The sequence below is a fragment of the Notothenia coriiceps genome, unplaced genomic scaffold, assembly GCF_000735185.1.
Source record: "Notothenia coriiceps isolate Sejong01 unplaced genomic scaffold, NC01 NC01_scaffold00033697, whole genome shotgun sequence".
Lineage (NCBI taxonomy): Eukaryota > Metazoa > Chordata > Actinopteri > Perciformes > Nototheniidae > Notothenia > Notothenia coriiceps.
Window position 1 is genome coordinate 744,766 of NW_011366398.1, and position 72,089 is coordinate 816,854.

A 72,089-nucleotide genomic window follows, 5' to 3' on the forward strand; every position below is an offset into this window, starting at 1 on the left:
AAGGGTTAGTTTTACACTGAAAAAAAATCCAATTACTTTTGAATTCATATAAATTGCTAACAAACCGCAGAATAAGCCATGTTTTTCTCTTCTTGTAAGACAGTTGACAGTGACATTGGAGACAGAGCTCTTAGTTCTGGGTGATTCACTTTTTACATTAAACACGAGTCAGTCTTTATTTTTTCAGATTCAGACGACACTTTATCATGCTAACCCATCTTTATGAAACCAGCCCACGATCACAACATACAGTGGAGAGATTTTTGAGGGCATGATTGGCAAGAACAAGAAAAGGAAGCGCAAACTTTTAAACAGCTCCAAGTTGTGGAAAATGAAAGAGGGGGTTTTTGTTTCCCTCTGAAGGCTGGAGTCTGATTTCCTGTGCGGCTCTGATTGGGAAAGCAGAGGCACGCACAGGGAGCCTGCTTCTGTATGGGGATGCCAGATGACAGGCTTCACTACGAACAGACTGTTGCTGAACAGCACACTGAACTGGCCTTTGATCACTCATCAGACATGGCTTTTATGAAACAATCGCTTGTGTAAACCTGTTTTAGATGGTGGGACTTCAATGTCTTTGAGTGAGCATGTGTTTGAAAGAGAACATAAATGTAAATAGTAGTCTTAGGATACAGGAGTCCGTCACTAGCTGACCATAGGAATATAAGTTATGTTTTGTAATCTATTGTCAAAATATAGATGCAAACAATGAAACTCTGTGACTACAAACGTGTGCTTTGATCACACAAAGTGTCTTTCTGCCTGAGTGCCGGCTGTGAACTAAGTTTCCAGCATTTTGCACACAGCAGGAGTTTGTCCATAAGGCCATATGCCAGCTTGCCCCCCTCCTCCTTCTTGTCTTTTGTTATCTGAATGACCCTAAGGTGCACGACCGACCCAGCTGCCCCTGAAGAGACACCCGCTTATTGACCAACTCTCAGCTCCATAGAGTCCATTACCTAAACCAATTTAAATCAGACACATTTCACCTCGCTTCAATATTGACCATTTCTTTGACTTTCCTTTTCACCTCAAGATAATACCTGATGAATAGAAACAAATGTACTAACTGGTTTAATGCTGTCTCATATCCAGTGATGAATGCATTTTGGTTTTGTGTTGCAGCAGCTGTGTTCAGCCCCAGAAGATTTGTTGTAACTGTTGATAGCTGTTTTCATTCAGTGACTGTGGCAGTGATCGCGGTGCGAGGTTTCTATACCAGAACAACCATGGCCTATGCTTTCAATTTTATCCAGCCCACTTCAACATTTAATGATTAAAAAGTCAGTTTTTTAAACCTGGAAAAGCTCTGACCAAATAATGCCAAACACAAATCTTTGGCAATGTTATGCGTCTGATGGCCGTGTGCAGTAAAATATTGCACAGTTTATGATATGTGACAGCTGCTCTCAGAAGGAGGAAGTAGGCAAAGCGTGCACAAACAGGGCTTGATTTGTCTCCAGCGTCCAAGGCTCTCCATCCTTTGTGAATCATGTGAAAGAATTCAATGTGCTATTCACATACAAATATTCAAGGATGATAGCCTATACCAATGTGCTATCAAGGCACGAATCACTGGAGTGATGTTTTGTGAATCTCCTCAGCTCATTATCACCAGTTTGAGTTTATTATTGCAGGTTTTATTTTCAGACACACTTTCCAATTTAATGGACTGTATGAAGCTCTTTAGTGATTCCGATCCTGAGTGCTAAACTACGGGAGCAACGGGCTGAATTTAACATCGTAAGAAGCCTCCTGCGCTCTGCTAATATGAAACATGGACTGGTCTAGCAGCTCAACTACTGATTATGTTTACCCACGGCTTTGCCAAGGCAGAAGAGGCAATGGACTTTTACCCAATACAAATCAAACCAACACTCTTTAGTGATTCTTTAAGAGATATAGGGGGACATTACATTGCAAAATCGTAATACCTAAAGGGATGTTAATGTGAAAGGTTAGAATGTGACTGAGATAACAAAAGGATTCGTGATAATTCAACAATTTTTCTGTGACGATTTCCCATAGGTCCTGCTAGTCTATCCCGGCAAACAAATTTAAAAACGAATTTGATATGTTTTTATCATTATTATAAATTCCTCCATGTTGTGAACCCTATCGCATATATATATCAAAATTGTTGCGATGAGTTATTTTTCAAATCGTGCAGACCTAGGCCTTACAGTATGGAAAACACAATTATGTTGGAAATATATGTAAAGTATACTGACAACTTTTACTTTGTACCCACAAATAGTTTTGACGTTCCTCCGCAAATCCCCAAACCATAGCACAGTATCCTGTTTATTCAGCATGATGGACTGGCACAGCAGGGTGGCACGTGGCTACAGAGACCGTTCAGAGGTTCATTTCCTGGAAATGTGTCCTTGAGCAACACACCAAAACCACAGCTTGCTTTCTGTCTGGAGGGCAGCGTCAGTGTGGTGCGTAAATGTGAAGCGCACTCTTCGGCCGGCGGCGCTATGACCCAGCTGCTGCAGCCTGCCCAGCTCCACCGCTCCAAGTCTGCAAAGCTGGAAGAACGCATGGAAGGAAGTCATCTGAGAGCTGTAGTCCAGTTTGTTGCTGTTGCTGGAATCAGGATATCCTTCCAGCTCCTCGCTGAAATTCCAGGGATTTTTTTTTTTGCTGGTTGTACACCCTCCTCCCCCCTGAAAGTAATCTCCCCGCTTGTCGCTCTGTCTCCGCCGGCCTCTCTTGGACTGTTTATCCACAAATACTTCCAAAAGTGTGTTTCGACCACTGAAAAACGGGATTTGACAACTGTGATTATTTTTTCTGCATTTCCGCACACATTCCGTCTTTCGGTCATTTCCTATGGATCGAAGAGAACAGATTGGACATAGTCTACCCATGTTGCGCTGGACTAATGGTGTTGCCTACATACACGGAGGACTTCGGTTCGAAAAAGTTTAGGAATTAATTTTTCCTAAAACACACTCCAGATTGGTGCTGGATAGGCCGACTCTGCGTGAGGAGGGAGTGGGTTAGTAACGGACTCGTACTTTGGATTTACGCACAGGAACATTTCCCTCAAACACTGTCGGTCGACACCATGTGTCTCTGATTTATTCTCCGATCTCAACTGTGGATTTAACCGGTGTCTGATTTGTGTTGACTGGACTGTCTCAACTGAAAAACTGCCGCAAAGCTGATACTCGCACATCATCATGCATCGCTTCTTGGAGAAAATCTGCTGCAAAACTGAGGGAAGTCGAGAGGCAGCATGACTTGCGCTCTGGATTTCTTTGAATCTACATTCCATTATCCTATAATATCTTAATGCTGTTCAATTTTGGTTTACAAATATGATGAAATGGCAGCCCCGGAAGAAGGTGAGTCTGGCTGTTATTTTTCTTCCAATTATGGCGATAAATAACGTTTCTGTGTTAGAGCACAAGTTGAAAAGACGTGGCTCAGTCACAGACTGCTGCTCTTTCTATTCGCTTACTACAAATGATGCCTATAGATAGCACTAAGCAGCTTAGCAGTATGCTGTAGGCTTCTGTACTGATCATTTAACAAATACTACTTAGAATGATGAGCAAGTTTTTATAGCATTCATTTGAAGATCTTTCTCCTATTAATACATTTTCCCCTCTACCTTTAAAATATTGTAAGAGAGGCACTTATCAGCTGTTGTTCACTGCACTAAATACAACCTATACTGTTCATCCATAGTGCTAATCCGGGGTATGACATGTATTGCTATGTTAATGTTTTATACTCTGACCTGTGTTTTGTATGTTCTGCACCTCTTAACAACATCATAAAGGCTATCATTGTTATCTGGACTAATCAAGAAATCAGTGATTCATATATCCTGTAGTGAATATTTTGAGTTGTGGGCACAACAAGTGTTGAAACCTGGGTTAAAACAAACTTATGACAATTATCCATATTCTGTATATATATAGAAAGTGAAAAATTGCATCTTACTAATATTTGCACCTTAAACTTTCAGAATGAACTGGCACCCCCCTCCTTTGATACCTATATATTTTAGAGGACTGTAAGAGAACTAAAACATGTTCCTTGCTTTCTTTTTTCTACGAGTACGCACATATTCTTCAACACATTTGTATTCATCATGCATTCTTATTGCCCCATTTTCGTAGCCTTGGAGTATTACAACATGGAAAATGTCTGAAAATCATCTGGGGTCTATAAAAAATGGAATGAAATGCCTATGGTTTAGATTTTTACCAGCAGGGGGCACTTGTCTGACAAGAAGCAGCTTTCCTTTGCAGAAGTGGGCTTTACACTGGTCTAAAGTGAAAGATTAAAGGATGGGCTCTATCACATCATCCTAATCTTTATTTTCCCCAAAAGACTTTGAACAACAGCAGCATAAACGTTTGCACAATTGTTTTCTGTGTGGCCCAGATTTTTCTGCCTTGTCAGCTGAGACATGATGATGTTGTGTCTGTAACTACCCAGTATAAATAGCACTGGTTACACATACAAGAAGTAGCGTAACCACTACTACTGGCACTGTTTTGTAGCTGAAACCCACTTCATTGTGTGTGATCTAAGTGATCTTGCAATCTCTCTGCCTAAATTAATTTTGGTTTGTCGTTTGTTCCACATCAAATGTCATTAATGAGGATAATCTCACCCTGAAAGATGAGATGAAAGTAAATAATCAAAACCAAGCTTCTTAATGTTGAATTATCATCAGAAAAAGCTGTGAGCATGCCCAAATGATTTCTACAGCTGTGCAGTGTATCTGCCAAAATCATCCCTGAGACCCCCTTTGAGGACTAAAAGCCTTTTCCCACTGCGGGAATTGATTCCCCGCCACACTGTAGTCATATGAGCTCAAGCTTGAAACACATCATAAAAGTAACACTGTCCTTCATGTGCATACTCTCTTTTCATCACAGACCTGGTAAGGGTCTGCAAAGGGTGAGCAAACAAGTGTACCAAATCTGATGACTATCATCAAGGAGGGGATAGTTACTGCATTTTTTGTGATGTTGATTAATTAACCTGTTGGTCATGTTGCATGCAAGATGCATACATATGATCACAAGCAAGAAACACACTCACAGGGCAGGGAACAATAATTTAGATTACTTGCGATCCACATAGTGTGTATGTGTTTGTGTGTCCTTCTGTATGATGTTGTCTATTCACCCTGGCCTTATGCCAATCATGTCTCCTGACTAAGATATTGAACAAAGAAGGTAGGACGCTGGAATACAAACAGCTTTTGTGCTTCGCATAGTAAAGAAATTGATTTCTGTGTAAAGCAGTTCTCTCTTCTAAAAGTGCACACACAATGATGTCACAAAAGATCCTTCAATTTCCCAATCCTGCTTCTTGTTTATCCACTTTTCAATCTGTCTCTTTACTCCACTTGTAGTACGATGGGAATCAATAGAAAGTGTAGGAGAATCAAATTGATTCGGGCTGAGTGTCCTGTCCACCTCTTTATAATGGATTATACTAATGAGTCAAAATTACAAATCTGTTGAAGAGAAAGGAGAGCCATTCCCTTAATGTCGCGGGTAGATTGCTTATCTGTTTTGGAAAAAGGAAAGGAGTAAAATCTCTATCACTGGGGATTTGTACGATTCACTTTTTTTTAATTATGTTTGATGTAGTTGCTCTGAGCACCAGAACCAATTCAGAGAGAGTGTCTATTACACAGCGTTTAAATGTGATAGGGGAATCATGATATGACTCAAGGCTGCCATATGTTTTTGATAGAGGTTAGATACCCCTATCTGTATGGCCAGTGACAACCAATGCTTTAGAGGAGATCACCCTTTTAGAAGGCTAAGTGCGACAAAGCCCTTTTCCCTTTAAAGTACAGAGCCACTGATGTTTTGTGTTTGTGAGGCTGAGGAATGCTAACATTAGACTCATGCTGTGCCTAGTAGCATATGTGGGGAAGGGTGGGTGTACAGCGGCGGCCACTGCAGTCGTCTGTGGTCAGGTTGTATTAGAGGAAGGTAAGCATTAAAAAATGTGGACAGCACCTGTCCTGAGGGGAAGCTAACTCGTTGAGTCAGGTAAGAGATGAGCCTAAAGTGCACTGAGAGAAATGAAAGCCACCAGGTTGCATTCAGAGAATGAAGAACCTGTGGGATTGTGGGTTTTTAGGACATTGGATTGCTTTCCTATATTTGTGTATGTGTGCACACAAGCACATGACATGAATTATGGACTCCAGTGGTTTGGAAAGTTTCTATGTGAATGATATCTGCCTGTATCAGAAGGGTTTGACTCTGAGTTCAACTGTGATTTTTCTTTGTCCAAGGTTTTTTTTTATGTAACAGCATTTTTCTATTTCTAAATCATCTTTAGCCCATGTTTTCAGAACTGCTCACAACCTGTTAATTTGTTGGGTGGTCTCGTATTACGAAGCCATGGCTCTGCATTTGGAGTTCACATTATGCCCTGTGGCAGTGTGACCAAGTCCAAAGGAAGCCACTGTTTGTTTTTGTGGTTGTGCCAGATGTTTCTGTGGGTTACACACAGTTGACGAGGCCTTCTCACCTGAGAGGGCAGGACGCCCTGCTCATGTTTCTGTGGCCTGGCTCACGGGGAGACAGAACCTTTACCATCAGTGGGCGCACTCTTACATCTCTGACCATGTTCATTGGCTTTTCACTTCGGGGAGTGTCTCATGCTGCTTTTCCTCTTTGATTTGGTATTATTTATGAGCTCTCCTTAGGGGGGGGAAAGGGCTATCTCTGCCTCCAGTGCTCGGTTTGTCCCCGTGACGTCTCCTGGCTAGCAGCAGCCCAGCAGTTATGGAATACATTTACAACAGGGGAAAACCCATCAGAATGTGAAGAGAAGCGCTGCAAGACACATCTGAGCAGAGAAGAAAGCGGGTTAGGCTGTCAGTGGGAGAAGAATTCACTTGGGAGAAGAGAGTGCTGGACATAGATTGAGATACATCAGGGAACAAATGAAGACTAGATTGTAGGAAATTGGATATTGAGCAGAATAATTGCTGTAGATCTGTAGACATTGACAGGATCTGAGATGGTTGGAATTCAAGAAAGTGGGAGAAAATGGGAAAGGGTTGGAGGCTGGAGAATAAGATGGTGCAGGAGATCCGGAGTTTAGGAGTGAGAGACCCTAGAGTGATGCAGCGGAGATAATTAATGATAGGGAGTGATGGCACCTGCTGTTCCTGATGCTGCGCAGTATTTATGGCCCAGCATGCCGAGTGGAACGGGATGCGGCTGCGTGGCCAGCCCCCTGGCTCGTCCTCATGGGGCCTGAAAGGAAAGGTGTGGGGGCTGGGTCAGGTAGGAGGGTGTTACGAGGGGAACAGCAACTTAGCAATTCAGCTGAAATGTATGTGCTGTACTCGCTCTGTTAATCCCGGACCACCGCCTCCCAGTGGGAGAGCTGGACAGAGATGGAGGACAGGATAAAGAGCAAGGCCTTCCTACGTCTTATCGTGACGCAGTTGTCTGCGGTACTCACACGCTGAATGCAGGCTATATGCCCGGTAATGCCCTCTAGGGAGTCCACTGTCAAAACACAACAGGAGCAACAATTGAAACAATGCTGACTGGGCCATCCTGCTCCCATTAATCCTCATTCCTGGGACCTGCAAATTCCTCTGAGTGTAGAGATAGATTTTTGGCTAGAAACTGGTAAATGCTAAGATTGATTTATGTGTAGAGCGATTCATTTGTAATGTTTTCCTCCAAGCCTCAGAGCACTCATTTCTGATTTGCTACAGCTTTCCTTTACCCTCCAGTGGTTTTGTTTGAGCAAATGGAGCAATGTTTGAGTTTATTGAGGTCATTGTTCCAGGGGTGTGGTCAGCTGCTCGCAGGGCTCAGGAGGTGCCTGACTCTGGGTGCCTCCACCGGGGAATAAAGCGGACCTGACTTGATGGACCACATCAATAGGAACACATTTCCTTGTTCTTTCAGGTGGAACAGGCCTTTGCAGGACTTAAACTCTATTATTTTCATTCTTTTCATTGGTTAAGCTTCCGTATTATGTACTCAGTCTTGCATATACTGAAAGCCAGGGTTTCAGACATAAGCTGGCTAAAACATGTTTTGAATAAGGGCTGTCAGTGGCACAAAAGACACATCCCCTCAGCGTATGGCCTTAAAAAACATGCACACTTTTCTCTTTTTCACAACATTTATCAGAGTACAGCTGCCAACACCGCAGTCACAACATTCCTTAACTCCACACTGGACTGGTTCCAGTGGGCCGGGCATCGTATCAGCTCAGGCTTCTGGCCTCGCAGCTGTCTCCATCCAACTCAGTGCTGTGTGTACTGACAGAAATTAGCTGCTAGTGTGTTCCAAAGAGGGCCTGTGATCCAGTCTGGATGGAGACGTGTGAAGAGCACCACTAATACCACCCTGCCTCATGCTGACGCCCCTAAATCCCACTAATTCCATCTCTTCTTTTGTCAGAGATGGGATTCATAAGCCCCTCTTTGAAGGCTCAATTTTCCAGGAGTGTGTCCCTGGCTTAGCTGTTGGCTTCATGTGTCCAGCACTAGACATTTCATTCCTCAGATTGACGGCCTGGTCTGGCACCTGAGTGTTCAGTATCTAGACCTTGAGTAGTTTATTGATGATTATATTGACCGTGAAAAAACCGTGAGTCAATTAACCCCTGCATCTTTATTACCACTGCCCACTATAAATGGCACATATTACAAGAGAGGAGCAAACTGGATGAGCCTGAGCTTTGCTTTCCTCTTTAGAAAAGGAGTAAGTGCTGTGCAATGTTTTTACAGTCATACGGTGTAGCAGACACACACAGACGGCCTCAGTGGAGTGCTTCTCCAGGGGTCACAGAAACAACCAAGCCCAGAGCAGATTGTTTTAGTTCCCCTCACCGTCACTCTGGCCTATCTGGCCCTGCCTCTCCTTAGTTTTCCTACCATGTTGAATGTAGTGAGGGGAGCTAAGAAAGGTTTTTACTGCTGGCTGTAAAATCCTGCAGGAAGGAAGAAGAAATGGTGCCGAGCAAGACCCACTGAGCCTTTCCCCTCTCTGTCTCTCGAGGCTTGGTTTAGCTGCTGTTCCCTCTCGTAAGTTTGGATTTATTTATATGAGGCTTATACAGGGATACTTATGTCAGGCATATGTTTATAGTCACTAAGATATGTGGGCCAGGAGCGCTTCAATATAGTCCATGGGCTTGTCTCCTAAGGGAGATTCATGATTCCAGCACCCTTAACAAGGCAGACAGGCAGGTGGTGACTGACAGGCACGCTGAGATAAATTCAGTAATGAGGACTACAGAACAAACCTCTGAGGTCTACCTACCGTGCTCCCCTATCTAAAATGATCTCATGCCTCATAGATTTTATATATTTAACTAGAGGTTCTGTTGCAGTCTAATAGAGCCGTAGCTACTTACAATATAATGCTCTCTTTGCCTCCTCCCCCCTCATCTGTGCGCTCTATGTGTTCACCCCAACAGTGTTACCTCCTGTTGTGCATGTTCTTGCCTCTGAAAAAAAAACAAAAAAATGTTTTTGATTGTTGTTTGTTTGTGTCACTATCTGCAGCCTACATTTGTGGATGTGACTTGAACTTTAATGCTTACCCCAGCCTCCCAGTTCCAGAAAATTGCATTGCCACCTTTCCTTAAATGAGCTTTTGTAGAGAAACAATTATAGGAAGGATCTGTTTGTGTGTCCATGAATGCCAACTTGTTACTCTCACCTATTGTGTGTATTTTTGCATTTCAAAATGCCCTTGATTTGAGTTAGCCTTGAAGTCTCTTGGAAAATGATTGTCTTGACAGGTGAGCGATATCCTTGTGTCCGATAGGAAATGATATATGGAAACGCTGCGATATTATCATCCATCAGAGGTGGAATACTTTTCTATCTTCTCTCTGGCAGCCAGTTATTCCCCTCCTCCAGCCCTCTCTCTTGATCTATATTCATGTGACCGGGGTCAGAGGCCACATTAGAGCATGTATTGTTCAGCAGTCTGAAGAGTGCTCCAGTTACCAGTGTGAAATCTCAAGCATCAGCGGCTTCTTAGTTGTTTAAATATACTCTACGAAGCAGAACGCAGCTACAGGGGCGGGCCAGACACTACACAATGTCTCTGGTTTGGAGTTACATTATTTTAACTAATGCTTGGCTTAATAGCCATGTAAAATGTGTTTGCCGACTTCGCCACCTGTCTGGGTGTTCTGCATGATGGAATTAGAACATGTTTATTGCTATGAATGCTACTCAGTCTTTTGCTATAAAAACGGGTATATCCAGTCGGTCCAGCTGCTTGAATGAGGGCTGTAAAAAAAGATACATAATCGCTCATTGGAAGAAAAGACTATAACTTGGCACACAGCAGTTGGTGTAACGCCTCAGGTGTGAAATCATTCCAACAATTTACATTTGAGAGTATGAGAGCCACCCTTCTCTGCGTCTTATGAACAATGTTGTCTTTTTCAGAGAAGGCTGCATCTGTTGTCGCACTATTTCCCAGGCATAATGGTGCAATAGTGTCTTTTGACAGAATAGTATAGTTCAGTTGCCCCATTAGGTCTGTATGAAGCTAAGGCAACGCTCAGGTGTGGAGATGCTGACTCAAACTGCACTGCCCTGTGGTATAATGAATGGATATTTTGTGCTTTACAGACACTGAATGCGTCTCGTTTGTTGTTGCTGGGCAGTTCACTGCTTTACAACACTTCCCTGGGGACATTGTTTTAACATAGCCATGGTGGCTGGCATTTGGTCATGTGAAATTATTATCCATGCCTGTGTCTGTCAGTGGACACGGCTGCATGTGTCCATCATGCTCTTAGCAGCAGCAGAAGCCTTCGTACAGTAGGTTTCAGTAAGGCTGCACAGCTGAACTCACACACTTACTTCTTACCTGGAAGGATACAGTTTCTATTTTCTTCCAGACAACTGAGATGTTGTATTATTTATAGCGGTGCAGAAGCTCAAAAGCTATCATCTTGAAACTCATATGTATTCATATTAGGTTCTCTATTGCATTATAGTTAGTTTGAGCTAGGCTATTGACATTTACACATCTATTTCCCCCAGCTTTCTATCCCTCCAGCCCCTCACTCCTCCATCCCCGCATTGTGCTGCTGCTCCGAGCTAACAGAACAGGGCCTCGGGCAGAGCAGGTGCGGGCTGCTGTGATGGTGGCTCTTCTGACGCACACACACATGCATGGAGGCACTCAGGGGAGGGGGGACAGGGTTGGCTGTGGTACCGCTCTCAGTAAAATGGAAGAACAGGATTGTTTGTTGGACAGGAGGAAGAGCTCTGTGCTCGTTGTGTTTTGTGGTGGAGAGTGAGCAGGTGTTTAGAAATTAAAGCAGTCCTTCATGTGCCAACATGCTCTTGGTCCCGATGGTACAATTGTGATCTGGTAAAATCCTGTGCGCTGCAAATCTGTTGACAATGCTGGGTGTTTCGCTGCCAGTTTGGGTTTGAAGTTTGTCTTTCTGGCAAAAAAACAAATCTAATTTAATAAGTTGGTTTGTGCCTGTTGCTTTGATTGTACAGTTGATGAAATTACATGGCTTAAGGCATTTACACATCAATAGAAATATTGGCCTCGATGCATTGATTTTGGAATGATAAAACAACTTTGTTAATAAAGAAGGGATACTGTCAAAAACAGTATGGAAGAGGCACAGTTACACAAATAGATTAATATTTACTTTCTTCTTTCAGTGGTATCTTTATTTCTTCATGTTGTGCTTTGTTCTGGAAAATAAAAAATGTACTTGACATTTGAACGGATTTCTAATCAAAATGAGAGACAAATGTAATGACTGTGTGATTGAGCTGTCAGTCTGATGACTGTCGGCAAGACAGCTTTGATAAAATCCTTGGAAATCCTTTATTTCAGCTACAGGAGTAATAATTAGAAACAGATGAAACATTTGGAACAATAGCAACATTGCTGATCAGTGTGCCGCTTTTCCTCAGTGCTCAGTATATGTGAGACGTGTTTCCTTTGTAAATGGAGTTTGTCGGTCTTCTGAGCACAGTATGACAAACAGACAGATGGACTGGCAGGTTGACAGATAATGGAGATGCGAAAGTGGCGAGCGACACTCCTTCTGAGACACCTCTTTGACTGTTATCACTGCCACTTGTCCCCATTCCCATAAAGAGACACTCATTTAATTCCCCACGCTCGTTTCCTGAGATGACGGAAACTGTCGCCCTGGAAAGGAAATGGCTTTTATCAGACAACGCACACAAAACAGAAAGATGTCATCCATCCAGAGCGCATTCTGTTGCTCCCATCAGCTGTTGATGCACGTGCTTAGTTGTCTCAATCAGAGCGCCTCTTTAAGTGCTTTCCTGTTTGGGAAATTAGCGTCAAATGATCTTGTTTGAGTGCCCGTCTCATCTTGGCTTGTGTGATGGTGAGTCCCGGGGGGGTTTGCATGAGGATTCAGATCGGAGGTTGTTGAGAGGAGGGGGAATTATGAAACCTGATTAGAATATGGTTTGAGTTAATTAACTAAGGATCTTTTTTTCCTTCTCATTCCATCTATCTATTTGTAATCTAATTACCGATGGTGGTTTTCCAGTTCCTATCATATGAAAATGTAACTGCATGGTCCCACAAGGAAGAGGGAGGGAGGGAGAAATGATACCCCTCCCATTCGCCCACCCACCTCCTCCTTCACCTCCTGGTCTCATCCTCTTAAAGCTGTGCTGAGGAGCTAACAGATGTGATGTCAGAGCAATCAGAAGGCTTTGTTTCCGTCAATGCTTAGTTTATTCCACCGGGCGCTGTGAAACGGACACCATGTCTGTCAAAGATCCTGTAGGTGTCTCACCATTTAATTAATTTAGCTTAAAAACGGCATTAAGCGTTACAGAAACAATGACCTGATTTCTTCACGTGTCATCAGACTCTTGCTAACACCTCCACATGTTATGTTTCTGTAGGCAACAACTCCACACGTGACTAGTTGAACATAAATTGCATCATGCTTTTATTATATGGAGAATAATGAGACCATTGTGATTTGATATTGTAACAGCGCTATGGTAATAGTAGCAAATGGTGGGCTTGAGTTTTCCAGCTGCAGTGTGGACCCCAGACATAATTAGGAACAGATGGCGGAGGACCTCTCATATTCGTTTCTGTCGTACTTCCTTCTACCGTCTTTGTTCTGCCTGCTTCTACCAACTTCTGTGTATCTCTCAAACTTCTCGGAGTGAAGTAAACTTCTTGGTGCTGACACCCTCTTTTGTTTCTGCTTGTTGAATATCTGAGCAGCTCTTGTCATGGTAGCTGATTGGAAAGATCAAGAGCTGCTCTTCAACTCAAGTCTCTTTGTACAAAGAAGTTAAAGGCCAAAAATGCAATTCAAGCATTTCTGTCTACCCTCAGAGATGACACTCATATTAGTGCCAACGTCTTGCTTTCCTGTCTCGCATCTTTCTCTTCCTTTTTCTTCATTGTCTGAATTCAAACCCCTCATCTCTCCCCATCTACCTCTGCATATCCTCTGTACTTCATCTTTATGTCGGTGCCTCTTAGGAAGAAACAGCCTTTAGCTGTAAATTGGCCCATTCCTCACATTTCATTTCTGAAAGTTAAAGCAGGTAGAGAGAAGTGGGGGGAGAACATGCTAGCCAAGCACATTTTGGTTGAACTGTGAATTCATTAGTCTTCCTGGGCCAAAACAAGGGAATAAGAGTTTTTCTCAAATTAGCCAGAAATCATGTCCTCTTCTTCTGTTGCCTGTACACAAGCCTCTTATATACCGGTCGTGAAATGAAACAGAAGCAGGCAGTTAACAGAGAACAGTTTACAGCACACCAGACTCGGTGCTTTCCTGAGTGAAAGACATTTCCATTATTCCACCAATGTGTAAGTCCATAAAAGCATAAAATTAGATATCTGTGGAGCATAAAATTAATTCTGAGACCTCTACAAAAGGTCAAAGGATATTTTCGAACTAAACCCACGATTAGCTCCTTGTTTTACATACAATGTTAATGCTTGGTTAAAAGTCACCCAGTGTGGAATTGGTATGTCCAGTCACACATTAATCCAGCTTTGAAGTCTTTAAGTCTTTTGTGACCTACTAAGGATTAGGGAAGAATTTCCCATATTGTTCTGATGCGTGTACATAACATTTGAGACATCATTGAAATCCACAGTTGCGGCGCATTTTTGCTGCTGTGGCAATCTGTTCGCGTTCGCTGTCCCTTTTTCCCCTGTCGCCACTTTCCGCTGTTGGAGATTAGGGGAGGAAGGGGAGTGTAGCAGCCAATTACAGTTATATCTTTGTCCACTGACTGCAGCCCCTCTGCTCAGTCAAAAGAGCAACCCTCTTTTCTCAAGCAGCCCAATTTGTCAAGATCACTCATTCAGATTGGTGTCGTTTTTGAGTGGGGGCTGGTGTCTGCCTTAAGAGAGGAATGATTACGGCGGAGGCAGATGAGAAGGCAAAATGCAGATGATCCTTAATCTCTTTTGAGGAGTCGCACCTCCTCTTACTTTTCTTCACCTCTTTATCTCATGATCCCATTTCCTTTTTGTTCAAGGTCTTCCCGGTGTCCCATTGACCTCTCAATTCTTTCTCCTTGATTCCGCTCTGTCTTGATCTCCTTTCTACTCTTCATTATCTCTTCTCTTTCTGATTCCATTTCCCATCTTCCCATTTTTGTCTTACACTTTCTTTCCGCTTGGCAGCAGATTCCTTTAATGTGTGGATGACACTGCAACGACCCTATGTAAATGTGTAGGCTAATCTGGGCTTTCATTAGTTTGTGTACATGAATATTGCATGACTGGTTCTCCTGCGCTATCCCAGATTAGTGCTCAGTTTTTTGCCTTGGTTAATTGAAAACCATTATAAGTGTCAGGAGTCGTGCTCCAAAAAGCTTATTTCTAAGGCTGTATGCTCAGGCTGCTCTGATCTCCCATACCCTCCACGCCCCTCCCGTCAAACCCAAAGCCCGCTTTTCAAATGGACACCAATCAAAAGGCTCTTCTGGGAGAGGCAGAGCAGAATGTTGGGAAATGAGGTTAAGTGCGCAGACTGACCGACCTTCAATATTGCTACGCCCTTCCTTATCAGAATGTGACAGCCCGTGAGAGTGTGGAAAGGAAGAGCTTCGTGGGACGGGTTGTAATTGGACTGGGATACCAGAGAGTAGATGAAGCATTCAAGACTCCAACCTGTCTATTTTCAGTGCATGTAGGGTCTGAGATCACACATTAAAATGTTTTTGACAAGAGCTTCTGTATCCTTTCGCATGCAATAAACAACACAACATCCATTTTCAGAACCTTTACATCCCGTATTCATTTTGGGTGGTAGAAGACGAACATGTAAAAAATGTCAACAGTGAGATCCTAATTTGATGCTCTGTATTTTGTTGCTGGTAGTTAAAATCTTCAGAAGAGTGTCTGTGGGGTGCTATTTTAAACAAGCCCCTCTCCCCTTCTCTATCTGATCTTGCGTTGTTACTCGGGGACATGGGGGGTTGAGCAGAGTGTGTCGAGACTCTTTGGAAACAAGGTCCTCCATGTTGCCCCTGGACACGTTCCCCTTGTCAAGCAGCTAATTTTATGCAACCCTCATCATGCCTTTGGAACAGAGAAAGAGACGGAGAGAGATATTATCTTCGGGGTAGTGCCGAAATAAGAGGAGGAAACTGAGTGGAAACTCTTGCTATGCATAAAAGCAAGCGCTATATCATCATGGGAGCATGTTTTCCTGCCTCCATCCTCTTTCCTCATTTATGATTTTGAGACTGCTGTTGACGGTCTGATTCCCTTTTTACGTGCTTGGGAAATATGCGAGACGTTTACACATCAGCAGAGATGGATATATATGAATAGATGTGTATGTTTCACAGAGTACATTTTGAGAATGCCAGTACCTGTGGCGAGTGTTTACTCATACCACAAGACTGTCCCCATAATTTCCTATATTTTCCACACCATTATTTCTCTGTCAAATATTTGTTTTTTCTGCACTTTCTCACACCTGTGCTGGTTTGTTTAAAAAGAGCAACGGAATTCTATTTTCTACTTTGACCTTGATGTTCTGCTGACACATTTGTGTGTGAGACGCACATTATTTTTCCAGCTGAATACTGAAGCATTTTCCTCTGTTGCAAAACATTTCATTTCCTTTTCCTCTTCCCACACCTTTCCCCCTCTCTAGTACCACCACATGATGCTTCAATGCTGGCTTCAGGAATGGAAATGAGATGCACGGTGGCACTGTGTCAAAGAGCAGCAGATTGAACATTAGCCTGAATGGTCCAGCAAATGTTTGCAGATTTTTTTTATTCAAATTAGCCCAGACTATTGGCACAGAAGCCAAGGATGCAGAGAGAGCTCGGCGGTGGACACCTGCTCCATTAACCCCACATGATGTGTTTGAGTGTGATTGCATGAATTATCACAACTACAAGATATAATTCTGGGTTTGCTATTTGTGTTTGCCTCTGTGTCTGTACATGTGGCCCATGAGAGCGTGAAAATAGAGAACAGAAAGTTAGATTTATCCGCCTTTAGCATCTGATTAGCTGTTATGTGGGGTATGTCTGCTTTGTGTTTGTTTTCCCAAAAGCAAAGTTTTCCACTTTTAGTCTTACATTTAGTCGAACAATGAAAGTAAACCTGAGCAGAGGGAGGGCTGCTCCTGGCTGACATCAGACAGCATTATTTATGGTGTGTGTGTGGCTGTCGTTGGTGTTTGACTTATTGCAGGGTCACAGGATGTGGGTGGATTTAGATGGTACTTTATCACTCTTACCTCACCATTCTTAATCAAGTCACGTCCCACCCTGTCAGTGTGCCGGGTCACCTCCAGTATCTGCATCTGTATCTGTGTGTTTGTGTGCTTGTGTCTGTATGTATAGTATATACTGTATACGTGTGCTGCACCACACCACTTGATACTATCGACTTGGGCCACACACCATTTACCTCCAGACGCTGATGTCATTTGAAGACCAGCATTCAAACTCTCATGTTTATGTGCAAAATTAGAGGACAGAACATCCCATTATACCTTCCCCTATGTCGATTAACCACTAGACTGCAATACTGCAAGAAGTAGACTTAAATTTACTTTAGATTCGATTTATGTTTTAACATTTGATTTTGTGCAGTCAGTCTTGTGCTTTTAAAATGTAGACATACTGTAGATCATATCATCAAAAGAGTACACCATTGCTTTACCATTGCACTTCTATGATTTTGTGGGTAAGGATTAAAGTCGATGCACCAGAACCAGATTTATATTCTTTTTTTATTCCACACATTTTTCTTACTTTTCAAAACCTTGCACCTACATTACCCACAATGCAACTCAACCGCTGACAGTTTAGTTCTGATGTGTTGCGTTTCTTGCAGTTCTTGCAGCCTCAAGCTGAGATGAGCAGCGGGCTACAGAGATCTGATAAGTTAAATCACTTAAGGCAATTTACAACATTTTGAGCAGCTCTTATGGTGCAACCAAAAGCTTTATACAACTTTTTACACATGCAGTATTACAACCCTAGAATTGAGAACCGAGTTGATGTGTATGCTCGATGGAGTTCCCCTTTACCTTGTAAGACTAACTCCTTGTTGTACTGTATATACAACTGTAATCTGACAGTGTCACAACAAGCTCTCCTCTTGTGTGGATCTGGGATTTTATATATTTACAGTATACAGCATATCGCCCACAGCCCTCCCTCTGTCCTTGGCTGGTTTGTTTGCGCTGACAATGGCTGCCTTGTCCCGCTTTTAACCTTAGTCTGCAGCCATGACTGATGGGATTCACCAGCCTCCTTCCTGCTTCACCTCTCACCGATGATATATGTGTGGGTAGAACTGTACCTATGCTAGTTTGTCTGTGTGTGGTTGTTTTGAGTGTGCCAGTGTGTGTGTCAGGTCTTTGACTTTGACCTATACTCTTGTGTTTTGTTTTTTACTGCGGGATTTGTCTTTGTGTGATTTAACTAGGAGTAGAACAAGTGTCTGCAGCTCTCCATCACACATGTGGTTTGACTAAGTCTCGGCTGACTAGATATCATGTCAGGCGGGTATTAAATGTTTAATGCTAGTGGATGTAGAAGATTGCCTTCTACTTGTCCTGATTAAATATTTAGGGGCGTCTGAATGGTGCATTTGACATTGCTAGGTGCTTAGGGACTCTGTTCTCTGTGTGAAGTGTGGGAACATAACTGACTGCCAGCTGTCTGTTTGGCTATGACTAGGGTACAACTGGGACCTCTGTGAATATAACTGGTGGCAGACCCAGAATGGGAGGTGAGAGGCGAGGTTATATTTAGCCATGTCCTTCCACAGCCCTGCTTCCTCTTTATACAGCTCACCCCTGCCTCTGTGAGAACCTTTGCTTTGTCCTTTTGAATATATGGGACACTGGACACGGATAAAACTTAGGTTGGCATACAAACCCAATTTAGATGTCTGCAGACAACTATGAGCCATGTATTTCTTAGTTCAACTTGATGGAGACAGCAAATGCTGCCAATTTTCATAATACTGTAAAATGGAGTATACATGAACTAAAAAATAGTGTTTCTGACTACAGTAAAAGTTCTCCAAAGGAAAGAGATTGAGTTTATTTCAGTTTCCATCTGGAAAAACCAGCGAGGCTCAAGTACAAAGACAGGCTTGGATTAATATCTTAAAATCAAAGAGCCTCTCACGCACCGAATGGCATAATCCATTTACCTGACATCTCAGTCCACACTGAAAGTGGAAAAGATGGCAAGGCAGCTGTATTTATCAGTTTGCTGACAATTCTTCATAGGGGACGCTGACAAAACTGTTTGGTATATAAATAAATGAATGTGTAATGTATTCAGATCCTTTGTCAGCTCTCTGGCTGCTTGGTAGATCAAGTGCCTTCATTTCTCCTGTGCAGATTACAGCAGATTTTACTGTTTGATATTTAAACATTGGCAACAGAATTTGAAATGTCCAATATAATATTCACTGAGCTTTGATATAAAATAGCAGATAAATCTTGCTATCATAACAATTATTATCTTCACAAGTACATTGGTGTGTATCTATTTAATGGATTGCAGTAGGCATTACAATAAATGAATAAAAAAAATACTGAGTGTGAAAATAGAATGAGTATGAAACCATGTAGAGTTGGCTAGAATAGATAGTTGGATCTCAGTTTCTGAAAATGGACATATAACTCTTCCCGTTGGGAGATGATGTGCAGAGGTCTCTCCCCTTCTTACCATATCCTTCTTCCTTGGTAGCAGTAAGAGGTGTAAGTATATCAAAAGCATATCCTGACATGGGACCCCTGGGATCGACTCGGTAGACACCTGGTCGCACCACAGATCACTTAACAGTTTGGGCTCACACTGGCTTCATTGTTCTGGGAAGCTCACAATGGAGAGATGCACACGGAGGCGTATTCTGCAGAGAGAGACGATGCATTCCTCTGAGGTTACGATGTAGTGAACGTCCTGGCACTTTCTCTAGCGCACACATACTCACATCCACATGGCTCATACAATCCAATAGTGTGTCACCCAAAAACAGTCTGCAACTGCTGAGATAAAGAGAAGGCAGGCAAACTGAGTCCAGCTGGAGAACATTCCCTCGGGTCTACAGAGGAAAACAAAAGTAAGCTAAGAGCATGTCTGACTTAGCCTGTCTGCTTGGCTGGCCTGTTGGACGACCCACAAAGGGACGTGGGGGATTGATCAGAGGAGAAGAGGGCCTTCACAGGAACAGCCTGGAGGCAGGAGAAACCTTCTGCTCCACAGTCAAATATACTTCTGAGGAGACAAATGCTCAAAGGATGAAAGCAGACTCAGATGTGATCGCCTCCTTAGCTCAGACATGTCCCACGATGTACGTAGATGCTTTTATAATAGTTGGGCGAAAGGCTCTGCATCTACTGGTGGTTGGCTGGTGCTTGTATTTGCTGGACACACCCTAATTACCGTACGACAGATAACTCGGGTTATTGAGTGGCTCTTGAAAATATAACAGTCAAACCAGCCAAACTCTCCGAGTACCATAGAGCAGATGTGCTTTCATGTTTTGATAGAAAAAAAAGCTTTAGAACTCTGTGGGGGCTCAACTAATGATTTAAAGTGTGACTTGTTGTGGTTGTACTCAAAATAAGCAGATTTCATGGCTGTCTTCACCCACTGTCTATTCTTTACAATATTCTAGAGGTTTTGTGGTTGGACTGTAATGCTATTTTCACTGTGTGGTTTATTGTTTTCGCTGGTATCTGTTTGTTTGTTGTACCATTCTCCTCAGGAATGTTGTTGGGTCTGCTTTTCATTAGCTGGACTGCAGTAAGGAATCTGACCCATGATTTAAGGAGGGGGGTAGGAGGGGTTAAAGCATGTATGCTATTGTAATCCTTTCGTGCCTCTCTCTCGTAACATTGGTCTGAATCACAGCTCATTAGTGTTCCTTTGATCCTGAAGTTCTGACTCCAGCACTGCGGTGTGCTGCTAGTTGATATGTTAATGCCTTAACATGACTGATTGGTTGACACATAACACTTTACTTCTAACTTCTCAGAATGTATTTTTGACTCACCAAGGGCTGCAGCTATCTTATTAACTTATTAAAATCATTTTATTCAACCACCATTGACATAATATTGAGCTAGTCATTGGTCTCTCGGTGTATTGCTATCTAAATATTTGTCTGTGTGGGATTAAACAAAGCCTTAATGCTAAGAATTTGGATTGATGATTTTTAGTATTCACATTTCTCGAGTTTTCGAGGAATGGTAGTTTAAGCTCTACTGTAGATGCACCACACAATTGGCTTTAACTGTCATCATATAAACTGCACCCCCCTCACCCCTTACCCCCCACACACACTCACACACACCCAAGGCAAACAGTGATGTTGTGCCCAGTGTTTAGGGAACCTTGCTGTGTGGATCAAGGCAGGATAAGTGGTAAAGTATGAAGGAGGCCTTATAGGCCCTGTTATGGCTGAATGGTTTAGCTCTAATCCGATTGAGCACGCTGGGGGGACTTGATGCGGGCATCAGGTCCTCACAGCCAGACAACCAGTGTGCTCACACCTGCCACTCCATTCACCTCAATGTTTTAGCTGATTACCGACAATAATTAAAATGTCTAATTATATCTGATTCACCATCAAGTAGGATTTGTAGAAATACAGATTATTAGCTTGTTTGGTTTTGGCTCAATTACCTACTTACCTCCCGTGGGAGCTGTAGCTCATAAGCAAGCTCTGCCAGCTCGATATCTCCAGCAGCTCCCCGTAGCTCCCCCTCTTTAACACCTGCAAGCATTCACACTAGGTCTGCCTTTTGGTCAGTGGGACTGTGTAATGACGTGGAGTTACCAAAATATGTTTTACTGGCTCACACATTGGCGGCTCTTGTTGAAAGAATGAATATTCAGAAACGGTGTCGCATGTAAGGAAACAGAAGAGCAGAGTAAAGAATTCGTAACAGCATGTCATTGGGGTTGTTGAAGTTTGACCAATCAAACCCACAGAAAACATGAGCAGGTTTCTTGAATATTGAAAATAAGGAAAGGACTTCTTCAGATTAAAAGCGAGAAACCAGTGGTGGAAAACGTGAGTGGCAGAAGCAATCCTCTAAAGCAATCTATAGCAGCCCATCCAGCCTTGAAGGAGCTTACAATAGCTCGGGCCGTTTCCTCAGCATTAGCAGTCTTGTGTGGGATGCTGTATAATCTACCTGCCAGATTAAGATGACATGGTCATTGTCTAGAAGAGAGAATTGAATTATGGTGTGTGAAGGGGGTTTAAATGAGATTATGGGGAAAGAACTCATCCAGCATGCGTGAGATTTGCAAAGTCAGGAGCTCGGCACGACTACACTACACACACTCTCACTTTTCTCATGCAGTGTAAGCTATTTTGCATACACTTAAGCACCAACACAAAATATGTGATTGTGAACATACACACACACTCACATTTGCTCTTGTACACCCATATAAATGTAGCCCATATTCCAGGTCACACTGCATCGGGGCTCATATGCTGCATCCTTAGGAAGAGATGATGATTTCCTTTCTCCTTTTCTTTTTCGAGTAACATTGCATCCTCTGTCTGTGACTCTGTTTTCAACTCACTAAAGTGTTTACTGCGTTGACTCGCTAGGGTTCCCCTAACACAAGTATATGGGCTAATCCCCAGGAAGAGTGTGATTAGCCTAACAACTCTGCAGCATATTTAGTACATGTATCTGTTCTGTTTAAGCGCGGCTAATCTCCTAGCATCCCCAAACTGCTGAGTTCTCATGATCCTCCCTCTTCATGTTTACACTTAAACTCTATATCTCTTTTCATGTTTTTCCTCATGCTCAGGCTGTTTTTCGCTTTCCCATGGAAGCGTGGCAGTATATGTGGAGGCTGAGTGCATGCACGTGTGTCAACTTGTGCATGTGTGTGAAGGGGTCTGATCTGTGTGGCAGTTTAATTCCTTTGGATGCTGTTATCTTAGAGGATCTAACTGTATGTGTTTCCCCTGAGGGACAAGAATATGTTTAGAGATGCTGCAGCAGCAGCTTACCATTTATATTATCATCATTGATCATCAGGTGATAGGACACACAAAAGGCTTTACAACAATAGTGATGGTATCAATTAATCACATTTACAGTATTGTACTCTATTAGATAGGATGTGATCCATTCCCTCTGAACTGTGTTTCTGCCACACATACACATGCATGTGTGTCTGCGCCTGTACTTCTACTAATGGTAGATGGATTAGAATTAGCAGATGGACTGTATTTGCATTAGCCACCCGGGTGATAACACAGACGGAGTCAATCTGGTGTGCAGGGCTGAGACCAGGTTGTTGCTCACTGGGGTAGAGCCAGGCCAGGACACCCTGTCTGGGACTCACAGCAGCAGGGGGTCCGGGTTGGGCCGGAGTCTGTCTGCATATGGAAGCTAATATTAAAGAGGTCAGTAGCACATTGGTTAAGTGGAAAATTGGATTTGAGTAGCTGTGTTTGTGTGAAGATTGAAGCAGGCAGATACAATTGGACATTTTACCGTGGTGCTTCTCTGCAAAGGTGAAGAAACTGAATATGACAGGAACATAAAAGGAGAGGAGGAGGTTACAAGTGGAGAAAGGCAAGCACAGTGAGAGGAGGGAGGGCATGTGAGGGGAGCTAAAAAAAACACTTGCAAGTGTTTTGGAGTCAATTAGTTTTCTTCCTGATATATTCTTCCTTTTTCATTTCCCTTTGTTCTCCATTATCTTGCTTGGTTATCACAGTCCCAAGCTCTCCAAAAACACTGTCACAGTGTTTTGCTAGGCGAGGCTTGTGTTTGTGTCAACCAACCATCACATTCCCTGCAGAGACGGCCAACTCTTTTCTCTTCTCTCTGTGTTTCTCAGATATCTATTCCACTCTGCTTTCTTGCTTTGAAAATATATACAGCGTGCTTTCAAGAAAAACCTTTTCAATGATTATGGGTGCACAATACATCCAAAAGTTGTGAAAAAGTTTTTTTTTCTATTTTACTCTAACTTGAAAACCCTGTTTTTCATAACCAATGCAAATTCATATCCCCATTGAAGGCCATGTGTGTTCTTCTCCAATATGTGCCCTTTACAACACCATTCAGCTACTGTTTTCTAAATGCTAACAAATGAGTCTTGAAGAGGTCAGGCAAGCCAGACTGCTGTGATTATTTCTCATCAGAATCCATACTAATCGATGGGAACTAGCCTATAGAAAACAGCAAATAAGAAGCATGAGGTTGTCGCGGTGCTGGTGCCACTAACAGCCACATGCAGACTGTGCAGGGTGTGAAATAAGTGGCAAACTTTTCCTGCCAAAAGCAGACGGCGAGAACTCTTTTTATAGATGCAGCTCTCGAGTTAAGAATTAAGAAGTGATAGCAACTTGGCTCGAACTACCCAAGGGTCCTTTGCAGTAAAAAGACACAGACGTACTGACAGATACTTAGTGGGTTGTTTTAGCGGCGGTTTACAAGCATGGCAGTTATGGAACAAAAGTAGAGATGAAGGCTAGTATGGTCTCCAGAGTTTTTAAGCTTTCGTGCAGACTTCTATTTTGGGAAAATGATTCTTTGAGAGAACAAGAGAGTTTGGGAGGAGGGTAGGAGAAGCAGCTTTTTTTTATTGCACCCATTACATGTCATCACTCCAAACTAATCATGTCCTGGAAATTGAGCCTGAGAAAGACTGCTGAGCTTGGATTTACTCTGCTCCGGCCCCCTTACCCTCCCCCTTTTCTTTACTCTTTCCCTCTGTCTCTCCCATTTCTTTCTCCCACCCTCAAATCGTTTTACCTCTTTATCTCGTTCCAATCAGTTATCCCCCTCCCCTCCTCTATCCATATCGGTGCCCTCTTTTATTACTTTCCTTCTCTTTGCTTACTTTTTATTCCCTCTGCTCCATTTTTCTCTTCTCTCCTTATTCAGCCTTTCTCTGCGTCTCTCATTCCCTCTCTCTTCTATTTCACTCTTAACTGCTGAACCAGGGAATAGCACCCCAGCTCCTCTGCCCTTGATTGTTTGCTCTCAGAAGAGCAAGAGAAGAAGTGGATTTTCAATTAAATTGGATGTCATTAGAACGACGCCGGCACTCTGCCTTTCCAGGGCAGTCTTCAGCTCGGGCAGCCCTTGCACATGCTTTGATGATGGCTCATTTTCATCAACGCTGTTCCCTTTTCTCCCTCATCCTGTCTTAGACACTTGAGCTCCATGTCTATGTGTGATCACCTCAGAGGCACAGCTCTCACACCAGTGGTCTGGGCTCCAGCAGACCTGTATCACAGTCATAAGGTGGAAAACTGCTAAGTTAAAATGCTGACTGAATCAAGAGAATCGCTTTCTGGTAATTGCATTGGCTTAATAGTACCAAGAATGCTATCTCCACATGACAGGTGGTCACGAGATGTGGCGTGATAAATCGCTGCATGAATTACAGAGAGTGTTGGAGTAGCAGTTTTGCTTTAAAGGTGAAGTGCAAGCATTTTAAGAGGAGAAACGATAAGCAACTGGATGGGAAATGGGATGGGAAGTGTTACAGGGGACTTAACCATGACACAGGGGACTTGGGGGCTTTGAATGGTTGAATCCTGAATGCATTGTGGGAACTGGTTATTTTCCAATACAAAAACACAAATAATTCAGGTCTGGGTGAATGAGTTTGACGCGCAGGAACAGAGGTGCCTGGGGACAGCATACAGATTACATGCGTGGTCAATCCCCCAGGGTGTGAAGAATGCACTTTTTTTCTCTAACACGGTATTTTCATACATATTTGAACCTCTCCTAGCTGTGATTACAACTCACCACAATGTCAATCTCCATTTCTCCCCACTTCCAGTCTGTCACCCCTGTCAGTCTGTGTGTGTGTTGGGCTTTTCTGTGTGTATATATGCGCACATTGTGGGGAGAAGGGGGGCCAGTTATATTAGATTTGGCAGAGGCAGCACAATTTGTCTGACATGTTGAGGGAGAAGATTAGAAGGGGAAACACAAAATGTATTCAGTATTACACTCTCATCTCACAGCTGTAGCAATTGATTTTTTTAAAGTACACATCGGAGCGCCTGGACTGCCGATAGCTGAGAGGGGAGGTGTGGAGAACTGCCATTATCAGGCCAAAGACTCCAATTCACACATGTAAAAAATTCAGAATGAAAAGAGGATAAACAGCAATAATCTGTTTCTGTGGGTGGAAGCGTGTCTAAAGTCATTTGGGGGGAAGCCGCTGTGTATGAGTTTCTCCACTGCTCTGGCTCATTGTCCTTTACTACATGGCTCGGCCTAAGCCTGCCCTCTGGGTCAGATTACTCACAAAATGCCTCATAGCCTTTCCAGGATTCCCCTAGTCTGGGTTTATCATTCTCACACACATTCAGCTAACCCGCTGGAAAGCAAGGGCAGTGTCTTAGCGCGAGTCCACAGTTTTCCTGCCAGTTGCCCAAACATTGTATGGACAACAAAACAGTGAGAGAAATGCACCCATCAGCAGTGGATTGCTAATATGGGTCAAGCACCTGACAAGCCTTCACAGCAGTGAAAAGTGTGCGGACAAACGAGTGGAATAGATTGAGATATCTGTGCTAAATAAACACAGTACACATTCACACCCCTGCTGCTCCCTGACCATAGAGAAGTTTGAACTTTAAATGAAAGCACCACTCAATGTCAGCCAGTTAATGTCGTCCTTTGGCGATAAATGGTTTCTTAATGGTTAGTCAAAAATGAGTGTAGTCTCATATGAAATGATTAGTGATGCATGGCTGTGTTAGAGAGGGAACATCAATCAAGCCTGAGAGAAAAGATGGCTAATGACACATGTGTCTGAGAGGCAGGGCCGAGGGGGTGGCGGGTGCTGATAGTGGCGGGGAAGCTGCCTTTCACACTCAAAGATGTATTTTTGTTCGCTTTGTTCTCTCTTCTTATCTGGGAACTTGTAATTATTAGTTGCTCACACGGACCTCATTTGAAAAGTTCACTCTCCCTGCTTCCTAATATGAAATTAGTTTGAATTTCTTTTTTTAAATAAGAATACTGATTGGACTTTTGTACAACTAAAATTCACAACAGAATCCCCTTGTATTGCGACATCACAGCTACAGTCAGGTAAACATGTGTGCCTCAGAGTGTGTGTCTGCTCTGTTGCTGTTGATGTAATGCCAAGCTCTTCTTTATGAGTCCCCTCTTCTCCATGTGTTGAGCTCTTCTGACGTCAGCACGACTTTGTGAACCCTGAAGCCCCACATATGATGTGAGCGTAGGAACAGAGGAGACTCTCAAACTCTCTCTTTGATCATTCTGGAAAACTCAAACCAGCTCCCATCATACTGAGCCAGTGAGTGGGAACACTTTCACACAGTATTTACCTTGATGGGGAATTGAATCTGACTTGGTGGAGGAACGTGACCCTCCCGGGGTTTAGAACAAAGTGCTTGTGTTTGTAAACAGATGCATAAATTGCATTCTTCTGAGCTGTGAGTAACAGCTCGCAGACTTGCACAGCCTGCACGCGGAGGTGTATAATTTCAGCATCCCCTGAGCTTCCCAAGGCTTTGGTTAAACATTCCGGAAATACCATCCTGGCGATCCGTCTTTGGCCACCATGCCGAGGAGTGGCTTCCTGCTCCTCCTCCCCTTGAGGTCTTGAAGTGTGTGTTGTTCCCTTATGGAGCGATCAGCTGGCACTTTGGGCTCCATCCATCTGTTCACACGTTCTCTACTCTTGTGTTATTCATATCTGTCACTCAATGTGCTGTATGTAATCCATGCGTTCCCTATGGAGGGAACAGTATTAGTGTGTGTTGTTTTATTAGATTGTGACACTGGCAGTTCAATATCAAGGATACCATCTAGAATATTTTAAATCATTTTTCAGGACTGTGGTTAAACAACTTAGTCCAGAGTCTTGTATGCCAGCTGCTATAACAAAACAACAACAACACAATTGGTATTGGCTGTGTAATACTATAAGGCTCATAGTTTGCAATATAGCAAAGATAAGGGTTTTTATATTCAAAATATAAGGATATCATGGTGATTGGCCTGTAATCTGTAACGTACAATGTGTTGGAGCGCTTGCCAATATAAGCACGAGTGTTATGTAGTGATGTCACAATGTCACAGAAGTAAACAAATGAGTACAATGGAGGCGTTAAAAGCAGGAGTGGAGGGTGTTGGAAAGGAACTCCCTCTTTTTTGATTTCAGCCTTTACAAACCACAAAAAACAATGTTATACCCTACAGGAAAGGGAAAACCCCAAAAAGCATAACAGGGCCCCTTTTAATAAAAAATGGCCCAGTTTTTATTATAATTGTATTTCTCTTGAAGTACAAAGATATTGAGAATCATACTGTATAGCCAGGCTGCTAATTAAATGATAACAACTGGGTTAAGATAACAAATAATCAGGTCATGGGCTAACAACCCAATGCCATGCATCCTGAAGCTGCATGTCACACTTTATATACCTTCAGAGATATCATAGCATGGGTTTGCCCTAATTGTAACTCAATTACAGCCTTCCCTCTTCTGAGCCCCGAGCTTAACCTTATCTTAGATGGCCATGAACCGTAACTGATATAATCATAGCTGCCCCTGTGTGGATGTGTTACCAGCACATTATCAGATGTAGTAAATCAGTTTATGGATTAATCAAATTTAGCCCCCACGTCTTTAAATAGCTGCCCCCCCCCCGGCTCAGTCTATTCCTCCTGCAGTGGATTCAGCTGAGCGCTCTGCCCATTTCCAGAGCATTCAGGTGTGGCACCACCTCCGCACTCTGTTAATAAGGACGTAATGGCTCCATATCTGCTCCCTGGACAAATGAATTGAATCAGTTCCGCAGTGTGATTAAGAACGTGGGGCTGGTGTCCTGCGCTGATGTTGTAGCTCTGGCTGAGTGTAGCGGAGTTCAAGGGGGAGGTCTTGGTCCATGCTCGCTGGATGCCTGCAGCACCTGCCTCCGCTCAAACACACATGATCAAAGCTGCTCAGCAGGAGACCTGACTGCAGAGTTAAAAAGGAAATATTTCTGGTATTTTTAATATGGGAGCTATTTGACTATTTGAACCAGTGACACCTCCATTCAAGTAGTGCGGTAATTAGACCCATATTGTCTTTTGAAGGAATTCATAATGTAAAACATTAATCTTTCACATGAGCTGCATGCATTTTTCACATAGACTGAAAAGAAAATCAGAAGAAGTAGCCTCTTCAAAGTATAAAAGCCGCCATCACCTCTCATGTCTCTGTGTCATAATGATAAAGCATATATACATATAAAGAACAAAGGACGCACACAAAGCAATAGCACACAACCAGCCACCTAATTAGGTATTTCTGTAGCCAACAGCCATAGATAATGAAGGGAAGCGGGGGTTGCTGGAAATTGGTTTTGACAGCCTTTTCTCTGTTTCTATCTCCCGCAGCACCGTCGTCCTGGTCCTCTGTAAATACCATTGAGATAAATTAGCGTCACTGATAAAAACAGGCCTGCTTCACAATAGACGCAATAAGTGACGGTAATTGTCTTTCTCAGATTACATTTCTAACCTTTGCACTGCGTTCCCATCTCCTCATAGCAAGCAGTTCTCTTGAGCGCAGAAGCATTAAACTGACAAGTAGTGTTATTCAGATACAGTGTTACTTTGTGGAGTTTAAGAAGCACTTTCTCTACTATTTCTTTGACTGCTTGTCATACACTCCAGTGCCACTGATGGAAAGAGTCATCACTCGCTGTCAGAGCAGCCCTGCTCAGTGGACACATGTGACAAACACCTCTTGGTGCTTTGATCCTTTTTGAATTGCACTTCTCTGCCATTCACTTCACTTCTAACAGTTATTCACACTATGCCTCTAAAGTCTTTTCTGGCATTGACACAGCCAGAATATCGTACATTGATGCATGCAATATTGTGTTCTTTTTTTTTGAGGAAAACTAAGCTGTAGCCATGCTCAAGAAGACAGAAAGTAAAGTGATGGATACAATAAGGCAGAGAGATGTAAGGGTGGGTAAAAAGATAAAGCTAGTGTGAGGGAGAGAGGGACTGAGAGAGGGAGAGATGAATAACTGTTTGACAGGTGGAATGAAAAAGCCGCAGAGGGTGTTTGGAGCAGTGTGGTTGGAGTGTGTGCGGTGTGGTGTGGCGCAGCACAGCGTTTGGGTCATACATCACACTAATACAGCAGGAGGACATAGCCTAGCACAGCGCTATGCAGAGCAGGCGGAGAATAATGTGCTGCGCTTGCACCCGCTCAATCTGATTGAAACGCACAGCACAGGCGCTACATTTACTCACCCCCCACATGCACACTTTATAAATCTACTCTTGGCCTGTATATTCTCCCTGATAATCCCGAAAACAGAAACAGAAAACCGACACATGGGTTCTCCATCATGGTGGGAGGAGGGTCTGCCGCAGCGTGTGTTTCAACTTGCTACATGTTGCTGTGTGGAGCTGCTTTTCCAAGGCCAGAAACACTAAAGTACAGGGGCACAGTGAGTGAATTGCATAGCGTGCAATTAAAACAGCATTAGGTCGCCATTGAATGGGTTTAGCTTGCTATTAAACATTCATCAGGATGTATTCCTTTGTAGAGAAAGAGAATAATAACACCAAAGGGTTCATTTTTGTGTATTTTATAGTAGATGACATGCTGATTTATCTTATCTTAAGACCCCAAATTCGGGGTGGAATCTTAAAAGCTGCTGAAAATGGACAACAATATTTATATTATATGACAGGGGTATAAATGTTTTAGCTATCTCAATGTAGGAAATAATCAAGCCTTCATTTAACTGTGCCTGGCTCTCTGCTGCTCTGCTCTGTCTGAAAGCCTTTGATCACTAGAGCAAGATTCAAAGCAATTCTGATGTGAGCTCAGAGCCTCTTTCTCATACTACTGACATTTACATTACCCAGCCTGGTCTTTCTTCAGCCCTGATAATTAACTCAATCACTGCAGTGCTGCAAGAGTATGACGATATCTCCTCTGGAAGGATGCTATACAGCAGCTATGTGTTATTATAAGTTAGCCTGTAACACAAACTCTAAGCTAGGCATGGGAGGGCCCACATATCAATCACACCTAACGACATGCAGCAGAGGAGATGGGATATTCATGCAATGAGTAATACATTGCTATCCTTACTGTGGGTGCATCTAATTGGCAGAGGGTACAGGACTGGAAGCCTGCCACCTGCTTACTCTGTCATTAGCATAGGGAGTGTGCTTTACATTTGGCACCTCTCACCTCCTTCGGGGAGCTTTGGATTTAGGTGGGCTGAGTGTGGACCCTTTGCTGTTGCACCACTCTGACCTCAGGAGGTGATTAATTAAGGCTCAGGGACCTCAAGATGATCGCACTTACAAAAAACACACGCGGAGGTGATGATGAGGAGCATTTAGATACCCCCCCGTCCACCCTGTCGCGCTCTCTCACCTCCCGGCCATGAGGCTGATTGAATAGAGTCATCACTGAGGCCAAGCTTTTCTCAGATGTGGGTGGGCTCAAGGTCTGCATTGGGAACAGAATTGGATTCCCCCACCACTAATAAGGATTTGTTCACCAGGGAGTTAAAAATGGATGGAGGTTGTCTTTGAAAGCTGTGCCTATAGGGGTTTGCCATATGGCGTTGGATCCCACTGTTGACTAAGATGCTATTTTCATTATTGTGCTGGTCTTGTCTTGGTCTGTGTTCATTAGAGTAGAGGAGTGGGTGTGCACTTTACTTTCACAAGGGTTGAAATTGGGGTTTCAAGGGGTATGAGAGGGCCCCTCAGGCGGTGAACTGGTCCTTTGGAGCGTTGTGGTATTTGACAGGGCAGCTGTAATTGCTCCTCGGAGACCAAGAAGAGTCAGCATCATCAAAAACGAGCACTTCTGAAAGGGATTCACTCCCAAAAGGAAAGAAATGCTGCACCGGAGGAGGGAGACCTCAAGAGAGCTGGGCAGGAAAAGGCATTTATTCATTTTGTTTTAATAACTTTTATATTTGTGGATAAATTACCTCTGATGTCTTTTGTAGGTTCCCTCGGGGCATTGAAATCTCCTGCCCCTTTAACCGCTACGTCCTTTTCCTCTGAGCAATTTTTTTTTTCTTCCCTCAAGTGTATTTTCTTTTCATTTGTGTCAATGGTTTTGTATTGAAACATGAGAGAGTAAGGCCAAGGCTCAGGATCCCCCAGGGCTAGCTCTGAGGCTCTCTTTCTGATGCCGCATGATGTTCAAAGGCTCCTCCAGTTTTCAGCCCAGTTGAAAGCCAAGTGTTTAGGTTGATTCACAGTAATGGCCGTGTCCTATGCTGCACTCGGTCACGAGAGTGGCTTGGGTCATGGGCAGACGAGGGACGCTGCCATTTGAGGATGAATAGCCTGTTATAGCTATATTCACATCTGCTGCTTGGAGATAGTAGTTGTGGTGTAGCACTTGAATTTATCCTTTCTGTGTGAGGTCTGTCTGGAGGCTGTGATAAATATACCTCTGTAATTGACCACGGTGTCAGAAACCACTCACTTTTCTTTGTCTGGATGCAGTGAATGTTGGTTTATGACTGAAGGGCAGAGACAGCTGCGGGAACTGTGTGGCAGCATCTGCTGTTGTGTAACTGTGACTGTGTGTGTATGTGGTGGTGGAGGATGGGGGGGTGGGCATTATCCAGGTCAGATGGGTCATCACTGGAGTGATGGGTGTGTTTTTGATGGGTGACCTTACCTCCTCACCTTTCCACCTGCCTCCTCTCTCTTCCATGCTTCACCCTCCTTCTCTCCTGAACATGATGTATCGCTGTACACCCAGAGAGAAGAAATATGAGGGTTTAATCGTATCAGTAGGCAATTAGTCCTCCACCCCTGCCCTGTGTAATGCAGATTTATTTGCATTAATAAGACCAGACCTTCATGGCTGACTGCCTTTAGAAAAGACCCCTTTCCATAAACAATAGCTGCCGTCCCCTTGGGTGGGACCCAGTATTTGACCCATGATGAACTCCTGACCAGAGCTGCCATGTCCCCCTGACTCAGTGTAGTGACACTCTCGATTGTGACCCACAGACAGCGAGAGCGAGAGACAGACTGAAAGTTTGACCCAGACACACTGGAATGCAAATATGGGGATCTGGTGAGATTATCCTGCCGGCTTTTTTAAATATCCATGGCGCTTCTGTGTGCGAGTCACCCCTGCCAGAGAGGCCTGGTCAAAGAGATAGGTGCCTTTTTTCTTTTAATGTTGCAAAATGTAGTTTCACTGGAACTGATTTATTATTATTTTGCTTTTTTTTTTTGGCACTACAGTACGTTCGGTGGGGCTCAAAAAGAGTGCAGTGGTGAAAGATATTCTGTTGGCTCTAATCTTATCATCTCTTTTGTGTGTATGCAGTCCTAAACCGGGTGCCTCATAACTACCTTTGCACCTTATCCTTACATTCTCACTCTCTTTCTCTTTCTCCTTCTCCCTGCCTTCACCTCCCCGACTGCCACATTGAGATGGTTTAATGGAAATTATTCAGAAATGAAAAGTCCAGGGTTCCGTGGCTCTTTGTCAAACCATATCTGTTTGACTCAGAGAAGAAATAGTAGCAACTGGGGCACACATTTCTTAACTTTGCTGAAAAGCCGTTTGTTATTTAGGCAGTGTAAGCACTGTCTTTCTTTTGCTTGCAGCGGACTCCTTTATGAATATAGCAATTTTCTTCCCTGTAAACAATGAGGGCCAGTGTCTTGAGTTCATATTCTTTATTGTTTTTTTTTAAAAACCTGCATTTGCCCTTGTATTTTCCCTGCTAACATTCTATATAGGGTTGCCCAGCATCACCATATTGAGCGGGACCAGATTTGCGAAATCCATTTATCTCCAGGGGCGGATCAAAGTGCCTCAGGGCTACATGACATTTTATTATAAGGTGCCTTCATGGTTGACTTCAGCTTTACTGTTTGTTCTTTAAGTGCTTCTGAAAGTCTTTGAAAGGTCTAGGTCTTCCCCAGTCATGTTCTATAAACTCAGGGGCTTTTTTGTCAGGGATGGCTGGATGGAGAAGAAATTGGATTTATAAGTAGTAATTTTGCTTAATTGTGCTAATATTTTTGAGCAACATGGGCAAATCTCTTTGACAAACATTTAGTGTAAATTGATATTGGAGATGTTCTTGTCTTTGCTTCGGACATTCTCAGTGGCACAGGACATTAAAAATGTCCTTCTCGAACTCCTTCCCTCCTGTTCCGTGTTGTCCCTGCTCAATCACAGGTAGCAGTGGAACCTGGGACTTCTCTGTAAGCCTGGTGTCACTCTCCCAGAGCCTGAAGACGGCAAAGAGAGGAAGGGGATTTGTCTTCCTTTCCCCTTCACTTATCTCTTTTGTTTGTCCTGCTTTCCATAGATGAGCAGCAGCCCTCCATTCTCTTCTCAAGCGAAACTAAGTGCTGCCGCTACTCTCGACCTGCCAGCTCCAAATTGGCAGCCTGACCTTCTTTTTCTTCCTCGGGGCGTCTGCACAAAGTCATACCTCTGCCATGGGGGAAAAAATGCAATTAAGAGGTGACATAAACACTGAGCACCCGTTGTAGCCTTGCCCAGGAAGAAGGAGGGGGCAAGGCGGCTGCCATTGTGACACGCATGCATAGATATTGGTTTATTAATTGGGCTTCACGCATTTCAGATTGACATCAGGGTGAACAGAACCGATAGAAAACAGTGCGTCTGACTCGGTCTCACTGAATGAGCCTTGACAGGGGAGTGGTGTCTACCTTTGACCTGGCTTGTGTTCACATTAAGTGAAACTGCTCCCTGACCTTTTGTTTTGATTTGTTGTAGGCAATTATCACCTAATGTTCCTGATCTGATGACAAAAACAGAATATGGAAAGTAGGGATGCAAATTATAAGCACTTTCGTCCTAACTGATATAATGACACATTGAAGTTGCTTAAACTACAACATTTATTTCCTTGATAAAATCCTTTATAAAATATTTGGTCATATTATGAAATAGTTTACATTTCCAATAAGTTTTAAATAAATTATAATACATTGTGGAATGTATAGACTTTACTGGACGGCATTGCTACATGAAAGGAAATACATAACACATTTAAAACAAAACCTAATGCATTATTGCAGCAATTAAAAGTGTATTAGCCGGTGCCAATCAAAATATAATAGGCTAACTAATGTGTTCAAAATCATTGGTACAGTAGAAAGACATCATGCCGCTTTGATTGAGTTTAATAACTTAAGAAACTCTACAAGTAACATATAAATTACCTTCAGTTAAAACGCAATAACCTTTTTTGTAATGTGATATGAGAATATCCTGCAGTTTTTATTTCAGTTGTATTGGAAGCCCATTAAGACAGTCACTGAGGGAGAGTGGTGTTTAATTGCCAGTTTAGGTTTGTGACATTTGAAACGGCGCATCGAATCTGGCCCAAAGTCCAAAAGTTGTAGTGAGGGAGGGAGTAATTACTCTGGTGTCTCCTGGCACGGGTTTAATAAGAGACAAGGTGATACAAGCGGGCACAAGCTCACTGACACATTTAAATGCAACACACAAACGTAGACAGAGCAATCAAATACTTGTTTGCTTCTACCATGGTGAGTTTGAGACCTTTTGGCAGTTTTCCTTACCCATCCTTGAAGTATTTGCTTTAATTTTTTCCTGAGTAAAAATGACACAAAACCTCGTAGTTAGCCAAATGTTAATTTAAGCATGGTTAACCTGTAGTCCCAAGCTTACATTTATCTTCAACTCTAAGAACCTAAAGTGCCAGCATCTAATTGTATCTGCTATATTCTCTACATGTTATTAACTTACCTTCGTTTGACCTCTTCAGAGGCCCTCTCTAAGAGTGATCTATCTGCTTAGTTAGGCTTGTAAACAGCCCACCGCTCCACCATGTCTGTGCTTACCATGTTTGTACAGTTGATGAGTGGTTTCCCTGGCCCTCTCCTCAGGGTTATTTGGCTTTCAGACCCCAGACAGAGGAAAGCAAACCCCATTGGGGGAACATGAAGCACTACAGGTTGAATGAAATTCTCTCTGAACACTCCAAAGCTCTCTTCATCTCCACAAGCTCTTGGGAAAAAAGCTGTAGAAAAAAGGTCTAAAATCGGATGCTAATCTAGCAGCACTGAAAATGCATTTTTTTCCCTTTTTACCCAAGAGAGAAAACACTTTAAAAGAAGCCCAGCCTGATAGGCCAACATAATGAGCCAACACTGGCTGATATTAGGAAGTTTATTCATAGAGTAGCACTAGAAGATGGTTTAGTGCAGGATGTTATCTTAATGGCACAACATGATAAATGATGCGGAGGATAGTAGGAGATAGTTAGGAAATATGTTGTATTATTTTTCCAGCACAAGGAGCAGTAACATGTTTTGCAAATCTGTGTGCTTTTGTTGTGTGCTGACATATAAAGAATAATATGTGCTCACAAACGGCAGATAAACAGAATAAAATGAAACTGTGTGATACCCTTTGCTCATGGTTTATAATTAGCCCAGTAAGCATGATATAATATGCTTCAATATCTGTATTGTAGTTAAGTAATAGAACATCACTCATACACAGGGCCATCTAATGATAAGTTATGAGTCCTACTTAAATGCTTTAGAGGGTCTGTGTGTGTAAGTTATTGCAGGGTCTCAAACAAGGGCTAGTGGCTCAGTAAATGATGGCAGTGGGGTTGGCTTCCTCCACTGGGGTCATCGCTCCCTGGGAAGCCAGATAGGTAATTCATACACCTTAGCTACATCAGGGGGGGGTCACTGCCTTTTTCCCATTTATTACGCCACTTCTATTCCTAAACCCCCCCTTCCCCACTGGTTTGCTCTCAGATAAACTGTTGCATTTATACGGAGAGACGAGTAGTGCAGTGTGGGGAGTTTAGTTTGAGTCACAGAATAATTCCTCTTATTAGCCAAATGGTGTCCTCTAGGTATCGCACCGCAGAACTGTGAGTGTAGGCCGGCAGGTCCGGGCAATGTTCTAATTTGAATTTGCTGGTTTGCTGATGTTCATTTGCAAAGTGGTGTTGCGGACCTGCACCTTGCTCGGGGTAATCATTAGCACAAGAGGACAACTTAGTATTCTGCTCAGCCGAGGCTCTGACATAGAAGGGTCCCTGGCTTCTGTTTCTATTAGTGTCTAGGCCTGCGGCTGCACAGCCAACACTTCAATGAGCGCTTTCTCAACGCGTGGCCATTTCTCTGCTGCAGCTGCTGCCCTTGTAGCTCTGTGGCTTAGGGATAGAAATGTGACACTGGAGAACACCCGTAGTATTCTCATGCCCTACCCTTCTTTCTTTTTTCTTCTCTACTCCACACACGATTTCACATCCAATTTTCCCATCGCCCGGTGACGCCCATTACCCTAAGACCCCCAGCTACTGCAGGATCACTGGACTCCCCTGTGAGTGTGTCTGCGTTTTTGTGTATGTGTGTGTACTCTTATTGATCAGGGTTGTGTCTCTGTGTCTGTGGGCTCCTGCTGCTTTTATCACTGCAGTGTTGAGGCTGGGGAGGAGGGAGTGTGGAACATAGCATAGAGAGCCCCAGGACTGTGTGTGTGTGTGTGTGTGTGTGTGTGTGTGTGTGTGTGTGTGTGTGTGTGTGTGTGTGTGTGTGTGTGTGTGTGTGTGTGTGTGTGTGTGTGTGTGTGTGTGTGTGTGTGTGTGTGTGTGTGTGTGTGTGTGTGTGCGTGCGTAGTTGTGCGCATGGGACAGTATTCACAGCGGGATTTCAGTTTGAGCTTTTTCTCTTAGCTCTTATGTTTGCAGCAAGCACAAACAGGCAATAATTTCCGCCTATTGTAACAGTCCAGCAGGAGAAGGGTAACAAGGTCATTCATGAGGAATTGAAGTCAGTATACACAGGAGTGTACGTGTATGACAGAGTAAAGTGACCTACAGTGTCTAATGTGAAAAAACAAGACCACTTTTTAGATTTGTCTTTTAATTAGAATCTGTTATTATGAGCGATTAAAATGTGATGTATGTGAAATCGGTTTTAAGGATGCCCCTGAAACACGCTAAATGAGTTCAAGGTAGGGAAAGACTGGCCATGATGAAACCAAGGGAATGTGGTTTATTTCATATTAAGGAGAAGTATGGTACTTGCAGCTAAAAATGTAGCTGCCTTATTTTTCTCAGAGCAAAGTGAAGGTGAAGCAAGGAGAATTCATCCTTATTTTCCACCTTTCCTACCTTCTTTATCCAAAGTTCCCCTTTACTGTAGTTATCTGCTCAGTGGGTGTGGATAGGACTCTTATGATGGATTGCACTACTGGTCCTCTTGAGTGCATGCATGTGAATAAATGGCTGCAGTGTGCGCATGTTCCTCCCCTTCTCTCCCTCTACCCTCCATCTGCATGTTTTCTTTTCTTTCCTTTTTCCACAGAGTTCTCCTTACCACACCTCTCCATCCTTTTCTCGGCTTATTTTAGACATGTGTGCAGAAATGTATGCTGGGACACGCGTATATATCCACACATGGCTACCCACACAGGCGTGCAAACACACTCAGCAAAACGGCTAACACTCAACCATTCCTCCGTGGCCACAGTGATTAATTACTTTTTTACAAAGCAAACAGAGTCCTGCTTGTCCGGATCAATCTTTTCCCCGTCTTGGTGCGATGTGGTGTCACCAGTAATTGTCAAACTCTGTGTTGTATGAAATGAGGGACACTTTCACCCCATCCTGGTCCTAAGCTAACCATAGCTTACATTTGATACGCTCTTGCTCTCCTTGCTTCCATGGCTTCACTCTCCCCTTCTTTCCCACCTTCCTCTATATCTTCAGCTTCTTTCCTTGTGATGCAATCCCTTCCTTTGGACCCATAGTGGTTTTCAATATAGCTGTGAGATAAGTGGTCATGATCTAATTGTACCTGGTTTAGTGGCTGCCTTATGCTTTAATGCAGCATATATAAAACTCTAGCCTCATGCCTCTTGCCATCAATGCATACTAATTGGCATCGCTCCGCCAAGCTGATCAAACACCATTAATCTATTTGTAGTATATATTTGTATCTAAATGAGAAAATTAATACATTCCGCTACTACAGCCAGCTGGATGCGGTGAGCCCCATTGATTGTTGGCACCGACAGTATGACTCATAGCTGTAAGCAAGTGTTTTTATTTTGTGTGTGTGTGTGTGTGTGTGTGTGTGTGTGTGTGTGTGTGTGTGTGTGTGTGTGTGTGTGTGTGTGTGTGTGTGTGTGTGTGTGTGTGTGTGTGTGTGTACCGGCGGTGGATTACTTCTACATTAAGACCAGTTGCCAGAGGACTTTTGACTAATACATTTACTTTTTGTTGAACATATTAAGTGTCCACAGGTGGTACGTAAACCTGTTCACTTTATGGAATTACTGGACAGGCCATCGAGTCGCGCAGCGTGCATAGACATAGATATCAAAGCCAGGGAAATACAGCTAACATGATTAGCAGGCGGACGATATTAATGATGCATGGTGATGGCCAAAGAACACAGAGGGAACTTGCTGTTTAATGAGCTAATACAGAGACTGTGCAGATGAGTAACAGGACCACTCAGTTTTATCAGAGGCAGACACGTCCCCTCCGTAGAAGTGTGCCAATTAGCCCTGCTATGGGAGTTGACTGTCAGAATTTCAGTCTAAAATAGTAAGTAGTTGTTGCTATAATGTGCATTACCAGCTTTGTGCTTGTTAAAATGTGCGGCTGCAGTGCATGTTTTCTTTCCTCTGTGGGTGTAATAATTCCTGTGAAAATGAAAATACTGTTAAGCTCAACTACATGACAGATAATTCTCAGTAGGAAAGCAGCCCTGAACCACTATCTTCATTAATAATGAAAAATCCACACTGATCCACTCATAATGGTCTTTTTTTTACAGCTTCTCATATTTTTCCTTTGCCAGCGATGTGCTGGACCATGTCATATATATGATAAGTAGAGGAGCCTGTCCGCGTGGGACTCATCACACACTTAAATTGGTGCAGCATGGAGTTCATATCGCAGTGTGGACGAGGGGGAATTAGCAAGTCTATATATAAACCCCTGCCGCATGTGTTGTGAATTAAAGTGCATTTATCTGGTAATCGCTGGGGAGATCTCCATGTGCACAAGCATGGCAAAGCAGTGGCGCTGCAGCCACAACAGCCCAGTATAATGATCCCGCTATTGCACTGGGAAATGGAAAGGAGAAACAGATCATACACAATAAAGAGCTCTGATAGCCTGGAAGGCAGCAGACATAGATAGTGAACTAGGAAGGAATACCAAGAGGCATCTCTATTTGTCCTTCATATGCTAAGCTATAGCTTTCTTTCTCGACCTCATCCTCTGTCTTCCCAACTCTTCCTAACTTTAAGATTATGCTAACCCTTTGGGTTACATCATTATTGTGTTTCCTCATCCTACCCCCTTATCTCTCCAGTCTTCTCAGGCCTTATCTGAGATTGAACTTGCCTTTTACTCAATCATGTATGACTCCTTACTAGCAGAATCAAAAGCAGAAGGGTATCATGCCATGCTTTTCATTACAGCTCTCCATAAAGGCCCACTGTGAGTCTTTTGAAGTATAGCAGGGCAGCTCGAGAGAAGCCACTCTGTCAAGGCGGCCTGTGCTGCTGACTCTTGTTTGATGAAGCAACTTCCCACCAAGACCAGAGCAACCTAATGATCCCAACACAAGTGCTGACACTGGCAAGAAGCTGTGTGTACTGTGTGAGGAAAGTAATGATTTGGTGGATCTTGTCTCTTTTTGGGATCTCCAAACTCAGCAGGCAATGATAACCAATCCCAGAAAACACCTCAGGCTCTCAAATACTTCTTTCCCTTGGCAGCCAATGTTACACACCACTCTGAACAGCTCTCACTTTGTAAAGGCTAAGTACATAGTTTGTGAAAAGATGTTCCATTTTGTTTTACAGGGGCTTCTGCCTCTCACTAGAAATGCAATACATCAGATGGCGGCAACGTTTGAGAAGTGAAGCTCAGACTGTCACGCTCTGAAGAGACGATGTGAGAGGGTCAGTTGGACATGACTACCCATCCTAATGGCTAATGGAGATGCCTGGTTTCCCCATGTTGACAACATGTGTCTCTCAGCCAGTGTTTACTAAGAGGAGGGTATTTTTCAGCCATGCTTGAGTTCACTGTCAAAGCCAATTAAGGGGGTACAAATGAAGATGGAGGATGTGGTGCCTCAGGCAAGGAGAGTGCAGCACTGGGGCCAAGTAGCCCTTTCTGTCTGCACTGTAGGGCTAAACACATCAGGGACACATATGGTCAGGGCTGCTCATTCAATTGGCTTTGCATAATCAGTACCTTCAAATAACGAAAGGAAGTGGTAGTTATTGTGATTTGTTTTCAATGTTCTAATGATTGATAGGAAGGTCTGTTGTGTCAATTATCCACAGAAATTGGTGCTCCATAATTGATAACACTTTTTGGGATCAAAAAAAGAAAGAAAAATGTAAGCCTTGTAGGTATATTTTGATAAAGCCTTTTATGGCCACCTCTTGTCTCGTCAGGAAGGAAAGCACTTCTACAGTGTAGAGTTTGCTCTCTTTTTTCAGGTTCACCATCTGGCCTTGATTGATTAAAGCTCCTTTAAGTAATTAATGCCTACTTTAATTGAGAGTCAGCCCCTGTGGCTGTCGGTTTCGTGCGCAAAACTCAGACAGAGGCGAGCCAAGGATCTAGTGAAGAGGGGTGCGGAAATCTGTTTAGCACCCTGACCCTCTCAGCCTCACAACTCAAGACTCTTAAGATGCTAATGAGAATACAAGTATGCTAGCTGCATCCATGTGACAAATCAGGCTATAAATCATAGAGGAACAGTGTGACATGTTTTTTTCTTACATTGGAATTAACGTGCTTGGAGTTAGCTACAGGCATATTGCCATTTTATCTGTTGGTTTATCACTTTCCATTGGTCTGTTCCCTTTGTGAAAACCCTCAGTTATGGTGGACATGCACGTAGCGGAAAGAAAATTGAATTCCCTTTGCCAAACAGTGTATTGTGACAGCATGTCTCTGCACGACCCCACATTTTGCTTCTATTGTGCTGTTTCATCTGTTTGTGATAAATGAGAAATATCACTTTTTCCCTTCCATTTAACTTCAACTGTCACAATGGATGTGCACACCATGACACTTCCCAGATCACAAACCATGACCTTCTTTATTGAAGCTTCTCTTTGTCTCGTAGTTATTGTTTTTAGAAAGCGTTAAACCATCCCCCCAGCGAGATAATACAAGACACAGTGAATACAAAGTGCTCAGCATTGATTCCACATACCTGACTATGACCTTTTCGAATCTGAAGTCCGACGCTGGTTGCCAGTTTGATGTGAGCCGGCTAATCGATCCCTCGCAGCCACGAGAGAGTACTAAAATGTCTCTCACGCTGAAGTCTCTACCAGGCATTCTGGATTTGACCTGGGTCTTATTGTCACCACTCACTGAATAATAAAACATTTACCCTTTAATTGCCAGCTCCACAAAGAAAGATCAGTTTAATTTGCTCTCATTAAAGCCATCTAATCTAATGGGCTAATTAAGGGCTTCTGATGGACCAGCAATCACCAGAGTCTACAACGCCCTTAGGGAGGTATACATCAATGCATCATTAATATGTTATTGTGTATACCTACATGCAGATTGTAACGTGCTTCCATTTCACTTGCTACGTGGATGTGGAGTATATTGTTAACATAAAATCTTGTCCAGGGGGGCTCCACAAAAGCCATCCAGGTCAGCATATTGGACATAGCAAAATCCTGAAAATGCAACATTTTTCATCGATTGGCTGGATTAATGCAGAAATCGCTCATTCTGTGTGAGGAAAAATGAGGCTGTCACTGTTTTCTCTCCACTGACACAACACATACACACAGATAAACACACTCACGATCGATGTAGGTCAGGGGTGGTTGCTGGTCTAGGGTTTGGGTTTATTAGATTGGGGAGAAGGTAATAGACAGGCAGCTGTGTCATGATTCTATCCCAGTGACCCCGGGGCCAGAGGTGTATGTCTGGCCCGAGGCGAGGGGTGTGATGCCCCCACCGCAGCCTCTGTGAGGACCGACCTCAGACCTTTTCTGTCCTGGGGGAAAGAGATATCTACCTTCAGAGAGGCAACAGAAGATGGGTAGCAACTCACTGCCTTGGCTTGAGAAACATACTTTTATAGTGTGGCGTTCAGCTTGTCAAGTTGAAGGGCCGAAGGCCCAAAGCAGCAATCATTCCATTTCACTTTTTTTTCCTAGGTGTTTCTAGCTAATTTGTCATGGCCGACAGTTATCCTTGGATATTAAATTAAGCAGTTGACATTTTGTGTACCCTGCGAATCGACTGTGTCACCTTGAAAGTGCAGAGGCAGAGATTTGCAAGGGATGGCGGAGGCACACGTCTGAAACCCTGGCCGCCACATGACATTTCTGGGTCACATTGGAAACCACGACAACGGCACCTATAGTTAAAGAGCTAAGAAACAGAGGAAGAAAGGCAGCAATCCCTTTGTTCCTGTCACACCATTAGTGTTAATCTGATCCCGGCGTTCTTGCCTGTGTGGAAAGCTGATTTCAAGTCATACAGCTTTGTTTGAGATGGATGGGTGGTTTTCTTGAAGGGTTATTGATGTATTTTTCTTCAGTTTGTATTTGTGTCTGTGTGTGTGTGCAGAGTGTTTGCAGCCCGCTGTCCCTATTTGATGGTCTGATTTGGGTTCCATTATGTCGGCAGCGGGGTTTCTGTTGAGAGTTGTCGCATTGGCACCAACTGCTCTGTGGGTGATCAGAAACCATCTGCAGCAGGCGTACCCTATCATACCACAGCAGCGAAGGGTGTGGCTCGATCTCAACGGAGTTTATGCGGCTTCTATTGATTTCCACATTTGAGAGTATCTCTATTATTGTTGATCACCGATCAGGACACAGCAAGCCTTACAAGTCCTTGGGCTACTGGAGCACAGCTGGAGCAGACAGTTCAACGACAGGCAGCCTGAAATGTGGGCAAGGAGTTATGCTGTTTGTTTAGAGAGAATTAATCGTTTGAGATTGTTTGTTTAAAATGGTACAACTCTTAAAGTGTGGCAGGAAACAGATCCACCTTTCTGTAAAGGCACAGACTACATGGGCGGGTTACAGTGCCCTTAATACAAATTATTTTATAAATGACCATGGCAATTTAACTTCTTGCTAGAAATGACAGATTCAGGATAGGGTAAACAAATAGATTAGTATGCGTTTTGACTTGGAAGCACTTTGCACATCGCATGGTGCAACTTAGGGAAATGTGCTTAGCTGTAGGAAACATGTATAGGCTCTTGGATATATAAAACAACCGGTTGACACAACATCTGTGGAAGACCTTTCATTTTTGTCAGCATTTATTCTTTTTTTATTTTAAACGGTTAAAAAATAAACCTTTTCAATACACTCGATTGTGTATCAGGCAGGATCTTGAGTGTGCACATAGCCCAACAGTATATCTACCTTGCCATATGCCAAACCATACTCCTGTTGTTTATATCCATTTAGCACAGCTATTCTATTTTCAATTAATTCTTCCACTAAGCCTGTTAGCCCCAGAACTAGAACAAGGATAGACAAGTGCAAACAGCAGACTTGCCCCCGGGGGTTGAGGACACCCCTGGGGCTACAGGGTACTGAAGAGGAGCCTAAGAAGGAGGCAAGGACATAATGTGGAGACATTAATCTGCTAACAGGAAAGGAGCATCTAACAGCTGGTCCTGTGCCAAACTCCCAATCTTAATCTTGTCAACTTTCTGTTTAGCTGCTCGGACTTTGGGTCTTATTGTGAACCACAGCGCTGCCGCTGAAAGAAAAGCGCCCAATGTATTATAGTATGTGTGTTGTTAGAGAAAAGGGAGTGTATGCGACTGCATGAGCATGTGTGTGGAGAATTTAGGATCCCCGCAGTGTGTAGCACAGTAGGCTATACTGTACCAGTGTGAATAACTTCTTCTTTGCATAATTAACCTCTTCAAGCATAAAAACATGAATATTTAAAACTACATCAAACAAGAATTCATGAAATATTTAAATGTTCGAGAAACAAAGAAAGCTTTTATCCTCTCTCTTATTCGTGTGTTTTCTAGCCTCTCTCTTTCTCTCCCTCTCGATTTTGCTCACGCATGCGCACTAGCACTCTCAGATTTTACCCACGGGTGACAACGATAAAACCTTCGCACTCGATCCATTCTTCTGTGGTATCAGCACATTGCTGCTTTAAATAGAGGAGGCAGCAATGCAAGAAGGATCAATAATTTACCCTGGATTGAATTTCAAGCAAAACACATGTTTTTGAAGTTTTAGTTTTTGGGTGTCATGTTTTACAAGATAGCTAACAGATGCATCACATTTCAGGAGAGCCTGTGAGAACTGAGTCATTCGCTAAAATGCATCCTGTTTATGACAATAGTTTTTTGCCAAGAGATTAATCACCGACTTGGAGCATATTGTAATGTAACATGTTGATAGGGCAAAGATAATTTGTGGAGCCCTGTATTTTTCCCGTAATTCACACCCCCCTCCTTCCACTGTATCTCTATCTCTCTCTCTGCATAGCTAAGGGAGGCTATGCTAATCACTGAAGCAGCAGCTCCAAGCAAATGCTACTGTGTTTTTAGAAAAGATCCTGTTAAGTTTGAATTTAGAAAATAGGTTGTGTAGGGGTACAATCTTGCTCTCTACTCTCTATGCCAACACCATAGCAAACATTTTGGTTGTTATATCTGCAAATCTGCATATTTGGTGCTTCCTTATGCTAGCATTCATCTATAATGTTAATTCCACTGAGCCCACTGTTTTATAGGAATCATTGGTTGAATTAACTTGTTGGATTAAGTGTGTATGGCTTTGTGAAGCTACATGATGTGTGTTGAAGGCTCTAAGAGATTAATGGAAGAAAAAGAATCCTATAAGGCTATACGGCACATTGATTCTGTCATTTCTGCCGTGCCTCTTTCTTTTATGCATTTATTCTTGTGCTTGTGTTTGCAGTATTTGATGAATGCACTCTCCACACAGTCTATTCTTTTGGCCTTATGTAAGACAGCATATAGGGTAAAATAAAGGGATTAAAGGAGATGGCATTTTTGTTGGAAGCGAGCCTTATTTTTATTTTTGTCCTCTCTTTTCCTCTTTGTGTTCTCAGTCAGGGCACACTGTTCAAAAGAATAAAAAAAGATCACTGGGTGAGCAGTCATATTGTAGGCTAAATCTAATCAAAGGGAGAAGTGCTTTTAAATGTCTTTTGTTCCCTCAGGCAAAACGTTCGTGGGCTCCCTACTCCAGCCAGTGCGTCCTGCCCAAACTCCACTGCCACTAGATGCAATTAATATTGAGCGGATACCCTGGCCTGCTCTCCCCTCATATAATAACAGTGTTAGAACAAAGGTTAATGCTTTGAATCTAATCTCTGTCCTCGTCATTTTCAATGGAGTTGTGATGCAAGGGAAGGGAGATAGAAATGAGGAGGGGGGCAGCAGGTCTGGAGAGAGATTGGTAGTCAGTTGGGGGCTCAGACGGAAGAAAAATTAATTACTGGTCTCTATAAATTCAATGTCATGTCTCATTTTCTTTAATCCTCCCCGCCTTTTTTCACTACCGAGCTGTGCTAACAGAGAAGCTTGGGAAGACTAATGAAAAGGCCTCTTAGATGCTAATAGCAAATTAGCCCTGGTGTCACTTTTGGAACTGTGAGTGGAGCGACTGCCGGCTAAGTGAAGAGGTAGACCAAACAGCTGCCTGGACTGCATGCTATACACCGGCAAAAACACAAAAAACATTGAGTTGAAAAGTTAGGGTACTTGTTTCAATGTTACACATATTGTTGTTTTGTTGCCACACACCATTCTCGCCCTTTATTCTCCCTTATTCTCGGCTGCTGAAATCAGGCTTTTCTGACACACAAACCCAGATACGACTATTCTGAGAGAGTCTGGTGTCTCTGGGGGGGATTTAGTGGTTTGGATCGTGAGTTATGAGTTGGATCTTGTTCCATTTCTCTTTGCTGCTTTTTAAAAACTGGACCAGACTCCGGTTTAACAAGTCACTAAGATTATTTTCTGATCAGGCTTCAGACACAAAAACATGAGTCACAAACTTGCTTGGATAAAACATCTATTTTCTCTGCCGAGTCCAAAGGAAAAATAACACACTTATTGATGGGGCTTTGGATCCCAGAGACAGCGTCTGTTTTAGTTTTCAATCTGAAGAATGTTCCAAAACAATTTAGTCTCTCACAGAAAGATACAGTATGTCAGCACTTGCGTGCAGTTTATATCTCAGTTGTGCTGAATTATTATACTCACAACAATGTGACTCTTTCCGCTCTGTGAAAAACAGATTGGATGACAAATGTAGTTAATTTCTGTCTGTTTGAAGAGTTTTTCACATTCCAAAACATGACACATCTGATGTAAAAATAATATGGCAAAAACAGACTCCGGCCAGTTGTGTTATTATTTTACAACTTTTACAAATGGAATGAACAATCTGAAGAATTTATGGGTGTTGTTTTTATTGAGCTACAAACGACTTGAGTAAGTAGCTCTCTCTCATCTCCTTTTTCTTTTCTTTCTTTTTACTTTTTTTCTCACACAGCCCAAGACAAAACCAAGTTCTGTACTGCTTTGCACTTTACTCCCACAGCGAAAAGGAACAAAATCGAAGAGAAAAACAAAAGAGAAGGCAGCCAGCCAGCCAACATCTGCATTTATGTAAAAACATATAATCCAATTAACACATACAAAAAAACAGTGATCGCTCTATTAATGGAATACAAAGGAGAGAGGTGCCATGTTCAGAAAAGTACTCATGTGGAGAAAATGCAAATGGCGTGAAATGAGTGTGTCTGGTAATGTGTTTGTATAAAGCTGCATGCTGTGGCACTAGACAGGAGGCTGATGACTCTTACCTTTCTCTCTCTACAGGCATACTTCCGGCAGGGTGTTGCCCTTCAGTACCTTGGTCGCCATGCCGACGCACTGGCCGCCTTCGCCTCCGGGCTGGCCCAAGACCCCAAGAGCCTGCAGCTGCTGGTGGGCATGATAGAAGCCGCCATGAAGTCGCCGTTACGAGGTGAGTTGTTACTGATTTAATTAACGTCTGTGTCAATCAATTGTCTTAAAAATATGTCTGGGTTTTTTACTGAGTATATATTTTTTTAGGTTAACCAACTACCAAGTAGAGTACCTCCCTTTTATTGTAATCGTTAGATCCTTAAAGTCATAAAAAGATGTGCTTAAAGCCAAATCCAGAGTCCAGATTTCCGCTCTCCATTCTTTTGATTTACCCGAGATTTACTTTGAAGCTGCAGATTGGAGGCGCTTTATCCAGTTCTCTTTAAACATCCATGGTCTCAAGCCCCCAGGAAGTGCGCTCGGTATTGAAGCACATTTTCATAGTGGCCAAACGATGACACTACAACTTCCGTGCCATTGGGCCCTAAAATTATTTTTCGAAATGACTGGAGAATCTGCGTTTATTTTAGTTTGAGGTAAACCAAATACCGAGTCAGACACTTGAATAGCCCTTCTTTCAATCACTAGGTCCTACGTGTTGTTAAATATGCTTAAAGCTTTAAACCACAGTTCCAGAGTCAATTGAATGACCTGAGACCAGACATGATACTGACGTGAGGGAGCGGATTGGAAAAGGGGCCAAAGGAAAATGAAAGTGCGCATCCCTATTGGCCCAATGAATGCGGAAGATTGCAAGAAGGTCTTGGGAAGATACCGGTATTTCTGTATTCAAGAGTCAGGCCATTTAGCTTTAGGCACCACTGAACAACTTTCATAGAATTGAACAGGGCGTCGCCTCCAACGCTTTATCTAGTTCTAGATAAATCTACGGTGTGTCTGGGTGTCACTGTCTCTCTGCTTCACCATCTCCACCTGTTTTTTCTGCTGTCTCTGAAATAATCCTCACTCTGTCAGTCAATAAGCCTGTTGTGGTGACTTTACCTGTCAGGGTTTTTTACCCTTTCAGCAGACAGGCCATCTCTCTATCTGTCTGTGTTTCTGTCTTTGTGACTGACTGTCAGTGTCAAGTACTTACCTCTGGAATTTGAGGCCTGACGCACATGTTATTGTCAGACGGGGGTGATCACACTCACAGATAGCCCGTTATCTTAATGAGCATCCAACACTAATGCTATTGTCTGCGTGTGCCCCTGTATAAGCCTTTTTCCTCAAGCTGAGTGGATTTGTAAGTAGTGCATTCAAGCCAAGACTGTAACTAAAATGCGTTCTTTCTGTTTAACATTAATATCTGTTGTATCAGCCGACTGCAGTGACCTGATTGTCCATGAGTAATCAGTATGGGCCAGCCTAATGAGCCTCAAAATAAACCTGGCAACAATTTTGGTTCAGATGACCACTGCAGAGAATGTAATATTCTTCAGATCTGGATGGCACCAGCTGCCAAATTAGACCGAGTCATCCTGCAGTCTTGCTTTGTCATCGCCTCTTCACCACTGTGCTGAAACTGCATCTGGGAAAAAATGCCTGGTTTTATAATCCAAAATGTGCTGAACTGAACAATGAGATGAGCAGCTCTGAAGGGCTTTGTTTGGTGAGGAATTTGTTTCCCTTTGATTGAAAATAATATTCTTGTGCAAATGCAGAAGGAAAACAGAATAAAGAAAAAATGGGCCCATCTGAGCGGCATTGAGTGTATAATCCTGAACCTGGAGCCAAAACAAGAAAAGGGTTTGGGTGCAAGCCCAGAGCTGAGCATTATGGACCAGAATGGGTCCTCTCTGTAGGGCAACACCAACATTCAGCCCAAGCCATTTAATCTCTTAATTGTTTACCCTATTTCCCACGGTGCAAAGCAACCAGCAGAGGACCTAATCCAAGGTGTGTCGAGGAGAGGTAGCTAGGTCAAAGGATTAAGAGCAATGATCCTCTCACAGGGGCTCCTGGCACAGTGGGACGATAATCAATGTTACGCCAGCAAACAGGGGGGATAATCAGTGTTACTCAGCCAAGGTCCCCTGATAAGTAAAAGGTAGGCGAGCATTACTTTCTTCCCTGAAAGGAGGAGGAGTGCCACGTTCCTGCCAGTGTTTGTCGACCACATACTCATCCCAGAATTCAGCTTGATTGGCTGAGCCTGAGATTTCCTTTAACACCTTGAGCCAAAATATGGCTATAAGCCCATTTACATAAAGTCATTGTACTCGGCTGGTTTTAACCTTCTTGTTATGGGTTGTAACTACATTGCAATTACATTTAAAGAAAAGTGTAATCCATTTTGTAATTACACTTTTATCTCTTATAGCAGTTCTGCAAACACAACATTATTCCCATATGTGTGTAGACTCAATGTTGCCTCCATGTTGCCAAGAAAGAACTGATTGTATCTAGCTGTGATTGCAGTGTTCACTTATCTCTGTCATTTATCTTACCGAAAAACATCTCCACACATTGTGATGTTTACACTCCCTCGAAGAGCACCTTTATGTTTATTTTTCTGCCACAGAGCAAAGGGATGCATTTGAAGACAGACGTACCAAATGAGCGAAAAAATAAATCTGAAGGACAAATAATAAACCTCAGAGAACTTTATCAAGGCATATTTCTTCAAGGACACAGTGTGAAACAATTAATCAAAGCTTGCCTTTTTTCGACAGTAAGGTTAATATTATATGTATAATGCCCCAATTCTTAGAGTGTCATATACAATTCAACCCAGACACACACTGCCACTCCTGATTGCATAGATGAAGGTTTCTTCTCATTATTTTAGAGTCAAGCAGGTGTTGTGCTCTCATGCGATTCAAACTGTACCTCCCATAACAAAGGGGCTCTCACACTGGTGGAAACTGCTGCAGTCTTTTCTTACTGTACTGTATCTGTCTCCCTGACTGCCACCTCCACAAATCCCCTGCAGCGATATTATCCCCAATTTGTTAGCATTGTCCATCTGGATCATTGGATGAGCTGTGGGAAATCAGCGTCTCACAGTTTTATATATTGGAATCTTTGTTTCATTATGCATGGTATCACATGGGCGATAGTTTTACCATTCATCCTGCTCTAGTTCTGTCTCTCATTTAGCTGCTTTGGGCCAAAAAGAAGGCAAAGGGTCCATTAGCCGTTAATTATCGGATTGTTTTCCACATGTGCTTACTGAAAAGGTTTTCTTTCTTTCAAAGATCCCTACAGATAAACCATAGAGGAGATGGTTCCCAGCGTGGCAGTTATTGATCCTGGCTGGATCATTTCCCATTAAAAACATTGTCCTTAAACTGGAGGATTTGGTGCCTGTGTTCATTAGCATCTGTCCTACTGAGAAGCCTTTGAGCAAAAGTGCTTTTGATTATTAAAACATAAGCACAAGAGGGGCCGTTATTTAACTTTCTCCGACACTTAACCCCCCTGGAGACGACATGAAAGGGGAGAATTTGATGGATCATTTAATTATGACATTATTACTTATGGATAAGGGGGATAATGTCTCATATTTATTTAATGGTCATCAGATCCAATAAAAATACCAAAACGTGAAATGAATTGATTCTACAGAGTCTGTGTAGCCAAAACCTAATAAGACATGTACCATAAAGCTCCATAGTCCAATACTATAAACAAATACATCCATATATGTTGTCCACACATTTGCACTGTTTATATTTTCTATCAAAATGGCCATTGCAATTTATGAAGACAAGGCTAAGTCACTTACTAAAAACCTCATAGTCCAACTTTTTTAGGAAGCTATCAATCCCCGTTTTCAGTGTAGTTTCTGGAACATTAGCAAGTACAGAAGAGCAAGTGCATCAAATGTGTTTTTATTTACATGAGATTTAAACTCTTTGACATATTGCAGGTATTTTCGTATATGAGAATACTGTCATTACAATGAGGTGTGGTCCTGGTTGCAAAAGCATAAGCTTAAAAGCCTCTCTGAAAAGAGGCAAGAGGAGAAAGATGAGGCTTAAAACACTCTGTTATGACTTTCTGTTAGCAGTATGCATATCAATGAGGTGAAGTTGTAATTCTTGCTTCATATCCTGATACAGTAAACACTTTAGCATTTGACATGTGTGTCCGGTGTGTGTATGTGTGTGCGTGCGTGCCTGTTTATGTTTGTGAAACAGCACGAGCCGATGTTGTCATAACAACCTGCTTATAAATGCAGCAGCCATGACACCTTTTAAAAAAAGGATTCTCCCAGTGTTTTGATTTATGACTCGGCTCTCGGTGTCACTATGAAGGCAATTACAAGCTATGAATGGATATTATATGCACGCACTGACTCCGTAAGCACGACATTCTGCCAAGTGCTGGAAGAGAAGCATTGCTCTTGAAAGAGCATCATCAGTTATGCTTTGGAGTGCTTGTGTGAGGAAGCATCTCATATTGTGTGTGTGTTTCTGTGTCTAGGTGATTTAGAGTCTGTGCGTGTTTCTATTAACTATTGTGGTTATTCACTTGTTTTGCCTAAATGTTTCTCTGTACAAATGAAAGATGTGGTTTATGAAAGCTTGTGCCTTATGCTGCTTTTTAGACTACACACAAAGCTTGTACAGGCACATTTTACACCATGTATCTTCTCTTAAGAGCTTTGACCTAATTAGTAGCAATCCTGCTCAAAATATTTGCAAATACAGGGCCATGAGAATTAAGTATCCCCCAGATACCCTCCTATACTTTACAGTACATGAATGCAAATATAAACTGACACACAAATGCATCAATAGACACACTCGCACACAGTTGGGCATGCCCCCCTTCCTGTTGTTCGATGTTGGTGTCTGCCAGAGGGCTTTGTAATCTGGAGGGGCTGTGGATCTCAAATCCCGCGTGGCCCACCATTGATTTATGTCATTGTGTGCATTTTCAGCCTCTTCAAAGGTCACCTTGTGTGTCTCCTTTGCTCTGCATTCCTCTGCTGCTGCTACTGTTGAGCATTAGCTGCATTAGTTTCCCCGTCACTCTTTAAACTCGATCTCGAAACCCACTTAGCTCTCTCTCAGTATTCCTCTCAAACAACCATATCAGCTGTCACGGAGAGAGGGAATGGAATTTGTGGTTTCTAAAGACAGTTGCCCACAATGATCTAAACTTGTGCAATTTTTATACAGTGTCGTTGGAAATTGCCTCAGATTACCCCATTGGAGGGAACAGAAAATGCCTGATATCTTGTTTCAATGTCAAATTGTCAGTAAAAGCCGCCACTCAGCCAAACTCCAGCGTACGCTTATCCAGGCAAAACACAACAACGACTCAAGAAGAGTAGAATTCAGATAAACATGTAACACAGTGACTACGGTAAAAGTCAGATATTGTTGTCAGTCACCACATCAGAACAAGGTTATGTTTTCACATTTTCTGGGGCCTGTTTCTCATATCCGTCTTACTCATGTCCTTCCTGTGCAGAGTCTCTGGAGCCCACCTATCAGCAGCTGCAAAAGATGAAGCTGGACAAAAGTCCCTTTGTGGTGGTGTCTGTGATTGGCCAGGAGCTGCTGACAGCGAGCCACCACACAGCCTCTGTTGTGGTGCTGGAAGCCGCTTTGAAGATCGGCACATGCAGCCTCAAGCTCCGCGGCTCCGTCTTCTCCGCCCTCAGCAGCGCCCACTGGTCCCTGGGCAACACAGAGAAGAGCACTGGCTACATGCAGCAGGACCTGGAGGTGGCCAAGACCTTAGGTAAGAGGCATGAACTGGGAAATAAGGATTATAAATGTAAATTAGTGCTTCAAATGATGATTTTCTTTTTCTTAAAAGTGCAGAACACACATTCCCAGAGCCAAAAATTACCCTCTTAAAGATACTTGATTCATCCAACAGTAGAAAAATCTAATTGTATGCAATGTACAGAGATAAAGAACACATTGGCCGCTGTAAAGCTCAGTGGTTACTACTGGTTAGAATCTGGCCTCTTCCCTTTTTGCGCATCATTCACTCTATCTCCCCCTTCCATAACTGTCACTCTCCAATAATATAATCTGGCCTAATAAATCTAAAAAAATACAAATAAAACTCAAAGTAGCAAATCCACCACTTTACACCAGTGTGCTTAAAATGTCATTTTTAACAGACATTGCTGTTCTCAACAGGATGAATCCTGTCTTTTAATCCTGATACTGTCATCAGATCAGAATTTGATCCTATCACAGAGCGAAGTGAAGCGATAAGAAATAAAAAAAATGAGTTCATATTTTGCCCTTTTCTATTTTTCTCCATTTGAGTCCACTGCTCCCAAAATCTGAGCTAACTAAACTTTGCATCCAAATTGGCAGGAATCGGCCCGTTTTTGGCCTAATAATAGATCTTACTACCGTAACTATATATGGGGATGCTGTGTGGGTGTACAGGAGATAAGGTATGAGAGAATAACAGTTAAGGAGGATAAAGCTTAAGGTAATTTAGGAGTAAAAAAACAACAGAGAGTAGCACAGACTGGCTCCACTGTTCTCACCCCCACACAGTTTGACACATGACTGGGCAGAGCAGCTGGAGATAAGGAGCTGTGGTTCTCAGGTGGAGCGCAGAGACTTGCGCTTTACTTTGGCCCTGTCTGTGGGGCCTCTCTGTCAAGCAGAAATAATAAGGCTTTCCCCTCTCACCCTCTGGAGCATTGAGATCAACACTACCAGCTGTCAGAGAAGCCGCTCTACTGTGGAGAACTTTTAACGGCCACTTTCCCTTTTAAGGGTGCAGTGGCATGTCAGTGGCATAGATGTGGTTCATCACATCACCGTTCAACAGTGGCAGTGGGAATATGTGAAACAAACACCAGTTGCTCTCTAATTTCGTAGGCTGTACTGTAAAAATGCTTTGTTGGCTATTTGGTTTCATCTCTTTTGGTTTTCCCTCTTCAGGTGACCAAACAGGGGAATGCCGCGCTCATGGCAATCTGGGCTCGGCATTCTTCTCCAAGGGAAACTACCGCGAAGCGCTGACCAACCATCGCAACCAGCTGGTTCTGGCCATGAAGCTGAAGGACAGAGAGGTAGATAGCACACACTTGAAAGCAGTTTTTAAATGGTTAGAGCAGGCAGACTGTCATAGCAGAGGACAATGAGTTGAGGTTAAAAAGTGTTTTTTTCTGAGTCTCTTATCATGTTGTAGGTGTGGGATTGTGCTATGCCCAGCATTTCTCTGTTCTGTATGTTTAGAGGGTATCTGAAGGAGGAGTCTGAAGGACACAGAGATGCTGCTGCTCTTTGTCTATTTAAAAACACGGGTGTCAAGTTGGTCCCGAGAACAGATGAAGGTGATGGGGGGAGGAGAGAGGGTGAGGCAGACGAAGGAACGGCCAACAGGATAGCCTTAGCAGCTGCTTCACCTTGTTATCAATGCAAACCATTTATGCAGATATTATGCAGATGTTTATCTGGTCCGTGTAGCAGTAAGTCTGGGGCTTTGTAACATACGCCTGTTTTGGAATGCAATTTACACAGATTAATGTGTTTGAATGTGGGGCAGAGAGAGGAAGAAGAGTGGGAGGGAAAGAAGAAAATGAAGGAGAGGGAGGGGAATTACTTAGACGGACTGATCCACTTTTTCTTGACTGTCTGGTGCCCTCTTTCTCTCCTCACTCTGTCTCAGACTTCTTTCTTTCTCCCTCTCTGTCTCTCTCTCTGCCCGACCTCTGTGGTCATTGTTTGTGGGGGAGACAGGTGCTTGTTCCAACACAATTCCCGTCAAACGAGGAGAAGAATGGCGTTCGTTTCCCCTTCATTCCTTATCCTCCACAGCAGGCCGGCAGTCCTGCTTGTTTGTGTTCCCTGATATCAGGAGACATTTAAACAGTCCAGTCAAAGGCAGCACAATGCACCAGGGTGAAACTAACAGTTGAAGAATGAGGCCAGAGGTCCCCTTGACATTTCTCCCTCCCACAGTTTGACGATATGTACAGGGCGGACGTATGATTATGAGATACAGACAGCAGTGCCAAAAACCGCTGTCATGTAAATGTAGTTAGAGAAAGATGGGTCAGAAACATAGAGGACACATGCACGTCTGCTGTGAGCGTTTGAACACATCATCGGATGTAGCAGTAACTGGCCAGCTAAATGTCTGATTAAATGTTTTGTCTGCGTGCAAGTGTGTATATGCCCTCTACGTATCCGATGTACAGACTAGTATGACTCGCCTCCTAATGATGTTTAAAGACCTAGCAGTATAGTATCAGTATATCAGTATCCAGCTGCTGTAATCCATATCGGACCACTCTTTCTGCCACTGAGGCCCAGGCTGAACACATGTAGGAAAACAATACGCAAAGTGCACCCCATGCTTACACACAAATGGCAAATGGGCCACTTATGAGGGCCCTGCGCCTGCGGAGGTCATTGAGCACCTTTAATAGTTGCATCATACAGTATAGAAAACGTCCTGATTGGCCCTGCATGGCCCACCCTACAACCCCCCCGGCCCTTGTTCCTCTGAAGGCCCCCTAATCAGAGTCATATGTGTGTCACACCACCTGGTCTCCCTCAGAACAAACTGGAGCCTGGTGGAAAGCTCATTACGTCCAGCCTGATATTTTTGTTTCTGATGTGGACGTTTTATCTGGCCTTTCTGAAGCTGAGGTCACTTCCTAGGCCGGGGACAGGATGTTGATTCCGTCTGGATTTCCAGTGTGCGGCCTTCAGTCTAGCAGTGAGGTGAAGAGACTGAAGAAGTGGCATAGATTCTAATCCTAAGTGATAAAGGAAAATATGCCATATGTGAATTCAACCACATTTATAATTGCATAGAATTTCCTGAGCTTTAATGAAATCATATATGTTTGATGTGATAAAAGGGCCTGATGGAACATATGGCTTTGATATGACGTGGGATGTTGGTTAAGAGCTTCAGGTTTTGTGGGTAAAAAAAAGCTTGGAAGATGATAACAGACACATTTAAATTCATTCGATACAGTTTGTGCGTGTGTGTGTATTTGTAAATGTGTGAGCATGTCTGGGTGTGTGCAACAGACCGTAGTCGCTCTAGTTGTTTTGTCTACTGAAAGATTTCCAATTTTAAAAGAAATTTAGTTTTATTGAAACTGTAGTTCTTTGTTGTTTTGGCTGTCATTCCTTTTCATTGGGTTATCATTGTCCTCATCTGGGAATGTGGTTGTATCACTGCAAGAGAAAATAAAACTGAATAGTAAAATTACCCAAACCGTCAGTTTTAAACATCCAACATAACTTACAAGTATAGTGCACTTACTTTTTTTGTTTTACTTAATTTAAAATGTCTTTAGATAATCTGACTAAACTGTTAATTTACCGCCTGTGTTATTTTAAAGGGGCCTTATTATGTTCATTTTCAGAGTTCATGTTAGAATTTTGTGATTCTACAATGACATGTTAACAAAAATGTCTTTATGCTTCACATGCTGCCTGTGCTGCAGCACCTCTTTTCGCCCTCTGTCTGAAACCAGAGCCCTGTCTGCTCTGATTGGTTAGCTGGCTGGCTCTGTTGTGTGTCAATCGCTTAGAGATGTTTCAACCCTTAGCCCATAACATACAATGTGTTGTTGCACTAGCAGCGCAAGTGTTATAGAGTGATGTCACTGTTACAGAAGTAAACAAATGAGTCAAATGGAGGCGTTTCAGGCGGGGGGGGAGTGTGTGGGAGAGAAACTTTGGGATTTTTGCCTTTTCAGACCATTTACATGCACAAAAGCCTATATCACACACTACAGAGAAGGGAAAACCCCAACAAGCATAGTACCCATTTCATATTTTTGTTGCATACTTGCATTGTAACTTGATTTAAGCTATTACCTTACTGTATGTGTAATGTATGGTATATTACTTATACGACCGTCGATACTTGGTGGTAGTGTAACTTAAAGCTCTGGTTTACAACATCACTTCAGCAACTGCTCCACTACAGCCTGCACAGTGCTCTGTCACTGTGTGTAATGAAGGAGCAGAGAGAGACACAAAACAGAGATTCCAGATGAGAGTTATCTATAAATCAAGAGGCAGTACAGTCTCTGGGTCTTGTTATATCAGGAAAGGAACCATCGATGGTTTCTCTTTTCATCCTCTAATAATGAAAGAATCTCTGTTGTGGCTCTATATGGCACAACACAGCAAAAAAAGGCAATGACCACTCTGTGACACTAATAAATCCGCCTGATTCAGACCAGGATAATAATCTGAAAAAAAAGAAAACAGAAAAGAAGGCTGAGCTGGAGAAAGGCTCAAAGAGTGAGTGCTCCGTCATCCACGACTGGGACTGGAAGCTGCATGCAGTCCAAACCAGTGAGGTCATAGGCTAGCGTGAAGCTAGTGTTTTTCTTAAGCTTGCTGCCTTTTGGAAATATCCTTAGCAGACTTTCAGCTGTCATATATACTGCAGATAGAACATAAACACACTCCCTAGTCTTTCTAGCTGCGTGTGCCTTTTCCAACTTTTGTTTTTGTCCCAGTTTCCACACCTGGCGTTATCCAAGGCCTGCCAGCAACCATCTTTAACAAAGGCCTTCTCTGTCATTGTGAAACAAAGCTGTTAAACTATGTCTTTCCTTTCCAAACTCCCTTTTCCCTTCCCCTCAGTTTGTCTGTGACGTTCTCATCTTAAATAGTAGGTTCAAGTAGAAGGAGGTAACCCCTAATTTTGGGGTGTGAGTATTTAGGAGAAACTGAGGCGGGCTGGCAGTGGTGCACTCTGTAATTATGTCTTGTGTGATGTTTAAAAGAGGCTCCGCCGCTGACTCCCCCAACCCCAAGTTGAAATGGAAATCACGATCAGGGAAAAGGAAAAAGAATACAAACAATCTTTTTTTCCATAGCCTCAACAGTTTTTACTCTCTCCTACCGCCATTCTCCTTTTTAACTCCGGCTTTGTTTATCTATGCTTTCTTTCCTCCTCCCTCCATCTGCCGAAAGGAATTTACTCAAACTTTGCCCCTCACTCTGAAAGTGACACTGACTATTTCATCATGAGTGTTTATCTTGCCTCTAGTTAGGGGCTGTATACATTCTGCTGGACCCTAGTCGGTATAATGAAGCGGAGGGCTGAGAAATGAGCCTCTATCTAAGGGGTGAGGAAGAGGGCTAAGTGTGGGTGTTTCTCTTGTCAGGGTCAGGGTTTGTCAGTGTTTGTCAGCACTCTCGCAGAGGAGGGGATCATTAAGGAGTCATTAGGGTATGGACCATGGATGTATGGACGTGTGCCTCCAACGTCTTTCTTGGGGCCCACGCTAATAGAGGATGGCAGAGGAGGGAACTTGGCAACCCTGTCTCCTTCCTTTAGCCAGCCTCAACTGATTTTCTGGTTAAGAAGGTGGATTTGGGGATGATTACAGGGGCTAATTTAGCTCAGATGCTAGGTAGGGGTAGAACGGTGTCCGACTAAATAAAAGGCAACACTTCTCTTACTAACAGTGCACACTTCACAGGGCAATGTAGTATATAAGTGCACTCAGCTGTTGATATTACTTCTCTAGTAAAACCACAATGAGACCTACACAGAAATACCTGCTTCCCCACCTCCTGGTGTGCCACTGAGGCGCAGAGCTGTCCGTGGTGCAGCGGTGCAGCGGCTCTAACAGCATGTCCAGCCCGCTGTGCCTTAATGACACACAGGCTCTCCTCGGTCCAGTGGTTTAGAACTGCTCCACAGCAGCTCGCTTAGCCATGAATCATGAGAGATGGACGGCAGGCACCAGCCAATGGTGTGTGTGTGTGTGTGTGTGTGTGTGTGTGTGTGTGTGTGTGTGTGTGTGTGTGTGTGTGTGTGTGTGTGTGTGTGTGTGTGTTAATCGGAGCACATCCGTGTTTCCATATTCCAATGTCATGGGAATGTGTCATTTTGTGTTCATGTACCTGTTTTCCAGTGTTAGCGAAGCAATATTAAGCACATGTCTCTAAAGAATGTAGGATTGTAAAGTGAGAGTAAAATTTGAGATGGTTTTCCACCTCAGAGGTTTGCCTCAACTGCCCTTGAGATTTACTGTTCTTGAGTTGACTGTTGCAGCACATGTGCACATTGGTTTTACAAAAAAGAAACAGCAGATAGGCTTGTGAGTCAGAAAATGCATATGTGAGCGTGTGTTAATGTCTAACTGACGACTGAAGATTTGTGCTTGTACAGGTTGCAGTGTAATGGTGTATGTACTGACTGACCATGTCCTGCAACATACCGTGCGTTGACCCAGAACATCGCGCTCTGTGTGTGCAGGCACAGCAAAAGCAGTGTTCATAAACGTGTATTTCCTCTGTGTGTGTATGCACATACTGTATATGCAAACATGTGTGTGTGCTCTGCATTTGCTGCATTCGGGGTGACGCAGCTTTGTGTCTCCCCAGTGGAGCATTTGGAAGGCTGTCAGAGAGATGAATGACTGCCGTTATATCGACTACTGCTCTCTGCCTCTCTGCTACCTCCTCCCTCTCTCCTTCCTCAGTTGCCCATGCTCCATTTATCCTTCCCTCCGCCCTCTCCCATCATCTCAGCTTCCTTTCTTTACTTCTCTTCCTGCTCCCTGCTTCCCAACACCTCCTTTTTTTCCCTCTGTTCATCTTTTCTTCTTGTTTCTATCCCTGTTTGTCTGATCATTTCTCCATTTGACAAAGTCTCAGACCATGTCACCATGTTGTGTGGCAGATTGGCCTTTACAAAGAGCAGACACAATCCAATGGTAAAGGATCCTTTGCTATTACGGGCTTGGATTTTTAAATTGTCTCCACAAAGCTGAACGCAGTATGGACTTCTACATAATACTGATCAAAGTGTCAATACACATGAATCCCAAGCCGCTCTGCTAATGCTACTCTAACAATACCTTTATCTAAAGACGGCAGTGCCTTGTGTGAATTGAACTACTCACAGTTGGGATGTTGAGTAATATATCTTGAATATTACACCTTGTCCGTCTTTTCCTCCCATGCGGCTCCAATCAAGGGCAATACAGAGGGACAAATTAGATAACAAATACACAGTGACATGGTCACAGGAGGCTCCTTGGCTTTCTGATGTGCTGCTGTGGAGCACTATATGATTATAGATGACAACCACAGACACGTAGGTAGTGCTCATCAGAGGGAGGCGGGAGACCAACAGGCTCCTTGGGGTTTCCACTGCACCACAGAACACAGAGTACGCCGTTGAGATTTTAATCATTAGGAAAATCTAAAATCCGATCATTAATCTTGTCAGAGGGGTTTGATGTCAAGCGGCGGGAGGGATGAGGACAGAATGTGCCAACTCATCTTCCCTAGATAATGGCTGGCGATAAGGGACAGAGCCCGATTAAAGGCGTCAGCCAGCGGAACGTTAGTTCACATTGCTTTGATTGAAGCCGATTGCGATTCATTGTCCACAAATGAAACACTCCCACCTCCACTTCAGGCTTTTAAATGGACCCATAGTTGACTGACTTCCAGGAAAGTCTCCAAGTAGTCTGAAGAGGACGGCTAATGTGTTGGCTTTCAACCTGTGTGATTAGTGCCTTATCTGATCTCATCAGCCGAATCACTATGACAGTGTTGGTGAGTCCTTTTAATGTAAATTCAGATCCCAAGCAATTTAGGTGTTATGAACCAAATATGCATCGGAGTAAAGACTCAGGTCAAAACTCCAGTCTAAAACATGCGCTCCCTCATTCTCCTCCTCCTCTCCATCCTCAGTCCAGCCCCCATCCAGGCTGGTCAAAGAGCCATTTAAAGCTCTGGAACTGCATCCCCTTCTCCAGCCCGATCGATAGTGGAGCTGTCAGCAAGACGAATGGAGGCTTTAGGAAGTCCATTTTAATGAAGGAGAAGGAGCGGAAAGAGAGGTACTTGGAAAAGAGGGGGGGGGGGAGTGGAAGGAGATAGGGAGAGCCACTGTAGGTAGTTATGAAGGACAGGAAGGAAAAGAGAGAGAGAGAGAAAATGAATGTGTATGTGTTTATTGAGCATGTGTGTAGAATTATGTGTGTACTGTGTCCAGTAACAAGGGTAGGGGAGGGGTGGACTAGGTTGAATTAGCTACAGTAAGACCTATTTTAGCTCAGCAGTGTGAAATGGCTCCTTAGCTACAGTATCTTGTAAAGCACCCCCCAACACAGAAACCTATATTAGTGGACTGAGGGGATTTCATCTGGCCTGCACACCAACACCATATCAAGTCCTCTGGCTCATGAATCATGTCAGCAGCTCTGTTGTAAAAATATATTGTTGTGACAAGGGAGAGCTACAAATCCAAGGCAACTCCCTGCACAACTGCCCTCAGCCAGCACACTGGCTCGCATCAAAAGATTTGTGTAAATTAGCATTTAGAAGCAAACGATGTCCTCTGGAGCAGACACGCAACCTGGGATTCCATTGATGTTGTCGTTTGGTGTTTGCAGCCCTTTTCAGCTGAAATCCTTTACCTTACGTCAATATGCAGAAAAGGCTGCATGCTAATTGGTGATTAGGAGCTGAGGTCAGAGGTACGCACAACCAGTGGTGTAGAGTAACAATCTCCTCCAGGCAATGGCCCAGCCCAGCCATGTTTTCACTCATTTGAGCAATTACTGGCCTTGATTAGTCAGTGCGGCTGTGGAAATGTTTGTCGATTTATGCATATGGCCAAATAGCTCCTCTAGTCAGCCAGAGCTCCACACACCAAGAGTGCTCAATGCCCGGACAAAACCACTGGCATCCAGACAGATGAAAGGCACAGAAAAACAACCTTTAATGCCCTCTTGTCTATTGTTATTTCCTTCTTTTTAAGGAGTAAGCCTTGGTGGTATTTTAAAATAGTGCCCATATTGTGTGAGTGTTCATAATTTGTTTATTTATAAAATGTATCGATTTCATTTCAATGTCTTCTGCATTGGCTAGAAAAACAAACTCAACCCAAAGAAAGCAATGAATTGCCCTGTGTATATCTTGTATTAAAGTGCTTGGGTTATCTGATGACATGTTGTCAGCTCTATTGTGTCAATGGACTCAAGTCACATTGCGATAGTATAGAGATCCAATCCGCAGATCATATTCAGACGATTATTTGGGCTGCACTCGGCCATGTTATTTTAGTAGTGACTACACCATGTGTCCTGGGCCAACTGCCTAGTCAACATCTCTGCTTATGCAATAATAAGGACCCAATTGTGCGCCAACAGCTTCATGTTGAAATGCAACAACAGACAACAAAAACATGTTGTCCAAAGTTTCTAACCAATAGGCAATAGAAATATCCTAAGTGTAACTGACTTGGACATTGCACCGGGTAAAATATCGACTCTGTATCGTTATGATTTGTTCTTCTAAAATAATCTGACAGACTAGCTAGTGCATTGTTACCTCCGGTCGATTGAAAACAACAATGCATTTAATCTTTGCAAACAAAAGTGTATGTGTTCATTTGCATTCAGAGCAGGGTAGGGAGATGTCATCACAAGTGGTCCCTGGGGGCGCATTCTAATGCCAGGACCTGGTGTGAACTGAAGTACATCAAAGAAGACAAATCAACAATGTGCGCGTCATTCCTGAGATGATGCACATATCGTATATTATATGATCTTATAGTATACGTGTGAATTCATGTTATCAATGCATAACATATTTACATTTAAATTACTTGGCACAAGGAAAGGAGCTTCATCGTCATGATGCAGTGCTGGATATATTGTTCTTTGTTTGTTCTTCCTGTCTCTTAAACAAGATTCATTGTGAAGAAAAGCCTCTCCTCCTTCTTCTTAGAGGTTTTTAAGAGTACAATCAAAGATAGAAAGCAGATTAGTCCTCACTACTCACCCATCTGTGTGTTAGAGATTCGTTTTTCCTTAGAGATAAGGTGAAATTCAGATGGTGCGCTGGAGTTTTAACCGGCCTGAGTTTGGGGAATGGTTTCTGTATTACAAGTGAACAAGGGTTTCCCAGGGAGAGAGAGGTCAGCGCAGTTACAAACGTTTGATGTTTGCATTATATATAGCTGCAGCTCACACTAGGATGTAGGAGACGGCATTTTTGTGGAGTGAGGACATAGTCTCCTGCAAGACTCCCTGCCATCGCGCCAAAGTCTTGGATTATGGCTCCTCAATTTGGCCGCACTGAAGCCTCCTAACAACTTCTATACAATGAGACAGTCTCTTTCTCTCTCTCCACCCTCATCTTTAGCTTTTGTCCCGAATTACAGCAGTGTCAGCATTCTTGTCCCTGTGGCACAGTGTTCAGACCTTCCCCGCACTCTCTTGGACCGGAGCCCTGTGTCGGTATGAGGAGGTGGAATGTGTCTTTGTGGAAATCGCTTAGAGAAAGCAATAAAATGGAGAGAAAATACGAGGCCCCAAGTGAGTGAAATGAAAGTACTCCATCTTAGGAGGGGATGGAGGCCTACGGGTTCTGCTTATACTTGACCTTGCAGAACACATAGTAAGGTCTCTAAAAAACAGTCGAGACAGAACTTCGCTGGCTACATATCAACCTGCGGAAAAACATTATTGTATCTTCTGTCTTAAATAGAGAAAGAGACCGGGTGGAATCAAGGTTGTAAAATATTCAGTAGAGGTAAAGACAGCTCTGGTATTTTATTGTAGCTAGACTAAATTTTTGAAAAGTTAGTAGCTATTTCTGGTCGTGTCAGCTAATTGAATGCAGCCATTGGTCAAGGTTTGGCCATCTCATGTTGATGCCACTCACATGAAATTGCACAAATACACTTTTTGAGTGCTGTCTTTTCATAACAGTCACAGGTGTAGATTTTGGATTTATATTCGAAAGAAATCTTGGATAAATTACCCAAATTCAACCAAACTAATCATATTACTTTCCAAATTGAGATTTGATACTTGACATGCTTGGACAAATACAATTTTTTTCATCTTTTCTACAAAATGCACTGTGCTTTAAAGTCATTTTATTTGATTAATGTTCCATTTTTAAGTATCTTTTTCAGCGTTCACATTACTCTTCAATGCATATGAAGCTTACTCCTATGCGTACATGACAATAATGGAAGGTGACACAAGTGAAACCTTAGGGGGACTTCCAAAACTCATTGGAAATTACACCCTTGACTTTAGAAGTGGTTCCTAGTAATATTATCTTCCTGCAAAATGTCCATAATTAGGTCACACAGTGTTTGGTGTTTAGACATGCTTCTACAGACTGCTGCTTGTGTGTGTTGTGTTTTGTGATTGCGGTGATGAAGCGCTTGCCGTTATGTGTGTGCGTGTGTGTAATGAGCTGGGCATCTGTGAATATGTGCATGGGCACGTTTTTCGGCTTCATCGCCATTCAGAGAGGCTTAGCGTGATTAGTGTGATCCTCTGAAGAGTTAATGATGAGAGAAGCAGTAGCTCCACAGAGTCCAATCACACAGCAGCCTCTGACAGCATGCGCAGGCTTATCTTGCTCTACGTATTGTTTGTGTGTGCACGTGTGTGTGCGCGTGAGTGCACCGCATGGGTTTTACTGCGTGGGAACATATATTATATTATGGGATTTCAGCTATCATTTCTCACATGATAGTGTTTGTTATCATCTACTCCTGAATACCATTAGAATATGCATGATCCCTTTGACTAGATGTTTGACATTTGGGGGTTTATGGACATACAGAGAGGAATTTATAATCATATAGCTTCATTATGGTAGTGTCAGGCATAGATCCGGCTCAGGAGGGGCTCTTGGTACCTCTGGGTCTAGTTCAGGCTACACAGCACATTGAGGAAGGCCGATGGCGGTTTCCCCTCCCCACACTCCAGAGGACTGACTGACTGACAGGCTTAATGACACTGTCGGGGTTACAGCACGTCTCCAACTCATTTTCCAATGTGATTGAAGTTCGCAGTGGGTAGCTTTTCATCAGTGTTGAGCAGACAAAAGGGACCTTTTCAGTGTTGTCTTTTCATGCGTGTGCAGTTTGTGTGTTTGCACGTGTACGCTTGCATTTCTGAAGAGATGCACAAGAGAAAAATCGCTTTATGGTTATTTTCAGTGCTGTGTTGGTATATCACGTTCCAAGAGATGATGAGTTTTGTATGGGGTTGTCTCTAGTGTGTACTCCGCTTGTTTATTGCATACCATGTATACACAATCAGATACTTACTGGCAGACACTGACTAAACTGAAGAGACTGCACAAATAGGATTCTATGTCAGGGTCAGCGCGTCATTTAACCAGTTTGCCTTTTTGTACTACCCAAATCTACATGAACAATTAATTTGAACGGAAACAAAGTCAAAGTCAAAATGTTCAAGTCTTAAAAGCCGGACAGTGATAACGTTTTTTTTTTTTTTGGCCGATCGGGAAGTTAGAATTGCAAAACAGTGGGATTTTCCTATTCGATTTCGGAATACTGCAACAACAAAAAAACATACGTATAACATTCATAATATTGACATGCTTTATTCACCTGGATAATGGTCGCATTACTTCACCTCATCATCGTTTAGCTTATTTTAGCTTACATTAACTAATGTTGGGATAATGAAGTTTAGTATTCTAATGAAGTCACTTGGTAGCAATCACTGTTTTTAAGACACAGAAGATTTGTAAATTCACGAGTTGGGTATTTTGTGACGTATTTTATGTTGAAGGAAAAAACATTAAATCTCTTTTGCTTTGTGAATAACATTTTTTTTTCATGCATCTTACCAAATATATTGACTCCAAGTCGAGTGAACAACAAGTGGCAAAATGCAGACTCATTTCCCATTTTAAGTACTCATTCCCAAACCACTGGAAGGAAATAAGAGTAATGCAACATGCAAAAAAGTGTTACGTAAAGAATCTAGTCTTATTTAGTCTCCATTGTACATATCGGTGAGTCCATTGGCTGCACTGCTCAGCCAGGCTCCGGTTACAGTCCACCTTAGGCCCGGGCCATTTGCGGCTGCAGATGTGGGATGAGTCATGTAATAGTTGTTATTGTTGGCTCAGCTGTACTTCTAACCCCCTCCTCCTCTTCCTCTTCACCCTCCCTTTCTCATTTCCACCCCTTTCTTTGCTCCCTTGTTCTTAGTTCCTCCAAACTAGGCAGCTCGCCTTTGTTAAGCAGCAGTTACAGTAGGCATATGTTATGGCTGTGAAGCCTGCATCCTCTCCCTTAATGGCAGCGCAAAAGTGGCCAGTGATTGTTCCATCACTCTGGTGTGAAGAGGCCAATATAACACAGACAGAAATCACTTTATTTGAAGCCACATTGGTGTTTTTCCTATCATTTGTTCTCTGGACTGGTGGAAGTAGAGTTTGATTGGGTCTTATGTGACTGCTTTGAGTCAGCTGACACTCTTCAGCTCTTGCTCAGCATACAAATAAGCGGACAGAGAATGGCCGGGGCTCGGGCCGCCTTGTCTGTGACCTGGTCCGTTCGGTTTTTTATGACGTTTCTGATCTTGGGTTTCTCCGCTAGCAGTGATGTCGTCTGGCCCGACATTAATAGTTGTAGACGTGTTGTATGTGTGGGGTGGCCGTACACACACGTGTGTGATGGCCCTGCCTCAGCGGTGACACCGCTGTCTCGTCCTGCGTAAAAATCTGCGTGGTAGGCGGCCGGGAACCACGTTGCCGAGGGGAAATCCAAGTGCGTTCGTTACTACGCGTTCTGTTGTAGGGGTCGTTGTAAGGAAAGGTACAGGGCTACACATTGCTGTGGTAAGACGGGCATGGGGACGCTGCCCCTGACACAGGGAGGAGATGAATTTACTACATGCCCCGTTCCGCTTTCCCTCTTCCTAGTTTTTTGGTCTTTAAAAGGATTAATTAAAAGTAAATTCAGGTTGTTAAAGTCCTGCCGATGTCGACACTAGGGTGACTACTCGGTAAGAAACGTACACTTACACCCGATTGACTCCCTCGACCGTCGGTCTTTCTGATTTCTACCACCGTATACTCTGGGGTAAATGTCGCCCTCGCGTTGCCTGGGTTTAAGCAATAGTTTTTTCCCAAATAGGGCAGTCTGTGTTAAGCCGAGTAAATGCACCGGCAAGTGGGGTGCTCTGGGTGGCCCCCTTTGGGCGACATCATGTAGGTACCGCCCGACATTCACGGCGACATGAAGGACGGGCTGTTTTGTGGTGGTTTCGTGTTTCTTCTGTGGGGCTCGGTAGCCAAGCGGGAAGACCGAAATACGGGGCGCCATCTAAAGTCGTAAATCCGTTGTACATCAAGTAACATTAAGGAGCGGTTTACGTCGGGAGACAACGCGACTACCAGAGACAACCATCTCCTCGAAGATCTAAAACGTGGAGTTGTCTGGCTTGTTGGCGCGCGCGCAGACATGCGGTTAACCAGTCACGTCATCGTCATCAATTGACTGTCATCGATTGACTGTACGATGTCGGTCACCCCGTCGTCTCCACCCCTCTCCGCCCCGGATTACCGAGTAGTCCTTTAATAGCATATCCTTCGGCGGCGCGTGCGAGCGCGGCGCGTGCGTGCGTCTTGGTAGAAGCCTGCGCAGAACCGGGGGTCTCGCGAGGCAAACCGGTCTAGATAGGTGGGAAACCCTGGGAAATAGAAACGCCCCACGGCAAAGGCGCCAAGGCGGTGCGCGGAACACACTTGCATGCCCGATATGCGCTCTCTTTTTCATCGTCTATGTTGGGCAAGCAAGAGCACATTTGTTGGGGCGGACTCCCTAGTTGCTGCGCTGAAGTCCAACCGCCGTACCCCCACACCACGTCTACTTTCCCTGTCCCTGTTAGTCCTTTATCAGCAACCGAAAATTATGTACAAAGGCCCTTCGACCGACCCCTGGTGGACGGTCCGCTACAAGAGGAGGTCGACCGCCTCGTGTGCGGTGTGCCTGAGAACTAACTGTCCCTCCCATTTATCAACGGATCGTCGCGCCGGGACTAACGATAGAGAGGGGCGGAGACCGTTGTTCTTATCTTCCGGTCTCACCTTCCCACTGAGACCCGAAAACAATTGTCGGGAAGTCGGTGGTTTAATTAACCTAGTAGTCGGTCGGTTGGCTCTACGTACTAAACGAATCTCGACGAAAGACGAGGATGATGGGCGAGTACCCACCCGTGGTGTTTTTTAAGCGTTGTAATGTTTGTTTCGGAGTAACGGACTCCTTGGTGTAGGATTGTCTACCTTTTCTCTGGTACCTCTCTTTGCCCCAAAATCCTCCGGTCTCGGTATATTTCTTTGTCGTCTCTCCCCTTATACAAATGGTTTGTGAGGACGTCCCTTACATAACCTTAAAACTCCTGGACTAAAAAGACCTTACGTTACAACACAAGTTAGTGCGTTACATTTCTTCCCCCTAAAACGGTCGCATTCACTCCTTATGAACCGAGAAAATTGTGAGTGACTGCTGTTCGACTTTCGATTTATTCAAACGAGACCCGACCCCCNNNNAATTTATTTGTATGTATTTATTGTGAAAGCATTTAATATATTCATTGCTATCGGGATGTTAAGAGCATTCCATGGAATATAACAAAAAAGTGTTTCTGAAATAAATTACATACCCCACCTTTAACATCACGATAGCAATGAATATATTAAATGCTTTCACAATAAATAAATACAAATATTTAATCTGTGGAAGCTGTAGTACTGTAAAAAGCATGACCAATCACCGGAGCCGGTTCCGGCTAAAATACCTGGATGGCCTACCTGCCTGTCAGCCTTCCATCTGTGCACAAACTTATCTCGTGCCCTCATTGGTCATGTGCGCGTTCGTGTGTGTTGGAGGAGGGGCTCTGTAGAGGAAGTCTGAAGGAAGGGGCAGGAACGCGCACATGACCAATGAGGGCACGAGATAAGTTTGTGCACAGATGGNTCCCTCTTTTAATGACGAATAACACACTACCGCTGCCCTGCTGATAGGACAGTTATTGCACCGTCAACTGAAGTCTTTGCTGTGTGTTGCGTAGTCGGTACGCCTTTGGTGCCGTTCTTTGGTCTCAGGTTGGTGTCAGCGCCTAAGTCGAGCCCTCCCATTCATTCTATGGGGCAAATGATTCGCATTGCGTGAAAACGGCTAGGTGAATCCTCTTATAAAAGACATAGCAACCCGATCCCGGTCATTCGCACGTTTGATTTTTTTTTGTGTTGTTTGTGCTCTTCGTGCCGGACGAGTAGCATGACAACCTATTTGTGGCGGAGAAGGAGAATAAAGATGAGAATAAGTATGTCGGAATACTTATATGCTACTGTTGTGACTTGCCCGCCAGTCACACAGAATGAATTTGCTCCCAGAACAATGCGGCTTAGTTTTTGAGGCACCTTATTCCAGTGTTGCGACTAGCCCTATGCAAGCTTGATTACTTAAGTGAACCCCCACCCTGCACTGAACTTGTCATCTCTGTGCCTCACTCTGCTTCGGAACATTGTGGATTCACTTGACTCCCAGGACACGCAGCAGCTGAGCCTAACATGAATGCTAGTCTAGCAGGTTCCCGAGGGGGGGGGCTGGGGCTTCCTAGTCCCTGCTGCAGGGGCTGTGTGAGAGAAGAAAGGTTACATTCAGTTACATCATAAAGGCTAGACACAAACACAGAGGCCTTCAGATTCAGAGGTCGCCAAAACTCCGGCTTCATTTCTGTTTTTCTGTCGCCCTCGACACTCCCTGACACAGTGACACACTCGATTATAAAATCATTTAGTCGCTGTTGCAGAGCTCACTCGGTTTTGGTCTTTGATGAAATGATAACCCACTGTAACTGAAGAATCAGGAAGAGAGTGCCTCGATGCGAGGCTTTGGGTGGTTGTTCTACATGACTCTTAGCAAGCCTGTGTCCACATTTTGGATGAGATCACAACAGACTCCATTTTAACCTCCAAATAAAACACTAGATGACATATTCCATCATCGACTTTAATGTTATGGATTTATTTTGGATTGCATATGTCATAAATATGACTCCTAAATGTTTTTATTATGTATTGCTCCAGATTGGATCATATTTATTTAAAAAAATGGCCATAGTTTTAAAAGTAAAACGGGTTGGCATTGTAGACAGTCATTCAAGGGAGACTGTAAAGCCACTTTGTTTGTGTTTTGTATGATTTTAAGAATAGGCTTTTTTTGTTTAGCTGTCACCTCTTTGTTTGTTATTGCAACCAGAAGGGGAACAAGAGTGTGGAGAAAAAGCACAACCTAACTCCTTTTGTTAGGCAACAGAATGTTACAATTAACTTGCATTTGATATAAAAGACACTGTAAAAGGAACAGTTTTGAAAACGAATAATCACCCAGAGCAGCAGAAACATCAGAGCAGCCCGCCATTGAAGCATTTGATGTCATTTTTAGTATACTTTTACCAAAAAACATTGTGATGTATTGGAAAATACTATAGATAGAGAAACATCACAAACACTTGTCAGGAACTGTTGACTCAAATGATAAATGAGGTGAGAAGAAGGATAATGGTTTTCATTGACTTCCATACAACCAGACTCAGGCTATTGGAGAGTGTTATCATCATCAGCAGCAGGCAGTGCAGCTTCTTGAAGAGGAAACTGAGTGCTTCTCAAGTGTGGTCGCGACCCACTGGTGGTCCGTGAGCGCCCCCTAGTGGTCTGTGAGTATATTGGTAACATTCACATTGAAATAAATAAATAAATGTAAGTTTCGCACTCTCGCAGGAATATCTCCGAAAGAAGCGAGCTTAAGTTTTCACTTTCGATTGCATGGTTATGGCCCAGCGCAAACACCTTCGACACACATGTTGCCACTTGTTGTAACCATTTTCAGGCGATTTGTGAAAACGATGTTATTTTGATATTTGTGGAGTTTGGTGGTGCGCGAGTGTTTTTTAGAGCGAGCTAAAGTGTTTCACTTCGATTGCATGATATAGCCCAGCGCAACACCTTCGACAGCCACATTGCCACTTTGTTGTACCACTTTCAGGCATTTGTGAAACGATGGATTTTGGATATTTGTGGAGTTTGGTGCGCGAGTTGTTTTTTTATTGTTAATGGTCCTTGGTATGTAAAGTTTGTGAAACCACTGCTCTAGGTCCATTTTTAAACTACAACATTCACACTTAAGAACCATTTGCATTAGGTTGCTAGCTTATTTGGCAATCAATTGCTTAAAACAACATCAGAAGATCATATGTGCGGTTGTTTACAGATGCATCCACTGATATGCAAACATACTGTAAGTTAAACGAGCATCACAACAGGGATTCAGGTTAAACATATTCAGCCACTTATATCTGCCTTCTTTCCCTGTTAGCGATGGTGATGTATGAGTAATTTCCTATCGTAATAAGTAAGGGAACCTAAGTTATTTATATTACGAAAAATGATACAATCATAAATACATAGTACCATAAAGATGTGTTTCTGATGCCTGTAGTGCAGATGCACCTGGATTATTGCTGGAACAGACTGGACTCACAGGCTAATAAACGCTTCACATGCGTCGATACGAAGCATCTACCACTTGGCATCAGTGAAACTTCAGACCGTATACATCACTCGTATATACTTCAGAAAAATATGGATTTCTAGTTATTTGTCGTCTTCGCCCTTCCCAGCCACAGCAACTGGCTTTGTATTCATACTGCCTCCCGTGGACTGATAAGACCCCAAGGACTATCCTCACTTTCCCTGCCCCACTTCTTTAAGCTATTATAAACTCACCATCCATATTAAATGGCATCAGCAGATTATTATAGAGACAGGACATAATAGGCACGCAGACAGCTGCAGCAATAGGAAAGACATTGTAACTAA

The 72,089-nt window shown here is 43.2% G+C and overlaps 1 protein-coding gene across 1 annotated transcript; it reads left to right on the plus strand.

Annotated features, from left to right (window-relative positions):
- The first annotated feature begins 2,573 nt into the window (after positions 1-2,573).
- On the plus strand, positions 2,574-57,751 carry LOC104961762 (tetratricopeptide repeat protein 28-like). The gene is made up of 6 exons (XM_010790099.1): positions 2,574-3,356; positions 47,440-47,587; positions 52,897-53,169; positions 54,345-54,475; positions 54,595-54,760; positions 57,615-57,751. Exons 1-6 carry the CDS (start codon positions 3,330-3,332, stop codon positions 57,749-57,751), a joined length of 882 nt encoding a protein of 293 aa, XP_010788401.1. The 5' UTR covers positions 2,574-3,329.
- Positions 57,752-72,089: the final 14,338 nt, after the last annotated feature.

What these genes read in the sequence shown, in the direction of transcription:
- LOC104961762 (XM_010790099.1), top strand. Translation starts at nt 3,330, where the DNA reads ATGATGAAATGGCAGCCCCGGAAGAAG. An exon ending in TGAAGCTGAAGGACAGAGAG is followed by an intron (nt 54,476 to 54,594) that starts GTAGATAGCACA and finishes ATCATGTTGTAG; the next exon opens with GTGTGGGATTGTGCTATGCC. An exon ending in TGATGGGGGGAGGAGAGAGG is followed by an intron (nt 54,761 to 57,614) that starts GTGAGGCAGACG and finishes CGCCTGATTCAG; the next exon opens with ACCAGGATAATAATCTGAAA.